Raw genomic sequence first — 72,089 nt, 5'->3', positions numbered from 1 at the left:
GCCTCCCTTCCCTCCCGCCTTGCCTGACGGAGAAAAAACCCTCTGGTGCGGTGTTTCAGTACTTCCCACCAGTCCCTGAGGGAAGGGAAGACACCCTGAATGGACACCTGGTCTGCTAGGAATTCCAGGTACTCCTGGTGCAACACCCCCTCCTTCAACCATTTGAGATTCAATCTCCACAACCCTTTCCCTAGCTTGCACGCCCCCCCTCCCCCCAACTCTATCATCACCATCCTGTGGTCAGAGAAATCTACTTCCACCACCCTAGGTGCCTGCCTCCATGCCCCTTCCCGAACTATAAACCGGTCAATTCTGCTCCTACAGGTGCCCCGTGAAAAGGTGAAACCCTGATTCCCACCACCAAGTGCAATATGTACATCCACCAGCCCTGCTCCTTTCATAATCCCCGCTAGTCGAACCCCATCATAACGTACTTGTGTTGCCCGCCCCCCACTATCCTCTTTCCGTAAGATAGTGTTGAAGTCTCCTCCCCACACCAACTGCCTTGAAGTGTATAGGTAAGGCTTAATTTTGTTGAACAATGCAGACCTTCCCTGTTTGCTTTGCGGTCCATACACATTAATCACCCGCAAGGCCACCCCCCGCAATATTACGTCCAACACCAAACACCTACCAATACCCAGCTCCACCACCCTCTGAATCTCTACTTTATTGGTTTTAAAGAGGATGCCTATCCCCCCATACCTCTCCCCGGCCAGACCCCAGATAGAGGGTCCCCATCTCCAGGCCCTCTTTGCCCGCCGGATGTCCTCCAGCGTCTGCAACCGGGTCTCCTGGAGGAGGAAACAATTCGCCTCCACAGCAGAGAGGCCATCAAATGCCAAGCTTCTTGCCCTCTGGGAGGCGACACTAGCCACATTAAGTGTGGCGAACACCAATAGCAGTCCCGCCATCAGTCCTCGCTACCACACCCCCCGCCTTCCTGGCTGCCTTCCCTTCTCTCCACACCATCATCCATGGTCCCTTCCCCTCCACCCTCTTCTTCCTCCTCCGCCCAATCCCGGACCCCTAGCTTAAACATCCCTTCCCCCACCCTTGCTTTCTTCCTCCCTATCTTCTTTTTGTCTTCACCCACCTCCTCCCTCCCTGGGGATCATCAACCGACCTGCCCCCCTCCTCTCCCCCCTCTTCCACCCCTACTACCTCCTCTTCTTCCACCCTTCCCATCAATCCCGCCTCCGACCCTTCCTCCCTCCCCTCACGGGCCTGCATTACTACATCCTTTCTTACCTTCCTTTCCTCTCCCGCCCTCCCTGCATCAGCCATCACCTCCCCCAATCCACCCACCTCCCCCCCTACCCTTCCCCCTTCTTTGTCCCTCAAAACCCTCCCCCCCCGTTTCTCTTTCCTCTTACCCGCTGTTCCCCTCACTCCTTCTCCCCTACCTCCCAACCCGTCCTGCCGGCTACCCCCATCCTCTACCTCCTCACCAGCCAGTTCCTCAACCCCTCCCTCCTCTTCCAAACCCCTGAATCTATTCCCTACTTCTATCCCCATTCCCACCCCCCTTCCCCCCTTTCCTCTCCGCTGTTTCTTGGACACCCGCGTCCAGCCCTCATCCTCCCCTTCCTGCCGCTTCCGACCCTCCCCCAAGCCCCCCCCCCTCTACCTGTCCTTCCCTGGACCCTTTCCCCCCCCGCCCCGGGAACCTGATCATGGTCTGCTTCCCCCCCCCTCCCCCTGACCTGAACCATCCCTATCTATCTCCTCCTCACCCCCATTATGGGAGGCCCAAGGGCAGGCTCGAAATGCATGCCCCAGACCCCCACACAAGTTGCACCGAATAGACATCCAGGACTCCGTGGGATGCTCCTTAGACCCGCACTTTCCACACTGCACAACCGGGCATGACATACTAAAATGTCTAAACGACCCGCACTTGTGACACTGCCGTGGCTGCCCCTTATAAAAGCAGAGAATCCGATCCCTGCCGATGAACGCCGAGGAGGGAATGTGCTGGGTGACATGCCCTGCCTGCCTCAGCCTAACCTGCGCACCCCAACCTCCAGCCCACACCCTACTGGGGTCCGGGAGTTTGGACAAGGGGGTACGCAATTCTGCGTACCGTTGTAGCCAGAAGGCCAGGTCCGCCCCTGATAGAGACTCATTTCGAACCAGAAGGGTTACCTGCACCAGGTCGGGTCTGCTGATCGGTACGGCCCGGTAGTTCTTCCAGTCCCCTCTCCCCCGTACCCCTTCGTATCTCTCCCAGAAGACCTCCATGCCTCTCTGGGTTAGAAAGCTGATATCGTATTCTGGTATATTCACCAGAAGAATACAGGCATAGAGGTCCTCTGGGAGGAATCCTAGACCAAGGACCAATCTCAGGACCACATCCCTGCTTGGCATCCCCCCTCCCCCACCCATCTCAATTGTACCACATTCCTCCTTTTGGGAACCTGGCCTCCCCCCCACCCCCCTCCCCATCCTTCCCCACTGCCCCCTACCCCCCTAGTTCCCCTGCGCCCGCCTCCTCCACCCACCACCGCCGCAAAGGACGGACCGCCCCCCCACCGTCCCCCCCCTTCTCCAGCGCGGGGACCCCCCCGCTCCTGATGCACCATATCCTCTTTCTATTGCCTTCCCCGTTTCTCAGCCTCCCTCCCTATCCCTCCCCCCCAACATGCCTTGTACCCCTTCAACCAGCAAACCTTGGTCCCCTGCACCCCTCACCCCCTGAGCACTCGTATCCCCTGCAGTCACAGTGTCCATCAGTTCAATGCCTCCTGCAACAGAAACCCTGCCTGTCTCCCCATCGATTTGGTCCGTAGGAACTTTGAGAGCAGGTTCCCCTATATAACCGGTCCCCTCCCGGTGCCCCTGCCCCCCTCCCCCTCCCATCGAATCAACCCCTCCCCCCAGAACCAACCACCCCGCTGCCTGGCCAGAATCAGAATCCCTAGTACCACCAGTTAAGTTTACTTCTGGTGCGCATGGCAAGGCAAGCACCCCTCCCTCCTGCCCAAAACCTGCTCTCTGGACCGGGTCCCTTTTTCCCCCAACGTTCTGCTCCGTCGGATCCTCCAGCCCCGCTGTTTCACCAAGCAGACGAGGCTTCCCACACTCCAGAAGTGCCTGCCCTCTCACACATGGGGAATCTTCTGGCGCTGCAGCTATTTCTCCTGCCACCCTTTGTAGCTGTTCTGCAGTCTTTCCTGCTCCCACAGCCCGATTGGCTGGAGCCTCTTGCTCTGCTGCCAGGCCGGTTTGTTGCAAACACTCCTGATCCTCCTGTGCCTTCTTCATCGAGAACCCCTCCTTTTCACCTGCTGTTTGTCCAGCTGCAGCATTCTCTGTCACCAGGTTTTCCTCTGCTAAAACCTCAGCATTCTCAGTCTTTGGCAGTGCTGCAGCCTGCCTGGCCGTGACCTCCAGCCCCTCAGTACTGCGTGGGCGGGGCCTCCCCAGCTGCAATGGAGTCAGTGTTTGTTTGCTGCTCTCAACTCCTGCTGCAGGCAATGGGCACAAAACCTGTGGCTGCAACTGCCTCTGCCTACCTCTTGCTTCTTGTTCAAGTAAGTTTTCTACTTCTGCTTCCACCATCACTGGTGTAGAAAAGAGTCTCTCTCCTGAACTTCCAGCCCCTGTTTCTACAAGAGGAAAAGTCTGGGTTTTAAAACTTTTTTCCTGTTCAGTTTTTCCAACCTCAGGTTCCCTTAACGAGGATGCCTCTCCAGTCCTGCTTGCTCCAGAAGCTGCCAGAAGGGACCCAGACTGACTAGCAAGGTACTGCATATACTGTAATGTCTTTTGGGTACTGGGCCCAGGAAGCTCCTCTGGCCCCTGGGTGTTCTGGGGTCCAAGGTCTGAGCTCCTACTCTCCTTCTCTGTTTGCTGTTGTGACTGTTTGAAGGTTGTCAGGGCCTTTCCCCCCAAGGCCATTCTTTCTCGGTTAATGTAAACTTCTCTCAGAGGGTTCCCAGGGCCCTTTCTCAATGCCCCCAGCAAATGTTCTTTCTTTTGAAGAAGCTTGAGCAAACGGGTTACCTCCTTTGTATAAGTCTTGCAGTGCTCCACTGGGGCTAGTTTGCACAGGGCTTTTGCCATTTTAACCCGTTTCCCCAACTCCACCACCTCTTTTTCTGTGCTTTTTATCTTTCTCACCATTTGAATCAGGCCACTGGTCGGGTCCTCTGGATCCTGACTATAGTCTGTGAAATCTTCCTCCTCTGAGGAGTCACTGTCCTCCTCCTCTGAAACCGGTAGGGCCTCCCGGCAGATCTCCATTACCTCTGCTCTCTCCTCCCTCTCCTTCTCCAATCTGCTGTTCTCTGGGGCCTCCCCCAGCTCTCTCCCCCCCTCACCTGCTAGATGGCGTGCCACTGTGAGGGGGGTACCGGTCTGGGTTCCTCCCATGGAAGCCTGCACTCTTCGATCCACAGGGCTCCTTTCCCTCCTCTCTGGAACCCTGCCAGAGAGGGAACTACTTCTCCTGGCCTTCTGGTCCCTGGCCCCAGGAGACCCCCTGGCCTGGGGCTTTCCTGAGGACCGCTCCCCAGGGATCTTCCTCATTTCTGGGGAAGGAGCTAGGCCTCACTCCCTTCCCCCTGGAAGCCTGCAGAGCCTCTGGCAGCACTTCCTCCTCCTTCCAAGTCTCAACAGCAACTAACTTGGATTGCCCTCCCGCGGGAGGTGGTGGAGATGAAAACAGTAACAGAATTCAAACATGCGTGGGATACACATAAAGGAATCCTGTGCAGAAGGAATGGATCCTCAGGAGCTTAGCCGAAATTGGGTGGCGGAGCTGGTGGGGGGAAGAGGAGTTGGTGGTTGGGAGGCGAGGATAGTGGTGGGCAGACTTATACGGTCTGTTCCAGAGCCAGTAGTGGGAGGCGGGACTGGTGGTGGGGAGGCGGGGAATAGTGCTGAGCAGACTTATACGGTCTGTGCCAGAGTTGGTGGTGGGAGGCGGGGCTGGTGGTTGGGAGGAGGGGATAGTGCTGGGCAGACTTATACGGTCTGTGCCCTGAAAAAGACAGGTACAAATCAAGGTAAGGTATACACATATGAGTTTATCTTGTTGGGCAGACTGGATGGACCGTGCAGGTCTTTTTCTGGCGTCATCATCATCATCACTGGCAGCCAGTTAATGTATAATTCTGCTAGCCGTGTATTTTCAGCCAGAATACAGATGGGACTAAAAATACGTCTAACTTCCCCTATGCTATCAGTATATAATGGGTTGAAGGGAGGCAGAGTGAGGACGGCAACTAAAATTATCCCAATAACAGCAGCTATCCAGATAATCTATGGCGGCAATTCTATAAATTGGTGTCTTCATTTTGATGCCACAAGGGGAGGGGGGCGCAATTAACACCAATTCTATTAAGGTTCAAAGACGCATAATAGAAATACTAGTGCAAAACTGCACCGGTGCATTAAAAGTTAGGTGCACCTACTTACAACAGATCAGAGGCTAATGGACTTGAAGGAAGGAGCAAAAGAACAATCCTCCACAGATCTCAAATCGAAATAGCAAAAAAAAAAACAGTGAAGGTGACACAAAACATAAATCAACAATCTAGGTTAGTGGTTCCCAAACCTGGTCCTGGAGGCACCCCAGGCAGTCACATTTTTGGGATACCCACAATGAATATTCATGAGAGAGATTTGCATGCACTGCCCCTGCTACATGCAAATCTCTCTCATGAATATTCATTGTGGATATCCTGAAAAACAGACTGGCTGGGGTACCTCAAGGATCAGGTTTGGGAACCACTGCTCTAGGTGTTGAAAAGTCCTTTATTGTGAATCGAACTACACTTGACAGGGGCCATGTTTTGGTCCATGGGCCTGCATCAGGAGTCCAAAGAACAAATAAAAAATACTCATATCAAAATCATGCAGGCTCATAGGCCGAAACAGAGCCCGTGTTGAGTTTAGTTCGATTCACAATAAAGGACTTTTCAGCACCTACAGCGTGTTTTGTGTCACTTCCCCTGTTTTTAGTTTGTGGGCATGCTTAAGTGTGTCATGCAGTGCTTGCCACTGATAATATTCTATCAGCTGCACACATCACTTGCTGACACGCCCATGAAATACCCATACGTACACTCCTCTGACAGCTGTGCACTAAGAAGTCCTATTACTAAGCTGTGGTAAAGCATGCGCTGCGGTAAGAACTAGCACATGCTTACCATAGCTTAAAAGGGCTTACCACAAGGCGTGCTCAGCGTCCCGCAGTAAGTTCCAAATGTGCGTGCAAACCATATGCTAGAAAAAGGTTTGAATTTTTCTGGGAGAAGGTGCTTCTGTGGCAAGGAGATTGAGCCATTTCTGTGCTAATCAGTTAGTGCATCTATATTGCCATGCACTGATTAGCGCGGGATTAGCTCGTGAGCCCTTATCGCCTACAAAATAGGTGGTGGTAAGAACTCACGCGTTATTTTTTGGTAATGGCCGCATGATAATGGCAACATTAGCATGTGGCCATTAATTTGAAAATTGAAAAATTGACCATTTTCTGGCTGCGGTAAAAATAGCCTTTGCACACTTTGTAAAAGGAACCCTAAATGATCTAGATATACTGTTTATAGAATAACACCTAGGGCCCAATGTTCAGAGAGATTTAAGCAGGCAGGAGAAGCTCCTGCCCACTTAAATTCCCTGGGGCTGCTTAACTCCCAATATTCAGCAGCACTAAACTGGGCAGTGCTGCTGAATATCTCTTCTGACCACTCACAAAAAATGTGGGCAGGTCAGGGGCAGTGTTAGGGAGGAACCCAGGGTTATGCGGGTGCTGGCAATATTCAGTGCCAGTACCCGCATCGCTAAGCGGCCTAATTTAAGACAACTTAAAAAAGCTGTCCTAAATTACTACTACTACTACTACTACTTAACATTTCTAGAGCGCTACTAGGGTTACGCAGCGCTGTACAATTTAACAAAGAGAGACAGTCCCTGCTCAAAGAGCTTACAATCTAATAGACCACTTAGTGTTGTGAATGCCAGCACCAAATATTGGGCCGGCATCTGCATAACTTTAAAAATCTCCTAAAAGGCCATCCACTTTGGGCTCAGGCCCACCCACTAGCAGCACACCTATGATGTGGTTGGCAAGGATTTCAAAGCCCCACCAGCTGAAAACTCCCAACAACTGTCCCACCTGCATACCTTGTAAATAGCAGATCTTCACCTGCAGCAAGCAGCGACTGATACATACTATTTGCACCGGCCCCACAGCCTTCCTTCTGACGTTTTCCTGCCTATGTGGAAACAGGAAGCTGCATCAGGGGGAAGGCTGTGGGGCCAACATGAGCAGTGTGTATTAGCTGCTGTTTGCTGCCAGTGAAAATCTGCTATTTTAAAGGTATGAGGGAGAGGGGGGATTTTGAGAGACCATATGGCATGCAGGTGAGAGAAGGAGAGACCATCTGTGGGATGGGGAGGGGTTCTTATGCCCACCCATCTTGGGCCCGGACCCACCCAAAATTGGGTGTCTGGCTACGCCCCTGCCTCCTAACCCCCCTCTTTCCTTCCCACCCTCTCCCCAGCCCACATCAAGTTTTAAAATAATATAATGAGTAGAGTGTGATGTGAAGCGTCTGTTCACGCTTTCCAAAAATACTAGGACTATGGGGCATGCGATGAAACTACAGCGTAGTAAATTTAAAACAAATCGGAGAAAATGTTTCTTCACCCAACGCGTAATTAAACTCTGGAATTCGTTGCCGGAGAACGTGGTGAAGGCGGTTAGCTTGGCAGAGTTTAAAAGGGGGTTAGACGGTTTCTTAAAGGACAAGTCCATAAACCCCTACCAAATGGACGGGAAAAATCCACAATTCCGGGAATAGCATGTATAGAATGTTTGTACGTTTGGGAAGCTTGCCAGGTACCCTTGGCCTGGATTGGCCGCTGTCGTGGTCAGGATGCTGGGCTCGATGGACCCTTGGTCTTTTCCCAGTGTGGCATTACTTATGTACTTATGTACTTAAAACCCCCTGCAACCTCATCCCCCCAACCCCAGCCCCAACACTATAGGTAGGCCCCTTTTGTCCAGGCCTGCCTTCTCCTCTTTGGTAGTGCAGAGGGTTGTTGGAGGCAGGAGTGCAGCCCTCTTGCTCCTGCTCCTACGAGCCGGCCTCACAAATTGGCTGCCATGACCTTGCATGGCAGCTTCGCAGTACTACACACAGTGGGTCTACCTACAGCGCTGGAGCTGGGGTTGGGGGTGACATTGCAGGGGGGGGGGGGTAAATTTGGTGCAGGCTAGGAAGAGGGTGGGAAAGAATGGGTCGGGAGGGGGATCATGGCAGTTTAGGAGATTTTTAAAGTTATGCAGGTCCTGCTGATATTCAATCAGGACCTACATAACTGTTGTATGTGGGCCCCAGCTGAATATTGGCTGATCCCGCATAATCTCAGGCAGCCTGCCTGCCACATGTAGCCCCCAATATTCAGTGCTGGTGCTCAGACATAGCCTGGCACTGATATCAGGGGCTAATTTAGCCGGTGACAATCAGCCTTTAAAAAAACGCTGACTGCTGCCAGCTGAATATCGAGGGGCTAGCAGTTACGCACATAACAGCCAATTTTTGGTGCCAATCATAAGCATAAGTGCAGCTGTTCTATAAACTAGGTGCACTATTGGTGGCTAAATTTAGGTGCCAGCTTGTAGCATTACCCTTCACATGGTTAGTTTAGGCCTGCTGAATAGCTCATATATTCTGTACTATTGACTATACATGTAGCAGTGCTGAATACACATATGAAATACTAGCACCAGCTTTTAAGTTAACATGATGCTAATCTCCCCCCCCCCCCCCCCCCCCGATTTATCTGGTTAACTTCAGGAAGCAGCCAGTTAAATCTTTTTTTATTATGTTTCAACAATTTTATTGATGATTCAATATCAGCAACAACCAACATCCCCAATATTCCACAAAGCAGATCATCAAACTTTAACATTTCATTTCCCCAAATCCCGCTCTTCCCCCCCCCCCCCACCCCAAATTCTAACCAACCGGAAAGTAATGGGAGCTGAAAACTTTGCTCCACCATAAGATTACAACAGGGTAATCGATCTGCAAACTCCAAGATGGAAAACAGACGAAGCAGATACGTACGTGGAAAACAATATTTAATAAATATAGATCAATAAAAAATTAGCAAGCCCAGGCTTGCTAATTTTTTATTGATCTATATTTATATTGATCTATATTTATTAAATATTGTTTTCCACGTACGTATCTGCTTCGTCTGTTTTCCACCATATGATTAGACAAACATAACCCCCCCACCCACCCACCAATCCAATCCTAGTGAATTCCCCCCCATCCCTCCCAAATCTTTTTGTTTAAAAACTGAGGATCAGCTACATGGATAAACTAGCATGAGAGTTTCCAGGAGCGTGCGCAAAAGTAACTGGAATAGTCTCAATATTCAACACCATCCAGTCAACTTTAGAACACTGTATTCAGCGATCTGACTTAAACACATAAGTTGGCTGGCCACCTATTTAGCTAACTGTAAGTAGACATTTTAGCTATGATTATATGCTAAATTTGGATATCTCACATGGCGCTTTCTTTGCCATGCATTTTCCATCGAAAATGATTCCAGTTCATGATGGGACCATTCTCTATGTATTCACACACTCCAGACTGTTCTTGTCTGCAGCATAAGACAGACTCAAGGAACCAACATTGCAGAGGTGCCATCTCTGTGGGTGACCCCCTAATAATGAACAAACATCTTCAATGTCTGTCTTCAGAGTTGGGTAGTTTGAGTTCAGCTCCCCCAATCACTTTGAAAAGTTGACTTCTATCAGGCTTATTTTCAAAAGTGATCGCCGGCGATCTTCTGACATAAATTGGGAGATGGCTGGTGATCTCGCAAAAGCGGCGAAATCGGTATAATAGAAAACTGCTTTTTTGACACCATCACCGCTTTCCTGTCGCCAAGCAGGTGAAAGTTCAAGGGGGCATGTTGGCAGCAAAGCGAAGGCGGGACGTGGGCGGGCATGGGCGTGGCTACCAGATGGCCGGTTTTTGCGGATAATGGAAAAAAAAGCGGAGTTAATCAGTATTTCGCCGCTTTTTACTTGGTCCTTTTATTTTCACAACCAAGCCTCAAAAAGGTGCCCGAACTGACCAGATGACCACCGGAGGGATTGGGGGATGACCTCCCCGTACTCCCTCAGAGGTCACCAATCCCCTCCCACACTAAAACAATAAAACTAAAAACCTTTTTTCCCAGCCTTTATGCTAGCCTCAAATGTCATACCCAGCTCCCTGACAGCAGTATGCAGGTCCCTGGAACAGTATATGTTGGTTGCAGTGGACTTCAGGCAGGTGGACCCACGCCCATCCCCCCTCTACCTGTTACACTTGTGGTGGTAAGTGTTGAGCCCTCCAACCCCCCCCTAAAACCCACTGTACCCACATGTACTGTAGGTGCCCCCCTTCACCCATAAGCACTATGGTAGTGGTGTAGAGTTGTGGGGAGTGGGTTTTGGGGGGGGGATTTGGGGGGCTCAGCACCCAAGGTAAGGGAGCTATGCACCTGGGAGGTATTTGTATATTAAAAAAAAAATTTTAGAAGTGCCCCCTAGGGTGCCCGGTTGGTGTCCTGGCATGTCAGAGGGACCAGTGCACTACAAACGCTGGCTCCTCCCACAACCAAATGCCTTGGATGTCGCCAGGTTGGAGATCGCCGGCATTTTTTCCCATTATCGCTGAAAAATAAAACTGGCCATCTCAAACCCGGCGAACTCTGGCATTTGGCCAGGCTAAACCGTATTATCGAAAAAAAAAGATGGCCGTCCATCTTTTTCGATAATACGGTTCCGGCCAGCTGTAGCGCCACTGCCAAAATAGATCGCCGGTGATCTATTTTGCTGGCGACGTTTGATTATGCCCCTCTCTGTGACATGGAGGGGCATAATCGAACGGCGCCAGCCATCTCTATGGGCGGTCATCTCCGGTGCCGGTGCCGTAAGTGGGCGGAGCCAACCGTATTTCTTCGCTATCTTTTTCTTCACTAATACGGTTGGGCCCGGCCAAATGTCAGAGCTTGCCGGGTTTGAGATGGCCGGCATCGGTTTTCGGCCATATTGGAAAATAATGCTGGCGATCTCAAACCCGGCCAAATCCAAGGCATTTGGTCATGGGAGGAGCTAGCATTTGAAGTGCACTGGCCCCCCTCATGTGCCAGGACACCAACCGGGCACCCTAGGGGAACTTCTAAAAATTAAAAAAAAATAGCTCCCAGGTGCATAGCTCCCTTCCCTTGGTTGTTTAGCCCCCTAAATCCCTCCCAAAACCCACTCCCCACAACTCTACACCATTACCATAGCCCTAAGGGGTGAAGGGGGGCACCTACATGTGGGTACAGTGGGGTTTGGGTGGGTTTTGGAGGGCTCCCATTTACCACAAGTGTAACAGGTAGGGGGGGGGGATGGGCCTGAGTCCACCTGTCTGAAGTGCACTGCACCCACTAAAAACTGCTCCAGGGACTTGCATACTGCTATCAGGGAGCTGAGTATGACATTTGAGGCTGGCATAGAGGCTGGCAAAAAAGTTTTTTTGTTTGTTTTTTTTTTTTTTGGGTGGGAGGGGAGTTGATGACCACTGGGGGAGTAAGGGGAGGTCATCCCCAATTCCCTCTGGTGGTCATTTGGTCAGTTGGATCTCATTTTTGAAGCTTGATCGTGAAAAAAAAGGGACCAAGAAAAGCTGGCGAAATGCTAGTCAAGCCTGGCTTTTTTTTCCCATTATCGGGCGAAGCCGGCCATCTCATGAGCACGCCCCCGTCTTGCCTTCACTACCCTACCGACATGCCCCCTTGATGTTTCGCCGGCTCCGCGACGGACAGCAGTTGGCGCCGGCCAAAATCGGCTTTCGATTATACCGATTTGGCCAGTTTCAGAAGGTCGCTGGCCATCTCCCGATTTGTGTCGGAAGATGGCCGGCGATCACTTTCGAAAATGAGCTGGATGGTCTCTGATGTAGGAAGTTTGTTGTGGTCTATAGTGAAATCAGACATTGGTGCTGGTTCTTCTGAAGAGCAGGAAAGAGAAAAAAAACATACATTTCATTAAACACAAGATGAAAGGACCCAAGGATCTCTGCATTGCAGCTATGTAAGGAGCTCACTGGATATCATTATTATTTAACTGTATGTACATGTTCCCTATTACACCACACTCAGTACAATCACAGGAGCCAGCCCTTGGAAATTTATTTCAACAACAGATCAACATAGAGACATCCCTGGAACACAATAGCCTGGTTCATGTGAACAAATACTTCTATATGAATGGCTTTGCGTCAAAACTCTTCATAGATCTTTAAGGCTAACAGAATACAATAGTAAATGAACCACAGTGAGTGCAGGGAAGTGTGTTTGCCAACATTTTAAGACCAAAGGATTGAAGAGGACAGAAAGGGTGAACCCAAAAATCACAGAAGCAGAATATAGCACTTTTCTTTACATACTCTCAGCTTGGAAGCACAGTGAGTGAAACTATAGCTAAAAAGGGATATTTTGAATGATGTTTTACAAGAACTGTTAGCACCCCTGTTTTTGTAGGACAATAGGTTTTCCACAGCTATTTGTCCCCCCCCCCCCAAAAAAAAAAAAGCAAGAAAAGGCAAAAGGGCACAGAAAATGACATTGACCCAATCTACACCTCCCACCTTAATCCATTCTCCACTACCTATCTCTACCAACTTATCTATTCTACTACTCGGCTATGCTTAATCTATACTCTCTTTACAATGCATTCCCTATTACTGTGTAAGCCGCATTGAACCTGGTTTGAGTGGGAAAGTGCGGGATACAAATGTAATAAATAAATAATAAATAAAACAAGAGAGAGAGAGAGAGAGAGAGAGAGAAAACTCCCTCTAGTAAAGAACAGTAAATAAAAGGCAAATAGGGCAAGAAGCAGATAATTAAATGCATTGACTAAGTGCTGGCGGTATTTCCATCACATCACACTGCTGATTGATCTTCTAAGCCTCTGCCAACAGGAGCTATGTTGAAACAGTGTCCCAACAGTGAATATGTGTTTTCTTCAGGCTTTAATAACCATACCGGTGCTAAAGAAAACTGGTTCTTTGCACATTTTTAATACCATTTTTATAAAAGAACATATGGATCCTTTTATTAAAGTCTATGCTTTTCCCAATGGAGGGTATATTATGGTTGTCAAAATACTGAGAGGACTGAATCACTTGGAACTCTTCTCTAGGAATGACCACAATGGCACAGTCCAGGGTGTTGATTAGAGAAATTCTAGAATATTCTAGTCAGAGAGTTTAGAGGTGGAAGAAGGGGAAGGACAGAAGAGGGAGCTGGAGAAAGATTATGCTTGCCTTTGTCTCTGATTTCCTCAATAGGCGCGAAGAGTCTTTGAGTCCCTTTCGTGGTGCTTCCAGCATTTTGGTATAAGTAGCTCTTTCCTGAGGGATCCACCAGTGGAGTGGATAATGCGTCCTTTCTGAAGGTGTAAATCTTTTTATTCTGGGTCTGTGAGTGAAAGGGACAGAGATCCTTGGAGTAGTGAGAAATATGTCTCAGGTGGAGGGGCATCATTACTTATGGGCTCATGGAGTCCATACTCTTAATCTGCTGAAAAATGCTCCAAGTGTCTGAAAAACTGAGCCTGAGCCATCAGAGTTCACCCTGGTACCCCCCCCCCCCCCGCCATAGGAGCCCGCTCTGTAGGTGCCAGTAGGTGTTGAACATCCCCAATATTTAGCAAGCTCCTTCGTTGTGTCCAGGGAGGGATGTTTATATTCATATTTATTTGCAGATTTTATGTATCACTAAATTTGGACATACTAGGTCTAGGCAATTTACAAAAATGTTAAAATACAAAAGGAGAAAAGAACTACATAACTATATAGGATAGAACTAAACACATACAAAATTATCCACTCATTCAAGTGAATTCTAAAATTTCAAATTGTCCTGTCCATCATGCTGGCCATCCAGTGCTAGCAAGCTTCAAAGGCAATGGCAAATAAATGTGTCTTCACTGTAGATTAAAAATCCTTAATCAATGTTTCTGAGTGTAACATCAAGGGCAAACTGTTCCACAGGAATGGTGCTAGGAAGAAAAAGTGCTATTCCTTGTTGGGTTGTGGAAGGACTAATCTGAGATCATTCAATGAGTGCAATATATGAGCTGGGCCATAGGGAATGGTGAGACTCGTGAAGTAGTTGGGATTCCATCATGACGAGCCTTTAAAGGTCTACACAGTGATCTTGTAATGGACCCTAGACCTAACCGGAAGCCAATGTAAGCAGCGGAAAAGTGGAATAACATGATTCTGGCGTTTGGCCTTACAAAGAAAGCGAGCAGCAGTGTTCTGCAAAGATTGGATTCTCTTTAAATTGACCTATGAAATACCATCATAGACCATGTTATAGCAGTCTAAACATGAGCAAACATAAGTGTGAAATAGAGTAAGGAAAACCTCATCCTTCAGATAATTACAAATAGAATGTAACAGGTGGAAAGCATAGAAACCAGAATGGAGAACTGAAGATATTTGTAGAGAGAAGGTCAAATGTGAATCACTATACAAGTTATCCCTTACCCTCAAGTAATGTAAATAATCAATTGGGGGTAAAGGATAACGTGTATAGTGTTTTCCACCTGCACCTAATCATTTTGAAGTGTTGGCACCTACGCTTGCTGCTCCATGCTTTTACAGTCAACGTCTTTAAAATGTGCCGGAGACACTTCCTTTGTGCTGAGCTTGTGGTATGCAAGATCAGCATATAGGTACATAACCCTCTTCCTCAACCCTTTGTAATTCCTCATAATGCTTTCTCTTCATTCACTTTATACCTGGACAAATCTCCCATACTCCTCAAGCATTTCCAACGGGCGGGGATCCACTTCTCAAGCTTTGTAAGGCATAACACGTTGTCCACATACAACATGATTTTTTGTTCAACCCCTCCTATCCATATCCTCTTTATCATTTTAGTCCCTCCTGATCTACTCTGCCATACCCTCTATCGCAAGAGCAGACGAGGGGGGACAGGAGACACCCTTGTTGCACCCCACAACTCAAGTGAAAGGGCTTTGATAGATATCCATTCACTCCCACCACAGCAGCTGGTTAAGAATATAATGCCATAACCCAACTACTAAACTTCTTCCTTAACTCATAGGCTACCAAAATGCTTTTCATAAATCCCCACTCTTTTGGAAATGTTTGAGGAGCATGGGGATTTGTCCAGGTATAAGGTGAATATGGAGAAAAATCATAGATGATGCCTAATTTTGTTGGATTAAGTATTTGGGAGTTAAGGTTGGTATCGGTAGATGAATTATTCCTTTTTAACTTTGCTCCCCTCTTGAAAGAATATAAGGAAGAGTAATGTAAGTGAGGTAGGGTTCTGTAGAGTTGAGTTGGTTAAGTTCACATGAATAAAATGATCTGGCTTCCTAAAGAGCTGTTTTTGTTTGTTATGGTTCCCATTAAGATACCTTCTCATTTTTAAGGCCTTAAATAAAATAATGGCAGATTTGTTTTCGGGGGGGGGGGGGGGGGGGGGGGGGCAGGAGACCCAAGATAGATCTCTGCAATTGAGGAAGAAATATAGAGGGATGAACCTTCCCAAAGCTCCATTATTATACTGTAGCTCTCTTTGGACTGCTGGCTCAATAGCAGTTACTGGTGCTATGAGTCAAGCTTTTTGCCCTTTAGACAGTAGCTCAACCCCTAGTGGGGTCTCCTGCGCTACACCCACTTTACACCAGAGAACCCTTAAGGTAGGCCCAGGGGGCACTAGGGAGGTGTGGGTGGGTGGGGAGGAGTTCAGGGAGGGGCATCTACTTGGGATGGGAGAAGGTCTTTGGGGATAACTGTTCAGTGGACAGGCTCTTTGGGAGGGAGGGGGAACCAAACAGTGGGCCACAGCTTCGTGGCCTGATGCTCCCTGGATGGTGTAATAATGCTGCTTGTGAGGTTGATTGTAGTTAGTATTACTAACCTATTGTACTGAGCTACTCCAGGGTTAGTTACTCCATGGAGGCACTGCATGCAAATCTATTTCATGCATAGATTCATTGTGGAAAACCTGACTGACTGGGAGTGCTCCAAGGACTAGGTTAAGGTTAAGGACTAGGTTAAGGTAATAAGGTTCAGTAAAACTTGACTTAGTGATATCTCTCCTTGATTATTGCAATGCACCTAGACTTTCCCATGGCTACCTTAAATGTTTTAGAAATAGAATACAGCCACATATATATTGAACAGGATCTAAAATAGACATATTAATATTTTCATGGATTTAGATTATCAACCCAGTCCTCGGGGCACACTCAGCCAGTCAGGTTTTCAGAATATCTGTGATGAATATAAAAAGGCATGGGATAAGCATGTGAGATCGCTTAGAAAAAGGAAGAGTTAAGGGTTACAGAGGATGGGCAGACTGGATGGGTCATATGACCTTTATCTGCCATCATGTTTCTTTGTTTCTAATATGCATAAGATAGATTTGCATGCACTGCTTCCTTGGTATGTAGACATATCTCATGCATATGCATTGTGAATATCTTGAAAACCTGACTGGATGGAAGTGCCCCGAGGACTGGGTTGAGAAGCACCTGATTTAGATAGTACTGCTCCTTTAATATGCAGAGATAATTTTATAATAGATCACCTATTTGTGAGAAACAAATAGATGCCTATTTCAAAAGGCATAGAGGTACCTCTCTGGCTTATTTTCGAAAGAAAAGGGCGCCCAAAAAGCGACACAAAAGGCACATGGACGTCCCCTTGAAAGAAGGTCGCCCAAATCCAATAATCAAAACTGGGCCGTAAGGGCATCCTTAACGCGAGGACGCCCACCTATGGTCATCCCCACAGGGGGCATTAGGAGCGTGTTATGGGTGGCATTACATGATGTGCGCCCCCAACGTATAAAGGCTTGCAAAATGGTTTTGCATGGGTCGGAACATGAACGTTCTTAATTAGAACTGAAATAAAAGCGACTGGAGTAAGGGGGAAGTCGTCTAGACCCATTAGCGATTTTGTGCAGTTGGAGAGTGGCTAGAGTGTTGTTGGGGGAGAAAGCTGACAGTTTGTTGAGTACCTGATACCTTTGTCTGTGTGCCGTAGTTGGAATGTTTTCACCCTCACCTGCCTCATTTGTGTTTTACCTTTTCAGCTTTCCCTACCCCTTTTAGCCCCCAAACCCAGACACCACTACTCCTTCCTCTATCTCCCCCATCCCCTCCCCCTATCTCTCTCCATTCACTCTCCCCAAGTTAATATTTCATTCCCTTACCTGTTTGTCCTGTGTACTGCTGCAGCGTGTTTGTGAAGACTGTCCTTTGCTGCTTGGAGAGTGAGTGGCTAGAGGGTGTGGCAGGAGTGCTTGCAGTGTGGCTCTGCTGTGTGTGACCTCATTGTTTGTCGGTGGTGGGAGAGTGAGTGTCAGCTTCTGTTTGTTGCTGCTGTGTTTCACCAAGTTGGTAGGGAGAGGTGAGCACTGGTGGCACTGCATTGCACCTGTAGTGTGGGCAAATGGAGGCACAAAATGCACAGGTGGTTTACATGTTGGAGGAAGAGGGGAGGCACCGCAGGAGGTACGCATGCCCCAGAGTTTTCAGGCCCCGTAGCAGTTTCCTAGACTTCACTGACCTGCAGTGTCTCACTAGGTACCACTTTGATAGGGCTGCCATTCAGCACCTTTGTGACCAGCTCCAACCCCTCCTGCAGCCCAGGACCCGTAGGAACAACCCCATCCCTGTGCACCTAAAGATCACTGCTTTTCTCTCTTTTCTGGCCACTAGGAGTTTCCAGTCTGTCCTAGCTGTGAACACGGGTCTCACCCAGCCTTCCATTTCTAACTGCTTTACCCAGTTCCTTGATGCCTTCCTTACCCACACCTCTGAGTACATCATCTTCCCCACCACCTCCCAGGTCCTGCAGAACAACATGGCTGACTTCTACGCTGTAGCTCGCTTCCCCTCGGTAATAGGTGCCACTTTGGTCTTAAGTCCGTATGGCAGTCTGGTTCTTTGCTGGAAACCTGTGAGCCTAACAGGGCTGCCAGCCCCAACCCAGAGTGGAGGAGGTGGACCCCTTTACAGCGCCCCACGCTCGCCAAAATGGAGTTACCTCCCTGCTACCTCGTGGCTCTTGTAGTAATTTCATTTATGGCACACATCCAATACTCATGTCCGAAAAATAATTTTATTTTTGGACGAGCGTATTGGATGCACGCAAAGCAGCATTTGACGCATGTAGGTCATTACTGCCCAGTTACCATGCGAGACTTTACCACTAGGTCAATGGCTAGCGGTAAGGTCTCAGACCCAAAATGGACATGCACCAATTTTGATTTTGCCTCATGTCCATTTTTGGCAAAAAGAAAAGAAAAGGAGTTTTTTGCAGGTGTGCTGAAAAATGGGTCTGTGTGCGCCCAAAACACGCGCCTACACTACTGCAGGCCATTTTTAGTGCACCTTAGTAAAAGGACCCCTTAATCTGTGTACCTGATAAGATCTAACTTTCAAGAAACAATGAGAACCACAAAACCAATAGAATCCAGAATATAGAGCAGTGTGTGTGTTTTGAGATACCAGATCAAATGCTGATATAAAATCCAATTGTATCACTATAACCATTTTGCCTCTATCAATAATATTTCTAAGCTCAGTAGTTAGGGCCAGTAAACAACTTTTGGTACTATGATTTTTTCTAAATCCTGATTGCATAGGATCCAAGATGTTAAAATGCCATAAATAATCTTGTACCAGAATAGAAACAACAATCTCCAATAACTTAGCCAAGAGCAGAATATTGGCTACTGGTGTGTAATTTGAACATAAATTTGAATCCTTTTTTACATCTTTCAAAATTGGAGATAACGGTATCAGTCCCAGGGAAGCTGGAAAAATATCCTGGTCTAATGCCGAATTGATAAATGATAACAACCACAAAAAACTTTAAACTGGTAAATCTTTCATTAAGGGGCCTTTCTACTAAGCTGAGGTAAAAAGTGGCCTGCAGTAGTGTGGACGTGTGAAATTGGCACGTGCTGGGCCATTTTTTACTGTGGCCGGGGAAAAAAGACTTTTTCCCAAGGGGACAGTAAATCTCCATGTGGTAAAATTAAAAGTAGCACGTAGCTATCTACTGCCTGAGCCCTTACCGCCACCCATTGGTGTGACTGAGTAGCTTTGTGGTTAGTGCAGCGGACTTTGATCCTGGGGAACTGGATTCAATTCCCACTGCAGCTCCTTGTGACTCTGGGCAAGTCACTTAACCCTCCATTGCCCCAATGTAGTTGCAAAAACCACAGAAAGGCAGTATATCAAGTCCCATCCCCTTACCATTAACCTAGCAGTAAGGGCTCAAGCAGTACTCATGCAGTAATCAGGCAGCACAGGCCAATGTGGCAGTACTGCTGATTACCACCAGGAACACCCCCATGGTAGAATAAAGAACATTATTTTCTACTGTGGGAAACAGTGTGCGCCAACTTCAGAATTACTGCCCGGTGCCCGTGCTATCCTGGTGGTAGTGCTGATTTGGTGTGTGATACCCATGCGTCAGCCCTATCGCTGCTTAGTAAAAGGGCCCTTAAGTAAGTAGGACATAGATCAGGTTAACAATTTCCACAACCAAATATAAGGGACCTTTTACCAGACAGCAGTAAAAAGTGGCCTTATAATGTCCTTATCTGGGTCTTTCCCGTGTGCTAAGGCCATTTTTTATCACTGGGGTAAAATGGCTAAATTTTCTAATTTTTTAAATTAATGGCCATGTGCTAATTTTGCCATTAACACATGAACCCCTACAGTCACTCATTATGTAGACAGTAAGGGCTCATGTGCTAAGCATGCACTAATTGATTAGCACACAGAAATGTAGCTGTGCTAATTGACTAGCACAGAATACACTCACTCTCTGCCCTCAGACACTTCCCCTGTGCCAAAAAATAAATGTAAACCCCGCCCCCCTGAGACTCCCAGCTTAAAGAAGTGGGTCCCAGAATACCTGGTGTTAAATCTGTTGTCAAACCGAGTGCTTAGGACCACACTGTCGAGAGAAGAGGGAAGGTGCACATTTAAACTCAATTTCCACCCTCACACATGACGTACGAGGGGAAAAACTGAATCAATTTCACCTAGATTATTGCAACCTGCTTCTCACCGGCCTCCCACTTAGCCATCTCTCTCCTCTTCAATCAGTCTAAAACTCTGCTGTTTGACTCATTTTCCGCCAGAGTCGCTATGCTCACATTAGCCCTCTCCTCAAGTCACTTCACTGGCTCCCTATCTGTTTCCGCATTCAATTCAAACTTCTCTTACTGACCTATAAGTGCATTCACTCTACTGCTCCGCAGTACCTCTCCACTCTTGTCTCTCCCTACGCCCCCCCCTCGAGTACTCCGTTCTGTGGATAAATCTCTCTTGTCTGTCCCCTTCTCCTCTACTGCTAATTCCAGACTCCATTCCTTTTATCTCGCTGTACCTCACGCGTGAAATAGACTTCCTGAGCCTGTACGTCTAGCCCCGTCTTTGGTTGTTTTCAAATCCAGGCTAAAGGCCCAACTCTTTGGCGCTGCTTTTGACTCCTAACCACTACTCACTTGCCCTGTACCCTTTTATCCCCACCTCTTTAATTCCCTTACCTCTTAATTGTTCTGTCTGTTTGCCTGTCCTATTTAGGTTGTGAGCTCTTTGAGCAGGGACTGTCTTTTTTGTATATGGTGTACAGCGTTGCGTATGCCTTGTAGCGCTATAGAATTGATAAGTAGCAGTAGTAGTTTTCTTCTTTTTCTTTACCTTGTAAAATCAGATACCAGTGTTCATAAATTATTTTTATTTTCCCTGAACACAAGTAGGTAAGTATCTTTTTCTATAAATTCAACCTTTGATAGTTTTTTTTTACAATATTTTCTTCAACATTGAACCCTAAGTTTTCTATATGCGTACACAGTTATTTACTGAAATGTGAATTTGCTTTCTTAACAGAATTACTTTTATACCATTTTTCTCTATACAGAATAATCCCCAATAACAGATAACTGACTGGCATCAGATAAGTATATTTCTCCTTAACAACAATATCTCTCTATATATAAAAGGCACCTCCAACGTTCTAAATTTGTAGTTGCAAGATCCCATGAGTGTCTGCCCCGCCCCCGCGTCACAACGTGATGACGTTGAGGGCGGAGCAATGTCACTCAACAAATCGGATTGACATTGGGTAATCTCTGTTTCCACTCCACAATGCAGCTGTCATTCCCATACACTGAAAACCAACCAACATTGGCGCTGGACCCCGTCCCCCTGCCCACAGTCCCCCTCACCTACCCTCCCACAGCCGCTCGCTCACTGTTCCACCGCCCTCCCTCTCCTCTCCGACTCTGGCCATGGTGCACGACGATTACTACACATGAGCAAGGAAGCCCATTGGTTAATCTCTGTTTCCACTCCCCAAAACAGCCGACATTCCCATACACTCAAAACCAAGCACACAGACGTTTTTTTTTCTTCCGAGGAGCACACACACACACACACATTCACTCTCTCACTCACACACACTCACTCTCACATACACTCTCTCAAACATACACACTCCAAGGAAAACCTTGCTAGCGCCCGTTTCACTTCTGTCTGAAACGGGCCTTTTTTACTAGTATTACTATATTCTTTTTGAACTTTTACCCTTTGTCATATATAAAGAATCTGATTCTTTGTGAATCAATTATGTTTTACAGGATCTTCACTGAACAGGATCTTGGACTCCAATGAATCATCAGGTAAGTGTTTCTTTCCTGTTAGTAGTTATCCAAAAATCACTTAGCTGTGGAAGACTTTATTCCGTCACTGAGACAGCGGAAGAATGAAGCCTTTCTTGCGTGGGGGCCCAGGAAACTTCTCAGAAGCCTGTTCTTCAGGATTTTCTTCTTCACCCTACACCTCACTTAACACAATAAAACAGGAGGCAACACCCTATCTCCCTATTTCTATAGAATCAATTATTCTATATGACATTTAAATTAATCAATAGAAACACTGTGGCCAAGTCAACTATTTAAAAAAAAAATTAATTAGAATTTTATTATCTTTCAGGCCTGTACTTTAGTTTCCCTATCTTCACAGGAGTTGACAGGACATCACACTGCTGCACTGTTTCTAATTCAGCCTTTCACAGACAGCACTTCACCCAACATTCTGTCTCAGTGTCTCACAGAACTCCATATGATTTATGCTCCATCCCCTTTAATATTATCAGGCATACTGTTTTCCCTCTAACCTTGAAATTATAGTAACTGTTGTTTCACAATTCTGCCAGTAACAAGTCTGGCACTGTGTTTGTTACTGTTTTCCTTTCAATTAAGTTCAACCAGGACACACTGTAACTTCCTCACACCATGAAATAAGTTACTCTCCCTTTTCAGAACGCTACTTTTAGATTACAGCCACACATTTCTTTCAACACCCAAAACTTTCATTCAATAAATTTTAATCTTACTTCTCCCTATTTGATCACTGCCATTCAGCCCTGCACACCCTCCCACACTAGCAGCTTCAACTCCTCTCTGCAACTGCCCTTCCAGCCGTTGCCAAACCAACCGTCCCTTCACTTGGGCACCTGACCCTCTCTTAATCAATGAAAATGCTTCTTTAGATCCCTATTTTTTTCACTGCAACATGGAATTCTACCTTAACCAACTGAAACTCCATTTTATTTATTCCTTTCCCATAGGAATTAATGAAACAAACTATTTACTGAATTTTTAAAGCCAAACTTACACCAAAACATACCAAATTCACTGAATCAAATCTGTTCTAGCATGCCCGTCATACTATGGCTTTACTTTTTAAATGTAATTATTTTTAATGACCGCCCCACAATTATCTTCCAGAAAACCCCTTTTAAAATCCTGAATTAAATTAAAACAGATATAAAAAATTAAATTAACCCATCCTGAACCTGTACCGTCAAATTTATAATTTTAAACCCCAAAAAGACCCCTTTGTGGCCCCTCCATGTGAAACCACTATTTAAAATTTTATTTTACAATTTTAAACCCCTCAGAAAATATTATTAAATCCCCAGAACCCAAAACTACAAAAAAACTAAAATCCAATTAACCCCTCAATTCCTATCTCCCAAAATCCCAACATATATATATATATATATATATATATATATATATATATATATATATATATATATATATATATATATTAACCCTAAGGGTTACATACATTTTAGTTTTTAGTATGTGGGTAGCACACGCACATCCTAAAATTACTACAGGATGCCTCAGTAAGGAAAAAAAAACATATTTAGTTAACCTGGAGTTATTGATATGAATTTCTCCCACGTAAGATCCACCACAGTGCCTCCTGAATTTTGATGGAGAGGAATTAATTTGACATCTCCATCGACCTGAAACTGATGCTTAATTAAAATCACTTTTTGCTCAAAATATTCTGCAATATCAGATACTGAGGGACCCTTATCTAGCGCAATTAGGGATTTGATTTTTATAAATGTGAATACTCTCTCACCACATTTGTTTATCTGAGGATAAACCGTCTTAAGCCAAAATCTTTCTAGTTTCCTGCATTCCAGTGGCGTAGCCACAGGTGGGCCTGGGTGGGCCGGAGCCCACCCACCTAGGGCTCAGGCCCATCCAACAGTAGCACATAGTAATGAAAATGCTGCTCTCCACAATACTGGCACCTTCGCATGCTCAGTTTTCAGCGCATGCCTGCTGCAGACTACCAAGGTGGAGACTGGAGAGAAGCATTTTCCCACCAGCTGAGATATGTTTTTGGTGTGGGGGTGGGGGAGAAAACATTTGGTGCCCACCCACTTCTTGCCTAGGCCCACCCAATATCTGCTGTCTGGCTACGCCCCTGCTGCATTCACTTTTCAGATCCTCAAGTTCTTTGTTAACCAGGGAGAAAAATGAATTTGAAGCATTTTAAAGGGCCAATTTAATCTATAAAGTTAGTTAGCCAATGATTTTTATTTAATACCATTGAATCAACATCTGGTTCATAAAATTATTTACAGAGATGCCCCAGCCTACATGTCAAACCTCATAGACTTACCACCCAGGAATACTAAAAGATCAGCATGCACATTCCTGAATCTCCACTTCCTCAGCTGCAGAGGTTTAAAGTACAAATTAATACATGCGTCCAGTTTCTCCTACATGAGTTCGCAGTTGTGGAATGCACTACCATTTGATGTGAAAACAATACGCGATCTAATCATCTTTCAGAAATCACTGAAGACTTATCTCTTCAACAAAGCATACTCCAACGATCCATCATAAGAACTGTATCGCATTTATGCTTTATCTATTATTTCGAATACGACCTCTGCATACTGATTGTTTAAACCACTACTAAATGGACTTGGGAAAAATCCACAATTCCAGGAATAACATTTATAGAATGTTTGTACGTTTGGGAAGCTTGCCAGGTGCCCTTGGCCTGGATTGGCCGCTGTCGTGGACAGGATGCTGGGCTCGATGGACCCTTGGTCTTTCCCAGTGTGGCATTACTTATGTACTTAATTCTATTATGTAACCCATGTTCTTTATGTAATATTAATTGTATCTTTTACTCTGTAATGGTGACTGCCATGACAGAACAATGTTAGCCACATCGAGCCTGCAAATTGGTGGGAAAATGTGGGATACAAATGCAACAAACAAACAAACAAACAAATAAATTATTATTACTTCGAAAAGAGGATCTGACTTGTTTCCTGGTGTTTCTTTGATCAGGTTTGTTGCACATTAAGCCACAAGTTGTACCCGCGGTATATTTTGGCGCCTTTGGCGTTTTTTTTTCTTTTGGAAATTTTGATCTTTGCAAGACCCCTGAAGCAGGCAGCTTTCGAAAACACGGACCGTGTTGGGTCTGTCCAATAAACTTTGAGTTGACGCCCCATTCCTGAAGGATCCTTTTGTTTTTTGCTCCTGTGTGAGTGTACTTTGGCTTCCCTCTCCTGCGTTGCCTGCACTTTTTTGCCTAGGCCATCTACCACTAAGTTTAGCAGGTCTCATTTATTATCTGTTCTGAGAGTGCTAGAATAAAATCCCCCTTATAATGATCTGACCAATCAATCTTGAAATTTACACACACAAGGGACGTGTAAATGAAAGCACCTAGATTATAGGATTGCCCTTATAGAGGACAATTTTATTACTGTGCATGTGCATTTAGGTGCCCCAAGGGTGTGTGGTAGGCGCCTATTCTATAAATAAACCTAGGCGCCTAGGTTTCAGTATAGATTACTAGCATGAGTTGTAAAGCATACAAGTAAGTGCAAAACAGCTCATTAAAATTGCCTATGTTTACTAAGCGGCGCTATGGGTGCATTAGTGTTTTTAATGCACGTAAATAGTTTATGCGCATTAAACGCTAATGCGCCCATAGAAATGTATAGGTGTGTTAGCGTTTAACACGCCTTAAATTTACAGGCACGTTAAAAATGTAAATAGACCTTAGTAAACATACCCCCAAGTGTATGTAAATGCAATAACATGGCATGTAATGAACACCGCTAGCCACAATATTCCTGAAAAATTGGAGGGGCGTTTTCAAAAGGATGTTCAAGTAAAAAAAAACACATCTAGCTCGGTTCGTAAAAAAAAATACCCTAAACCATCCATCTCAAAGGCATTTTTGAACAGAAAAGATGTCGATATTTCCTGTTTGAAAATACATGAGAAGGACGTTTTTGCACTGAAAATGTCCAAAGTGAACAGCCATTTTCCCAAATTACTTGCTTCAAGAAAGAAATCTACATGTCACTCCTATGCCTCAAAGTGGCATCGTTTCACAGATTGGTGTAGTAGGGCATCATTATGATCCAATTTCATGTTCCATTTCTGTAGTTTTAGAATATTTATTATATTTATTAGATATGGGGTTGGCCTCATCATCAGTAAAGGATCATCAGGCAGCACTTTCTTCCTTTTTTCATATATATATATTTATAACATTTGAAACATCTTACAAGTTAACACTTGCTTAAAGAAATACAGAAAGCAAAAAGAAAAGGAAAAACAGTTCGTATAGAAGAAAAGAAAAAGAAACGTCATACTCTCTTCCTTAGACATCAATTAAGATGGGGAGTGGGATAAAGATAAGGAGATCAATATTAGGAAACAGACATTAGGAAAAGCTTAACCGGTTAATTTCACATATACTTCACAGCTTAATCTGTTGTTTCCCTCAATTCACTGGAAAGTTTCTTCATATCCAAAAATGTTTTCAATTATTCCAGTGTGAAAAAAACATAGTACCTAAATATCAAACTAAAAGAAGAAAAGATGCACCCAGAGCCCTAGTCTCTTCCCTAAGTGCCAAAAATAACTTCCTCCTGTTCTGTGTAACCTTCGCTGCATCTGGATATATCCAGATTCTATGACTGCAAAAGGGTACTTGTATATTCCTGAAATACAATCTCATCACTGCATTAAGATCTTGCTCAAAAACAAATAAAACAAGCAACGTCCCTTGATCAGAAACCTCAGTCAGTGAATCTTCCAACAATGCAGATAAATCTTGAATTTCAGTCCCAATATCTTGTGTCTGAACTGAATCACCCAGACCCACAGGTTCTGCCCCAACTTGAGGAGAAGTGGTAGGAAGTTAATACATCTTCTTAAAAGGAGGAATTGCAGAAGAAGAGAATTTCAAAATCTCAAAAAGATACTTCTTGAAGAAATCTATAGGGGTTATTCCTATAGTTCTGGGAAAGTTCAGTACTCAGAGATTCAAGCGTCTATTATAGTTCTCAGTTTGCTCTATTTTCTGATGAATCGAAAGCTCATCTTTCACCAAAGTGTCCACTGTACTTTTCAAATTATTAACTTTAGACTGTGTCTGTGATGATTGTAGAGCAAATTCCTATTTAACATTTTCCAAAGATAGAGTTAAATTATGCACTTTACTTACAAGAAGGGAGGTATCCTGTGCAGATTTAGTTACCGTCTGTGCCAATCTTGAATTGCCTTCCAAAAGGATTCCAATGTAGCCACCATATGGGAGCTCCAGACTCCTGGTTCATATTCTCTGCAAGTTCAGGTGTGACACCACCACCTCTGGCAACACTTGATGCAGTGGATGATAATTCTGTTTTTCATCACCCCATTTCAAGATGCTTTATGAATGACCTTCTATTCAGACATCACCAGTTGCCTGAGATCTTAATTTGGTCCTTTCAGAATTGATGAGTCCACCCTTTGAGCCATTACAACAGACTGATTTGAAATATCTGACATGGAAAACAGTATTTCTTGTTGCAATAGCCTCAGCCAGATGGATTGGAGAAATACAATCATTAGTTTATTATCCTCCATATATGCAACTTTTACATGACAAGACCATCCTAAGACCTCATCCAAAGTTTTTACTAAAAGTAGTTTCACCTTTCCATCTCAATCAATCTATGTTATTACCAGTATTTTACTCACCACCTCATCAATCTTCACAAGTCTCTTCACACGTTTGATTGTGTCAGAGCACTTTCCATTTATATTCAACGTACTCATATAGCGTTCAACCTTCTCATATAGCGAACTGTCCTTCTCAGTTGTTTCTCTCTTTAAATGCGAAGAATCTTCGACCAGTCACCAAGGAACACTTTCACAGTGGATTGCTAAATGTGTTCATTTTTTATTTGAACAGTCTCCTCCATGAGTTACAGCCTATAGGCTTCGGGCTATGGCTGCTACAACAGCTCATCTGCAGAAAGCCTCTTTTATAGTTATTTGCCGAGCGGTGACTTGAATGTCTATACATACGTTCACAAAACACTATTGTCTGGATACTGCATCTCATGCTAATACCAGTTTTGGGAATGCAGTCCTGGATTCTAATAATTAGACCAACAACTGTCTGCCTCCTCCTCCAGACACATTTCAGGCACTATTTACATTTATATCTATTTCTATATCTATATCTGTATCTATATCTATATAGATATAGATATATAGATGTACATATATAGGCATATATTACTATTATTGCTGTTTGTTACCTGTATTTATTCAGCTTGGGAGTCTTCGATCTTCTAATCCACGGAGAAATAAAAGTTGCTTACCTGTAATGATAGTTCTCCATAGATAGAAGATTGGCTAGCCACACAGACCCTCCCACCCTACCCTCAGATGCTGTTATTTTTATTTTGTTTGTGTTTTCATTTAACTAACAAGGGGACATGGTGTTACAGTATATAATGCATTCTTATAGAGCGGGAAAGAAGGGACACGCGTACAAGGCATTCTAGAAATTTCCATAGCTTTATAGAAGACCGTGTCGGTCACATCACCATGACGTCATTCAACTGTGTGGCTAGAAGATCTTCTATCCACGGAGAACTACCATTACAGGTAAGCAACTTTTATTTCTGGGCAGCAGGAAAGGAAGGAGGTGTCATAGAGATGCGGCGTGATGGCTGCAGTAAGGGTTACACTGTTGATTCCCAGGGGAACACAGACAAATGGCTATGTGATGTCACAATGCCTTTGAAAGTCATCCCCTGCCTACTACTATACTGAAATAGCACCATGCAATAGGCACATTACAGTTAATCAGTTATTCTGATATTTATTTAAAAACTAGTAAAAAAGGCCCGTTTCTGACACAAATGAAACGGGCGCTAGCAAGGTTTTCCTCGGAGTGTGTATGTTTGGGAGAGTGTATGTGAGAGTGACTGTGAGAGTCAGAGTGAAAGTGTGAGTGTGTGAGAGAGAGAGTGTGTTTGTGAGAGAGTGTGTGTGTGAGAATGAAAGTGTGTGCAAGTGTGTATGTGAGACACAGTGTGATAGAGTGTGTGTGTGTGTGCCCATCCATGCTCCTCTGTCCCCTGCCCCCTCCATTCATCCCTATCCAGCATTTTCCCTCTCTGCCTGAGGCCTGCCCTGCAATCCATATCCATCCATGCCCATCTGTCCCCTCCATTCATCCCTATCCAGCAATTCCCCTCTCCCTGAGTCCTGCCCTTCCAATCCATGCCCATCCATGCTCATCTGTCACCTGGCCCCTCCATTTTTCCCTATCCAGCATTTCCCCTCTCTGCCTGAGGCCTGCTCTGCAATTCATATCCATCCATGCCCATCTGTCCCCTCCATTCATCCCTATCCAGCAATTCCCCTCTCCCTGAGTCCTGCCCTTCCAATCCATGCCCATCCATGCTCCTCTGTCACCTGGCCCCTCCATTTTTTCCCTATCCAGCATTTCCCCTCTCTGCCTGAGGCCTGCTCTGCAATCCATATCCATCCATGCCCATCTGTCCCCTCCATTCATCCCTATCCAGCAATTCCCTTCTCCCTGAGTCCTGCCCTTCCAATCCATGCCCATCCATGCTCATCTGTCACCTGGCCCCTCCATTTTCCCTATCCAGCAATTGCCCTCTCTCCCTGAGGCCTGCCCTGCAATCCATTTCCATCCATGCCCATCTGTCCCCTCTATTCATCCCTATCCAGCAATTTCCCTCTCTCCCTGAGTCCTGCCCTCCCAATCCATGCCCATCCATGCTCCTCTGTCCCCTGCCCCCTCCATTCATCCCTTTCCAGCAATTGCCCTCTCTTCCTGAGCCCTGCCATCCCAATCCATGCCCATCCATGCTCCTCTGTCCCCTGCCGCCTCCATTCATCCTTTTGCAGCAAGTCCCCTGTCTCCCTTTCATGACCTCCCCTTGCATCCATGCTCCTCTCTCTCCCATGTCCCAGCCTGGGCCACCCTCTTCTTCCCCCCCCCCCCTTCGCATCCATGCTGTCCTTTCTCCCCTGCCCTCCCGCTCCCATTGTTGTTCTTTAGTGGCCACCCTCTTCTCTCCCCCCAACATGGTTGTTTTGTTTTTTTTTTTCTTGTTTTTAAATTTACCTCCGTGCCGGTTCCGGCAGCGAAGCGTCAGGGAAGGAGGCGGCGCTCCCGACGTCTAGGTTTCCCTTCGCTGTGTTCCGCCTTCTTTTGACGTCATCCTTGACGTCAGAAGAAGGCGGAACACAGCGAAGGGAAGGCTAGACGTCGGGAGCGCCGCCTCCTTCCCTGATGCTTCGCTGCCGAGCGTTGCGATTGGTTGAGTGTCATTGCTCCGCCCTCGACGTCATCACGTTTGACGCGTGGGCGGGGCAGACACAATGCGATCTCACCCCCTTCACTTTAGAATGTTGGCTAACAGAGGCTTCATTAGAACGTTGGAGGTGCGTTTTATATAGAGAGATCTAATATATATAGAGAGGCATTTTCGATATGATGTCTAAGTCCAACTTTGGGCTATATTCCCCACTTGAATTTGGGTGTTTTGCTAAAACATGCAAAATTCAAGTGGGAAAATATAGCCATTTTCAAAACAGAAAAACATCTTTCTTTTTTTCAAAAATGGCTATTTGCTAGATATTTTTGTGCTCTGTACATTTATCTTTTTGGTCCATTGTTGAAAAAGAAATGTCCAAAGGAAAAACGCACAAAATCAAGCCATTGGGATGTAGGAGGAGTCATCATTCTTAGTAGACTGGCCACATAGACATCCCAGGAAAGCAAATGGGGCATTCTAGGGGGCAGTGCAGTGGACTTCAAATAAATGCTCCCAGACACACATCTCACTGCTGCTCCCTTATCTTGTCACCTAGTCCCCCCAAAATCCACCCAAACCCACTACTCCCAACTGTACACCACTACAATAGCCCTTATGGATGAAGAGGGCATCTATATGTGGGTATAGTGGGTTTCTAGTGAGTTTCGGAGGGCTCACCATTTCCACCACAAGTGTAACAGGTAGGGGAAGGTATGGGCCTGGGTCCACCTGTCTGCAGTGCACTGCACCCACCAGTAGACTACTCCAGTGACATGCATGCTGCTCTAATAGACCTGAGTATTACTGAGGTTGACAGAAGCTGGTAAGTGTGAGCAATGTGTAAATATATTGCTTTTTCATTTAACATAATTGCAAAGATAGAATATATAGCTTATGCCCTTGTAGAAAGGAACTCTTTGGGGATAAAAGTATAACTATATTCTGTAGGCCCTTTCTAACAGAGATCATCACATTATAGCTTTCTAAAATCACTAACAAAAGGAACTGTGTTAGTCTAAGGAGATGTGTGCAAATTGATAAAAGTGCTGAGACAGGAAGAAAGAAAAGAAACGGGGGGTAAGAAGTCCAAACTGCTGAGACCCAGAGATGCATGAAAGCTTCAAGGACAGGTCTTAGAGCTGAAATAAAAATGTAGCTAGGCATGAGACCATGACACTGTAAAACTATGGACAAAGGGAGTAGAAGGAAGGGGGGTTGGGGGAAGGTGAATCATACCATGTATGAAACTGTTAATGCAGAGCTTTCACATGGGGGGTGGGGGTTGAAGATAAGAAAATGCAAACCGAGCAGAACTAACAATGGATAGAGGTTCAGGCTCAGTCGGTGGAAAATTTTCAGAGGACTGTCATATGATAATTAGCAATGATGTAGGGGGGGGGGGGGTTAAATATGATCAGTATCCAATGAGAAATTTAGGTGCAGATACTTAATATAACCAAAAAGAAAGGATATATAACCTGTAAACATTAAGGAAGGGTGTGCCTGCTTGCTTTCAGAGACACCCATTCTTGCAAGAGTGTATTTTTGAAATAATAATAAACTAATTAAGACTTGTTTCACCAATCTGATTTTGTAAGTTCTTTTTGTATAAGTTCTCAGGTTATCTGGGGGCTGTTTATAACAGTAAGTAATGTTTGTAATCAAATGTTTGGGGGTGGGAGGTGGTCAGTGACCACTGAGGAAGCAAGGGGAGGTCATCCCTGATTCCCTCCAGTGATCATCTGGTTATTTAGGGCACTTTTTTGGTAGCTTTTTTGTTACTAGGTCTAGACCAAAACATTCAGCTTATAGCCCTGGATGTTTTTGTTTTGTTCCATTATGGCAGAAAAATGTCCAAGTGTTAGGAACGCCCAGATCCCACCCTTAACACACCCCTGACACATCCCCTTTTGATTTGAATGCACTTCTGATAGACTTCATAGAAAAAAAAAAGTGGTTTTGAAAATACCAATTTGGACATTTTTGTGAGAAAAAACCATCCAAATACAGATTTATGCCACTTTTTGGATGTTTTTCTCTTTTGGAAATGAGTCCCACAGTGACAGGTCTTTTCAAAGCAATGTACAATTCATAAACACAACTGGGTCAATATTTAAACTCTATGGTCAATGTATTTTTAAATGCCAGCAGTAGCATTTAAATATTTTACATATATTCAGCGCTGTTATCCATAGGTGCTTAATGTATGAATGTAGTGGCTACTAATTCCTCTATATGGATAGTTGGTTATATTCAGCTACTATCCAAATAGGTAAGCGGTTTAATATAGGACAGTCTTTTTTTCTGTCCTAAACTAAACTGCTTAGTTCAATGGATAGTGCTGGCACATCAGTAGAGATCTGTAGAGTTATGCTCAGTGCACTATCTGGATAGAGTCAGGGCAGTCTGTTTGAATTTTTTGCAGCACTATCCACATAGTGACGCTGAAAATTCATGGATAGGGCATATCACTATTCAGCAGTCACGATTAAATATGTAAATATGTAAGTGCTTTAAAAACTTGGTCCAATGACATCAATATTCAGCTTCATGGAGAGCATGTTATTTGAAATTCCTAACTTTGACATTTCAAATCATGATTGTGTAATAACTATCTATTTGGGTAACACTGCTGAACATCCACATACCTGTAAGTTGAAAAGTCTAAACTAGACAGTTCAGGTTATACCTGCTTTTTGTGTGACCTATCTAGACATTTACTTGGACATTTCTTCCTATTCCATTATCTCTGAAAGACATCCTAATTTTGGGCCCGCCCTAGTCCCGCCCACTCAGAGGTATAGATTATGGTCCTTATTTTAGAAGTGCTATTCGGGTTTTTAGATGTGCATAAACTGGCCTTTAGATATTTACCGGTCACTATTTATCCTGCAGCGATCAGCGTTTATACTTGACTGCTGCAGGCGTAATTAGCCCCAGATATTCAATGCTGAGCCATGTCTGGACACTGGCATTGAATACCAGGAGCTAATTTGGGTCCCAGCTGATATTCAGCTGGGCACTCACTTAAGACACTTATGTGGATCCCAGCTGAATATTAGTTGGGACCTGCATAAAGGTATCTGGACAGGTGCCGACTCTCCTAACCCCTCCGAATTCTGATCCACCCCCCATAGCAGCAAGACAGCCCTTTTCTGATCCCCCTCCCATCCTCTGTAACAATAGCAGATAACCCTTTTCTGATCCTCCCTCATACCCCTCATAGCAGTACCCTATGCTTGGAACAACCTTCCTGAACCCTTACGCCAAGCCCCCTCCCTGCCCGTCTTCAAGTCTTTGCTTAAAGCCCACCTCTTCAATGCTGCATTCGGCACCTAACCCTTACTGTTCAGTGAATCCAGACTACCCCAATTTGACTGCCCCAATTTGACTGCCCCTATCGGACTGACCGTTCACTTGTCTATTAGATTGTAAGCTCTTTGAGCAGGGACTGTCTCTCTTTGTTAAATTGTACAGTGCTGCGTAACCCTAGTAGCGCTCTAGAAATGTTAAGTAGTAGTAGTAGTGTAGGCCTCTCCCTGAGCCTACCTTCTCAATGCCTGGTGGTCTAGGGGTAGATAGGGGAAGAGCAATGCCCACTTGCTCCTGCCCATCATGGCCTCCCCTTCAAAATGCTACTGCAACCTCCAGTGGCAGTCTCGTGGTACTTCATTAGAATACAGCTCTATATGCCCCCTTTTTGGATGGTTAACTTTGGTCATGTAACAATTTATAAATTATCTGTCATATACTCAGCGGCTGGAAACAAGGGAAAATCCGACAGAGCTATGTTTCGGCATGACATGTTGCTGCTTCAGGGGTAAAAACTCTTGTGTAGAAATACCAGTTGTTAAGAAATGGAATCAGCAAACTGATTCTATATTCAGTGATTCTCAATGTGCACCTTAAGCAAAGCTGAGTGAGTAAAAAATAATCAGAGTGATAAAGCGCAGAGCGTCTCACTGAAAAAAATGCTGGTTTGCTCCATCCGTGGAGGTTTTCTCCTTCTCTTCTTTTTTTGCTGAAACTATCTGTTCCATCCCAGGGATTTTTTTCTATTTTTTTAAAGCACTTCTATGCTAGTGACATTATCGACCTACATAAGTAATATTGACCTCATTACATATCATAAAACACAGTCCAGCCGATATTCAGCCAGTGATGGTCAGCGTTTTTTTAATACTGACTGTCGCCAGCTAAAATAACCCTCAATATTTAGTGCCGCAAGGCTGCTGTGAGAGATCAGAAGCCATTTCCTCAGGTCAGTGGCAAGGAGGCTGTGTTCCTGCCTCCAACACCCCACTGGAACACCAAGGAGTAGAGGTAGGCCCAGGGGGCCTACCTAGACCACCAGGGCAGGGGGGGATTGGGGTGATAGAACAATGTGCCGGGAGGGGTGGGGGACTATTCATGGCACTGGCGGGAGGGGGATGGGACTTTCAGGGGGGGACCAGGAGAAGAATTGTGGCACTAAAACAAAAAAAAAAGTTATACGGTTGCTGGCCGATATTCAGTGCCGATACCCGCATAGCTAAGCACTGAATATTTCCAGCACCCACTGAAACCTTGGCTCCTTCCTAATGCCACCCCCCTGTACCATCCTTGACCTGCCCACTTTTTCTGAGGCCGGTCAGAGGCAATATTCAGCAACACTGCCTGCTTTTGTGCTGCTGAATATCGGAGGCTAGGCAAGAGCAGGTGACTTAAGCAGGCAGGGGACTCTGCCAAGGCTCAAGGACCTCCAATGGAGAGTCTTTCTGTCAAGCCTTGGCAGTATTTTTCAACATTTTAAAAGAACAGACTCCATTGACCCATGACAAAGGCATTCTGCTGAAACACAGCCTAGGTCGTGTCCCTCATTAAAGTCTGGCTACAAACCACTCTTGGAGGCCCATTGTGCTTTGTTGTGTGGTTTCATTTTCTGTGCCTTGGAGTCCCTCTCCTTTGTTGCTTTCACCTTCATATTGTCCCCAAACATGGCACGGGCGGCTCCTTGCTCCAGTTATGCAACAGTGGTGCTGAGGACATGCAGACATTATTGCTCTACACCCTTCCTATACCTGTAGCTTAGATAACGAGGGTTTAGTTTATTTAACACCCAGCAATGGAATTCTCTCTGCCCATGAAAAAGTACATGGAGTACTGTAGGGTTTAGTTAATATGGAGAGAGGGTGATTGGTTAACCATGCTCCAGGAGGAGCTGAACCCTGACGCAGTCCTTCTTCTTTCTAAATTAAGGTGGCAGGTGAAATTGCAATGCAGCCTGTCCCTTTGTAGACAATCAGCCTCCTAGTTGTAACGGATAGCTTAGGGGTGTTTCTTTTTCTACTACATATTGCACAATTCATTGAGGACAAAGAGGGATCAGCTTTAGCAACATCTTGCTCCTTCAGATGTTGCCCCTGTGAGTTTCCTACTGATATTATTGTATTTTCATTGATACTTCTGGAGCAAATTTGACATTGGAGTGAAAAGTTGGCAAATGAATCTGCCCCATATGGTGTAAATCTGCCCCATGACTGCTGCTCTACTGATAATTTCCTTGTAGTGTTCATCATCCATGTGTATCATAAAGTTATTTAGTAGAAGGCTTCAACAAACTAATTCTCTCTCAAATGCAGTTCACTCTTTCTACAGAGTGTTGTAGCTCTCTCTGTGTAAAGTTCACATTAAGTATAAGGCTATCTTTCTCTCCTTGTATAGAGAACTCAAACTATATGTTCTCAGAGCTCACAATAAATATCCTTCAGCCTGTTTTTTAAGAGGAAGCGCTGCAGACCAGGATCCCACAAAAACTTTTCACAAACAGGCACTGGGTTATTGACTACCTCTGGGAATTAACCCTTTCAGATCTGTGCATCTCTGTATAAACAAACTGTCTCAATCCTGGCCATGAAATGAAAAAAGTTATAAATAGAGCTGAATGAGCACTTGCTTGAACCCTGAAATTTCAGAGATACCCTAAAAATGTGTTCACTTTCACAAGTTGGACCCATCAAATGTATTTACAATTTTGTTGTAATGGTATTGAGAATATTTGGAGAAAGGTGTCAAGGATATTGGAAATAGATATTAGAAATAATGAGCAGCATTTTAGGACATACAAACCAGATCAGGATGTCTACAATTCTGCAAGTATTTTAAAAAAGGTTCCTGCCAAACAAAGGCCTCTTTTATCAAGCCGCACTAGTGGTTTGATAAAAGAAGCCTGTAGATACTTTTCTAAGATACATGCAGGACTGAGCATCCATGCAGTGGCTCTGATGGGAGAACCCATTTCAGAAATGCAGATGTTGATAACATCAACAGCAACCACCCTGCCACATAGACTTAGCACTTCAACATCTACGTGGGGATTTCAGACTTTATTTTATTTTGATGACAGGCTTCACCAAAAGAGTTTGAGAAGAGTCAGAAAATAAACATTAAAACACAAAATACAAATGTTACAGAATAAAAAGAGAGCAAATCCACATGTCAAAGTGCTGAAACCTACACATCAGTGGCAATGATTCCTAATTCTCCTCCCTGAGCAGATCACTCCCGATCAGACCACCTCCCCCAATCTGAGATCCCCCCAATCCCCTCACCATCTTGAACAGACCACCTTCTCCCCCGATCTGAGATCCCCCTATCTGACCAACCCCAGAACTGAGATCCCCAAATACTCTCAAGCTCCCCTAACAGATCCCCCAATCCCTTTGATTGTTTGTTTATTTAAAACTTAATATACTGCTTAACTTGAGCAGACCAAAGCGGTTCACAATACTATAATATAAACTAAATTATAAATATACTAAAATACTAAACACAATGCTAAAACACAGGAATCATTCACTCTGAAACATCAGGTGCATAAAATTTAAGTTATCAGAGAAGTCAATATACCCGCTAATTAGTATCACAGTCTGTATCAAAAGCCTATTTAAAGAAAAATGTTTTCAATACAATTTTTAACTTATTAAAATTTTTTTCTTGACGAATATAAAGTGAAATAATAAAAAAAAAGCTTTAGTCCTAGTAGAGTCTAGCCTAGTTCTGCGTACAGATGACACTACTAATCTATGATCTTGGAAAGATCTCAAAGCCTGCACAGGAGTGTATGCAATAGTTAATGAATTTAGATATCCCAGCTGCAATGTATAGTATGTCTTATGAGTTAAGGCTAGTATTTAAAATTTTATTTGAAACCTAATTGGTAACCAATGATATTTCAGTTAAGAGTAGCGTTACATGATCAAACTTCTTAATATTACCCAGAAGTCTAAGGGGTACTTTTACTAAGGTGCGCTGAAAAATGGCCTGCGGTAGTGTAGATGCGTGTTTTGGGTGGGCGCAGAATTATTTTTCAGCGCACCTACAAAAAATGGCTTTTCTATTGCCGAAAATGGAGGTGTGGCAAAATCAAAATAGCCCCGCATCCATTTTGGGTCTGAGACCTTACCGCCAGCCATTGACCTAGCGGTAAAGAATCCAGGCAGTAATGACCTATGCACACCAAATGCCACTTGGCACGCGTCCATTACACGTGCCCAAAAAGAAAAAATATTTTTCAGACACGCATATCAGACGTGCGCAAAAAATGAAATTACCGCAAAAGCCACGCGGTAGTTAGGTGGTAACTCCATTTTGGCACGCATTGGGCACGTGTACACGCTTACGCGGCTTAGTAAAAGGGCCCCTAAGCACGGTATTCTGCAACATTTGAAGACCTCTTATATTAGCACTGGAAATCACTGCATATATTACATTACAATAATCTAACTTTGAAACAAATAATGCATGAAACATAGAAGGGCATAATCGAACGCGAACGCCTATCTCTATGGGCGTCTATGTCCGAAAACGGGTACGTGAAGAGGCGGGACAGACCGTATTTTCAAAAAAATGGACGTTTTTCAGCTGGGCGTTTGTTTTTTTTTAGCGATAATGGAAACTAAAAACACCCGGCTCAAAAACGTCCTAATCCGAGCCATTTGGTCGTGGGAGGGGCCACGATTCGTAGTACACTCGCCCCCCGACATGCCAGGACACCAACTGGGCACCCTAGAGGTCAGTGCGGTGGACTTCAGACAATGCTCCCACATGCATAGCTCCCTTACCACGGGTGCTGAGCACCCAACCCCCCTCTCCCAAAACCCACTACCCACAAATGTACAACACTACCATAGCTCTTAGGGGTGAAGGGGGCACCTACATGTGGGTACAGTGGGTTTTGGAGACCTCCCATTTACCATCACAAGTGTTACAGGTAGGGGGGATGGGCCTGGATCCACCTGGCTGAAGTGCACTGCGGAACCCACTAAAAGTGCTCCAGGGACCTGCATACATGCAGGCCTCTAGGACTTGTTGCTGCTATATAACATTGGCACACCAGTTGACACCTGAAGACTAATCTCTCCGAAAACGTCCTTTATTGGAATAAGCACGCTTACTCACAGTTAACTGCAGATCAGAGGTTGTGCCCCACTGGCAACGAGTCTCGCTGGTACTGAGATTAGCAGTAGGTCAGAGCTGGCAGAATGGTGTACAATGCCCTCTTTCAGCCACATTCAAGGTAAGAACTAAGTTCTGTAATGTGGCTAACACGTGAAAGGGATCTAAAACTGGCTTACAAAAATGGCCACTACCTCATGGACTACCGGAAACAAAACAGGGCACACTCTGACCCAGTAAGCAGGGGGAAAAGCACCATGGGAGTAGAGCGTACCAACTACCAACATCATGAGCATGTGGCACAAACTAGTGGAATCACGGAGCCCAATACCCTACACCCACCACAATACATTGCTGATGTGACCCTCCAGTGCGCATAACAGAAAAGGTGTCACACTCACCTGAGAGCCACATCAGAACCAGGGAAAGGCTGTCACAGGATAGAACACATTCTGCTGTCATGGAGGTGGGTACGGCATTTGAGGCTGGCATACAGGCTGGGAAAAAAGTTTGTAAAGTGGGGTTTTTTGGGTGGGAGGGGGTTAGTGACCACTGGGGGAGTCCGGGGAGGTCATCCCCGATTCCCTCCAGTGGTCATCTGGTCAGTTGGGGCACTTTTTTGGGACCTGTTCGTGAAAAAAAGGGTTCAAAAAAGTGACCCAAAATCACGGTAAAAATGCCTTTTTTTTCGATTATCAGCTAAAGACGCCCATCTCTCCTCGGCCAATAACCATGCCCCAGTTCCGCCTTCACCACGCCTCCGACATGCCCCCGTCAACTTTACCCGTTTCCGCGACGGATTCCATTTGGAAACGCCCAAAATCGGCTTTCGATTATACCGATTTGGGCGCCCACGGGAGAAAGACGCCTATCTTCCGATTTGGGTCGCAATATAGGTGTTTTTCTCTTTCGATTATAAGCAGGATAGTATGTTATCAGGGGAATTTTCGAAAGAGAAGGGCGCACATCTTCCAACACAAATCGGGAGATGGGCGTCCTTCTCTCAGGATCGCCCAAATCAGCATAATTGAAAGCCGATTTTGGGCGCCCTCAACTGCTTTCCATCATGGGGACGACCAAAGTTCACGGGGGCGTGTTGGCACCGTACCAAACGCGGGACTGGGGCGTGATTAAGAGATGGGCGTCCTTGGCCAATAATGGAAAAAAGAAGGGCGTCCCTGACGAGCATTTGGCCAACTTTACTTGGTCCATTTTTTTCACGACCAAGCCTCGAAAAGGTGCCCGAACTGACCAGATGACCACCAGAGGGAATTGGGGATGACCTCCCCTTACTCCCCCAGTGGTCACCAACCCCCTCCCACCCCCCAAAAAAATTTTAAAACATTTTTTGCCAGCCTCTATGCCAGCCTCAAATGTCATACGCAGCTCCATCAAAGCAGTATGCAGGTCCCTGGAGCAGTTTTTAGTGGGTGCAGTGCACTTCAGGCAGGCGGACCCAGGCCCATCCCCCCTACTGTTACACTTGTGGTGGTAAATGTGAGCCCTTCAAAACCCACCCGAAACCCACTGTACCCACATGAGGGTGCCCCCCTTCACCCCTTAGTGAAGTGGAGGAGTAGCCTAGTGGTTAGTCCAGTGGACTTTGAACTTGGGGAACTGAGTTCAATTCCCACTGCAGCTCCTTGTGACTCTGGGCAAGTCACTTAACCCTCCATTGCCTCTGGTACAAAATAAGTACCTGAATATATGTAAACCGCTTTGAATGTAGTTGCAAAAAAACCTCAGAAAGGTGGTATATCAAGTCCCATTTTCCTTCCCCTTAGGGCTGTGGTAGTGGTGTACAGTTGTGGGGAGTGTTTTTTTTTTTTGGGGGGGGGGGGTTGGGGGGCTCAGCACCCAAGGTAAGGGAGCTATGTACCTGGGAGCAATTTGTGAAGTCCATTGCAGTGCCCCCTAGGGTGCCCGGTTGGTGTCCTGGCATGTCAGGTGGACCAGTGCACTACGAATGCTGGCTCCTCCCACGACCAAAGGGCTTGGATTTGGTCGTTTTTGAGATGGGCGTCCTCGGTTTCCATTATCGCCGAAAACCGGGGACGACCATCTCTAAGGTCGACCTAAATGTTGAGATTTGGGCGTCCCCGACCGTATTATCGAAACGAAAGATGGACGCCCATCTTGTTTCGATAATACGAGTTTCCCCGCCCCTTTGCCGGGACGTCCTTAGAGATGGGTGCCCTTAGAGATGGGCGTCCCCGTTCGATTATGCCCCTCCACGTCTTTTCCTCAAAAAAATGTTTTATAGATCTCAACAGTCTCAGAGTAAAAAAACCTTTTTTATTGAGTGCAGAGACTTGTTTGTCAAAAGACAATTGAGAATCAACAAGGATCCCCAAATATCTAAAGGAATTCACTGCTGGAAATGGTAAAAACCCCAGAGAACTGGGGTAACAGTAGGAACCTCATTATTAGCAATGATCCAGCAAGTGCAAATTTTGTTAATACTCAAAACTAATTGATGTTCTTCTAGCCATTTGAAAACTACTGATAAACAATTTTGAATATTTCTTAGATCAGGATTCATGAGAGTCAGTTTTGCCACTATTAATATGTCATCGCATAACAATAAACTTTGACACCAAATTCTTGTATAATGGTAAATAAAGGGGCAATAAAGATGTTAAAATTGGTGATAATGAGGAGCCTTGTGGGACTCCACAAGTTAAATGAAATAACTTAGAATACGATTGCTCTGTCAACACAATAAGTGCTGTAAAAACTAAGCAAACCAATCTAATGCTATTGAAGAAATCCCAACTACCTGCAACCTTTGTATCAATAAACCACGATCAACAAGATCAAATGCAGAGGATAGATGTAACAAAATTGCCAATGCAATATATCCCTGATCCAAACAGCTAACTATTGTTTCTGTGCTATATGCCTTCCTAAACCCTGCTTGTCTAGGGTGTAAAACATTAGTATTTTCCAAAAATGCAAGTAATTGCTTAAGAACCACCAGATTCTCCACCAAGTCCTTGCCCCTGACACACAGGGCTGCTGAGAGACAGAGCTGGGCCCGGGGCAAGGCCGTCAGCCCCCCCCCCCCCCCCAGGATCATCCCCACTGAGCCTCCCCAGGATCGCCACCGCCCCCCCCCCCCCGATCGCTGCTGCTGCCCGCCTGTTGCAACTGTTAAGTACCTTGGCTGGCGGGGATCCCAAGGCCCCGCAGCAGAAGAGATTGTCCTCCAGCACTGCTGCTCTTTGTTCTGCCGCGTGGCCTCCCCTGTGGCTGCTTTTCCCCTCAGGCTGTCTGCTCTCTCTCTCCCTTCCATCCACCATCTGCCCTCTGTCTTCCTCTGCCCCTTCCAACCACTATCTGCCCTCTCTCTCCCTTCCATCTAGCATCTGCTATTTCTGCCCCTTTCTTCCACCATCTGCCCCTGTCTGCCTCTCTCTCTCCCCCTTCCAACCACTGTCTGCTCTCTCTCTCCCTTCCATCCAGAGTTTACCCCCTCTCTCTGCCCCTTCCATCCACCATTGCCCTCCTCCTCCTCCTCTCCCTTCCATCCAGGGTCTGCCCTCCCTCTCTTTCCCTTCCATCCAGGATCTGTCCCCTCTCTTTCTCTCTCTCTCTCTCTCTCTCTCTGCCCCCTCTTTTCAGCCCCCAGTTCCAGCCCCATTATCACATCAGTCCCCAGTTTCAGGCCCTAGCCCCAGCCCTATTCGCCCACCACCAGTCCCGAGATTCATCCCCAGCTACTTTCTCCCTGTCCCCTTTTCAGCCCCTAGTTCCAGTACTAGCCCCCTTATCCCACCTACCCTCCTTTTCAGCCCCAGTTCCAGTCCCCTTCATCCACCTGTCTTGCATTATGACCCCCCTTTTCAGCCACAGACCCATTCTCTCATCTTCCCCCCTTTTCAGCCCCAGACCCATTCTCCCACCTGCCCCAGGCATGGCCCCATTCTTCTTCCTGCCCCTACTCAGACCCCAGTTCCTGCTCCAGCCCCCTTCTCCCATCCAAGCCCCTCACACCATCCCCTCCTGCCTACCCTCAGCTCCATCGACAGCCCCCTTCTGTCTGCCACCCGGCCCACTGCATTTTTTAAAAATCTCTGAATCGGCAGCACAGTGCCAGTGTGCAGCGCCTCGTGTCTGGGTGAAAGAAGCAGATTGACTCCTGGAGCCTACCCTCAATGTGTCCCGACCTCCTCTGATGTAACTTCCTATTTCCGCAAGGGTGAGACACAGTGAGGGAAGGCCCCAGGAGGCAATCTGCTTCTTTCATCCAAACGCGAGGCACTGCATGCTAGCGCTGCACTGCCGATTCAGAGGTTTTTTTTAAAATGCAGGGGTGGACCGCCCACACCACTGGTATGCCACTGGTAGCAGGAGAGGAAGAGAGATCCCTGCGACATGCCTTCCTTGGATGCCTAGGCCTGGGGAATTTTGTCCCCTCTCTCGGCAGCACTGCCGACACAAAGCCCTCCTGTGTACCCAAACCCACCATCCCCTACCCCCCAGCCACCCTGAAAGCTCACCCAGGAGTCATCTTTGCTTGTGTAGTAGAACACTCCCACCATGTCTGGCTTCTAGTGTCAGAATGGTGCTGATGACACCAAGAGGTAGTCTCATGGTACTACTGCTAAGGGTCATTGGTGCCATTTTGACACCTAGAGTCAGATGGGGCAGGAATAGAGAGGACCGTTCCCACCCCTTTCCACTACATCACCATGGATGACCCCTGGTGAGTCCCAAGGGTGGCTGGAGGGTCCAGGGAGATGGGAGGGAGGGTGGGATCGGGAAGGACTTTGTGGGTGAATCAGGGGATGTGCAGGAGGGGAAATCGGGGGTGATCTGATCAGGGGTGAGGAGAGGGGGGTCCAAGATCAGAAGTAATCTCAACACAGGATTGGGCGTGATCTGATTGGGGTAGGGGATATCAGATCGGGGAGTAGGGTTGATTGGGAGAGTTAGTGGTCCTGTTTGTATGGCCATTCCCATGCTAGAGGTCTGCCAATAGTCTGGCCGCACTTACCAACATCTCAGGTGGGCAGCGGCACTATTTGAAGTCATTTTCATTTCATTTTTCATTTATTTATTTTTATATCCCGCATTATCCCAAAGCATGTTTGGTTCAGTGTTGCTAACATAGAACAGGAATAAATAATGGCTTACATATAACCAAGTAAAATAGAACGGTGTGTGTAATATACATTATAACATTAGGCTAACATTTCGCAAGTACCATCCTAGAAAAACATAACAGTCTAAACCATGTAACATTGTGCGTACTTGTAACGTTATTCAACATTTAACAGACAGTGATTTGAGTAACAGTTGAAAAACTTTAAAGGGGGGTGGAAATGGAGGGAATAAGAGAGACATTCTGTGAAACTAGGTTGAGGTTTAACATGTATGATCCTGGTAAGAGGATCAGTGCGTGGAAGGGACTGGCCTTACTCAAAAGCAGTATGGGAATCTGTTTCTGGTAGGGTGGGAAGGAGGTTGTGAATGTCAGTATTATTATCCTGAGTTAATGATGAAATTGTCTGAACAGATATGCTTTTAGCATTTTCCAAAAGTATAGGCAGTCGGTGATATTTCTGACATTAGGCAGTAGGGTGTTCTGGATCTTGGATGAGAAATACAAAAAACAGGAGTATATAGATTTGTACCGTATTCCTTTGTGGTGGGGGTGGTGGAGAGTCAAAAGGTTGCGAGTACCTACTGTGGCATTCCTCAGGGGAAGATCAATTAGTGTTGTAAGGTCATGACAGCTAGTGCACAGTACTGACCCCACATGCTAGCTGTCGCAGCTGGCTTAAATGCTTTTATGCACCCTACAAGTCCCCGGGAGTGGGACTGAATCCCAGTGTTGATCTCAGGGTTTATCTCACCCTTGTCCCATCTTAGTCCCACCTAAAACATGCACCTTTGTCATATTCACATATTGACAATTTAGACATTTAAATCCTGGCTTCCTAAAATCGGATTTTGAATGTTTTTGTTTTTTTTTACCATACATAGACATTTTTGTGCCAGGATTTAAATGTTTTAAATCATAATTAGAGCTTCTAAATAAGAGCTAAAGTCTAATAAATTCTTCCCAGGGAGGCATTCCAGTTCAGACTTTTTGTGCCAATACACGTGACAGTATCTGGGACATTGTGAGGTGCTGCCCAGGGATACCTCAAGATCCACCTCAGAAATAGTACATGGAGAAAATACTATAAGTAACTGCAATCCCCTCCCTCCGTCAGACATGACAGAAATCTCCATTTGATATTGCAGACAAAGCATACACCTCGTTTTCTGCTGTAGTGTGAATTGTGTTTGCTCCGTGTGTGCAACATGTCCACAGTCCCATAAGGAAAGAAAGACCTTACTTTTGTGAAATCGTCCAGTGCTGTGACAGTTTTTAAAAAAAATTTTATTTCCATTTTGCTCACACCTTTTTCAGCAGTAGCTCAAGGTGAGTTACATTCAGGTACACTGCATATTTCTCTGTCCCAGGAGGGCTCACAATCTAAGTTTGTACCTGAGGCAATGGAGGGTTAAGTGACTTGCCCAAGATCACAAAGAGCAGCAGTGGGATTTGAACCGGCCACCTCTGGATTGCAAGACCGGTGCTCTAGGTTATACTGAGAACAGAAAAAGCGAGATAGCTACAAAGAATGAAAGAGTGATTTTTAAGCTGCAAAGTGCCTTATGCATACAAAGATGCAGAAACACACAGAGCCTGCAACACTCACCTACAGCAAAAGACACACAAGTTTGTCATTGAGCTGTGGTATGGAACAAGTTGTCACATTACATAATGTGTGTCACTTTTGCAAATATGAACTTTCTGCTTTGTTCATGTGGAAGGCTTGAATTCCTCCAAGTTGGAAAATTTCCTGTTGGCATAAGAGAAGTTGTCAAGCCTCCTACTTCTGGGCTCCACCCCTTTCTGGAATGGTTCCCTGGATTTACTTTACATATATAAATACAAATATATATATATATGTATATCCCTGTTGTCCTTTTGGACAGAACAGCAGCAGAAGGGCAGAGAGAGAGTTTCTTTGTGTATTTTTCTTGGACTACCACAATGAAGAGGGAGATTTGCTCACTGGCATTTGCCCGGGCAGTGTGTGCTGAGTTTGTGGCTATGCTGATATTCGTCTTTATTGGACTGGGCTCTGCCCTCCATTGGAAGGCTTCTGTTCCAGCCATCTTGCAGATCTCACTGGCCTTCGGCCTCGCCATTGCCACCCTGGTCCAGTCACTGGGGCATGTGAGTGGCGCACACATCAATCCAGCTGTGACTGTGGCTTTCCTGATCAGCTCTCACATTTCCATCTTGCGGGCTTTCTTCTACATCATTGCCCAGGTTTTGGGAGCAATAGTTGGCGCAGGCATCCTGTATGCCGTGGCTCCTACAGACGTACGAGGGAAGCTGGCTGTTAACACTGTAAGTACTCAGTCAATGTCCTGAATCACAGTAATTGCAGAGGAAGTGGTTAATCCTAATTGAGATGAATCTGTCAGTTTAACATCTGGCTTATAGAAAACAGTCATTGTGTACAACACAGTATGGTGTAATTCTCTGAGTCTGGGAAAGCTTTAGTGATTTGATCAAGGGCAAGCGAAAATAAATGCAGAAAAGGGGCCTGAACTTGACTTGTAACTTTGCTGCTTTGCAATCTGGGCAATCCTTTTAAAGGTGCAAGATGCCAGATTCACTACTGTAGAGTTTTCCGAATTGTGGGTTATAACCCAAACCACTTGTGGTCACAGCTTGGTGGGCGTTCCATAGTCTGTCAAGGGTAAAGGGTCATACATTTGATATTCTTCCTTTCTGTGGTACAAACAAAGCAGTTTACATTTATTATATGCAGGCACTTTCTCTGTCTCTAGTGGGTTCACACTCTAAGTGTACAGTAACGTAAGCTTATATTATATCACGTTTAGACTACTGTAATATAGTGTATGCAGGTCTTTCAAAACTTAATTTAAAATGATTACAGATGATTCAAAATACAGCAGCTCACATTATCTGTAGAGCTTCAAAATATGACAGGATCACTCCATTGCTATACCAACTGCACTGGCTTCCAATAGAAGCTAGGATAAAATTCAAGGTTCTGATACTGACACATAAAGCTTTTTATTCATCTAGTCCTTCATATCTGTCTAATCTTACTATTCCGTGTACACCGACTTGGACACTCCGGTCATTGACAGATAATAGACTGGTAATTCCACCTCCATCTAAAGCTAGATGGGAATCAATGCGAACATCTGCATTCTTCTTCTTAGCCCCTACACTTTGGAATTGTCTTCCTAAAGAACTTAGGCTTGAAGATTCTTATACTCACTTTCGCAAAACTTTAAAAACACATTTTTTTCGAGATTCATTTGAAAATAATGTTTAAAATAAAAACAAAGGAGAGAGAAGGAAAAAGGAGGGAGAAAGAAAGGAGGAAAAAATAAAAGAGAAAAGAGAAAAAAGAATTTTTTTTTTAGATTTTTAGATTTTATTAAATGTTTTTATGATTATAGCCTGAGAAATTTTATGAATGTTATTAATAGAGTGACTTTTTGCTGTGCTTTCCTATCATAAATGGATTTCAGAGTATGTTTATCTACTGTTTTTTAATGTTATTTTAATGTTATATTATATTGTAAACCATTCTGATTTACTTTTTGTAATAAGGGATGGTGTAGTAAATGAATAAACGATAAACGATAAGTGTTCGTACCTGGGGCAATGGAGGGTTAAGTGCCTTGCCCAAGGTCACAAGGCACTGCAATGGGAATCAAATCCAGTTTCCCAGCACTAATCATTAGTTTACTCCTCCTCTCCAATATGGCATTGTCCTGCACCGCCAGGGGGTTATACACTTTCTGCAGCCATATGAATTGGGCCACAGAAAGACTGGTGAGTGCAGCACTACTGAAGCCGGCTATGGACCAGGGCTTGTCATTAGACTTTGCTATATCTTTTGCTCCCAGGATACGATTAGCATAGTAAGGAAGGTTAAGCAGAAATGGGAGAGGAAATTCAGCTTTTGGTCACATTGTTTAGAGCGGTTTCCCTGCAAGTTAAAAGACATCAGAAAGTGGATGCTGGTAGAAGTGCCCTACAGCAGTGTTTCCCAAGTCCAGTCCTGAAGTACTCCTTGCCAGTCAGATTTTCAGGATATCCACAATGAACATGCATGAAAGAGATTTGCATAAAATGGAGGCACTGTATGCAAATCAAGTTCATGCATATTAATTGTGGATATCATAAAAACATGACTGGCAAGGGGTACTCCAGGACTGGACTTGTAGCTGGTCCTTGACTTTCAAAAATGCTAGTTATGAAGTGGGCCCAACTTGTCAACCAACAAGTTCTCTACATTTTATTTTTCAGCTCAGTAACAATACAACCAGTGGGCAAGGGGTCACTGTGGAATTGCTGCTCACCTTCCAGCTGGTCCTCTGTATCTTTGCTTCAACTGATGGCCGTCGAAATGACAGCATTGGATCCCCTTCCTTATCCATTGGCCTGTCTGTGGCAGTGGGGCATCTTCTAGGGGTGAGTGTTATATTTCACTCACATGGATAAAAAGAGAGGTTTGCTTATCCAAATTTGAATTGGACACAAAATGTAACTCCTTCAAACCCGTGCTCTTCCAATGGGAGGCTTGGTAGGGAATGGTGCAAGACAGAGCATGGGCTGTTGGGGAGATCACAACTCCTGCAGTCTCAGCTTCTGTCAGCAGGAGTGCTGTGGGGAATGGTGCAGGGGCACCAGCTATGGGGAAGCTCCCAGTTCCTACTCCTAGCCTTTCCCAGCAGGAGATATTGTAGGGAATGGTGTGGGGGAGCTGACTATGGGAAAATTCACAGCTGCTACAATCCTAGCCTCTCCCAGTAGGTGGACACTGCTTGGACAAGGAGATTAAACTGACGAAACCGAACTGAGTGGCGACAAGATTTTAATTACTTTATTAGAGGAGGGGTTTGCCACCATGGTTCTTGGAATCCTCAGAAAGACCTGATTTTCACAATAAAAAAATATGCAAATTGTTCATGATTATTTACTATGAATAACCTGAAAACTAGCATGGGGCATGGGGCCTGAGGAACAAGCTTGGGAGGTTTTAGAAAATAAAATAGCGAGGTACTAATATATTTTTTCAACCTTGTTCCCTAGATTTATTTCACTGGCTGTTCCATGAATCCCGCTCGATCTTTTGGCCCTTCAGTGATAATAAGAGACTTTAAAGATCACTGGGTAAGATCCTAAGAGCCTCTCACAGGCAGCTGAGTACTTGAGTATAGGCACTGTCAGGGCAGGCAGTTACACAAAGGTTTTGGGGGAAGGTATTCCGTTACAGTATTTGGGAAGGGGTTGCTTCTCTCCCTGAATGATCCTCTCCTTGCTCCTTTCCAAGCTCTCATAATCCATTCTCTCTCTTGTGCACTGTCCTCTCCTTATCTTCTCACCTTGTACCTTGCCTGATCCTCTCTTTTGCAACCCTAACCTGCGCTATTCTCTGTTTTTCAACCATATCTCTATCATCCCTCTCTCACCTCATAACCTATGCAGTCTTCTCCCTTCACTCCAGCTGGCAGAATAAGAGTGACACTTCATGCCACATCTGCCTCTTCTGCCAGCCTGCTTCATGCTGCACTTTGAGAGCATGGCATTGAAATGTCTTAGGAGAGTATGACTCCCCACATGTTGCACCTAAAAGCATGAACAATGGAGAAAACAGTGAGGTGAATCCAGGGAGGATAACAAATAAGTATTTATTGAGAATGACTAAAATACAACCCAGGGGTCTTGATGAATCTCTGATGTTAAATCTGTAGTATTTTAACAACAGGAAACTGTGAAACAAGGTCCTGGCTGTAAAGTCCTTTGATTATCCTCTATTTCGCAAGAGCGCTGGATAGCATTAGAGAAGACAGATGTGACAAAGAATGCTGCTTTCCTCCTGCTAACCAGAGGGAGGGGGAGAGGAACTCATGGGAAGGAGAGGGCATAGGCTCAAAACTGGGAAACAGTTCTCCCCAATGCACCTCCATGATTCTGGGTCTGGGCACCATTTAACTCAACTGAGTCGTAATAGGCTATTTTGGTTCTGTTTTTCTTAAATACCACTGTTGCCTTTTCTAGTGCTTCCTAAGTACTCTATACCATCTAGAACAGGATGGGCTAGTTCTAGTTTTGCCCCTTTTTAAGCCTAGGCTTGTAATTCTGATTTCAGTAAGAAAAACTGAACTAGATCTCCAAGTATGTATTGGACATAGAAAGATATGAAGCCATCCAATAATCCTATATAGAGATATTAATGCACAGTGACTTTTATTTCTGTGTATTTAAGTGAACTAACATGATAACCACATGCCTAGATTACAGAAGAAAGTTAGACAAATTGTTAAACCATATGTTGAAGCACTGGCTAGGGCGGTCTACTGTCCTGAATTTGGAGAAACAGTCCCTTGTTTCATTTTCAAAGCAGGGGATTCTTTAATTCTGCACATCTGTCAAAAATCACCATTAGTCCAAAGCATTTTAGTAGGGGTTCATGACAAATCTCACCATTGCCACGGTACATCTTAAAATGAGCATCAGAGAGGACCATTTGAAAGTTGGCTGCTCCCTCTCTCTGGAAGACTAAGAGTGGGCATCCACTAGTGGCCAATCATGTGGCAAATGAAAATGTTTGCAAAAAAATGGGCTTGCAAGGTTAGTTCCTGTAAAACAATCCCACCACGAACCCTTCAGATCTTGGCAAGTCAATTAACCTTCTATTGCCTCAGGTACAAACTTAGGGGTCATTTTACTAAGCTGTGGTAAGCACTCATGCGTGCTTACTGCAGCTTAAAATGCCTTACCATGGGGCTACAAAATAGATTTTATTTTTTAGCACTGGGGTGGGTTTGGGGCGGAGAGTAGGCTTGTTGTATGCTAATCGGTTAGTGCAGCTACATCGTTGCACGTTAACCAATTAGCATATGGTTAGCGTATCAGCTCATTCAACCTACAAAATAGGTGACGGTAGAGGCTCATGTGCTAATGGCCACATGCTAAAGGGAAGATTAACACATGGCCGTTCATTCAAAAAATAGAAATATCGGCTATTTTACCCATGTGGAAAAAATGGCCTTAGCATGCGGGAATGACCCCTGTAAGCACATGCTAAGGCCAGTTTTTACTGTAGTTTGGTAAAAGGGACCCTTAGATTGTAATCTGATGGGTGATAGAAAACTAGCTCCTCTACCTGAATGTAACTCACCCTGAGCTACAACTGAAAAAAAGGTGTGAGCTAAATCCAAAACTGAAAGAGATCTGGATAAGTAATTTGACACATGTCTGTAATCAAAGAGGGAGAGAAAGGAGCGGTCCATGGAAGAAGGTCCATGCTTGCCCAGCACAACCTGGAGATCAGATCAACAATCTAGCTCTAATTCTCAAACCCCCTGTCCCAGTGAGCCCCGATCTCCATAATCGTGCTTCTCTTTAGGAGATGAGAACTACAAGGACAGAATGCATAGGATAGATGTTAAGATGAAAGGGGGAACAATTAAGGAGTTGTCAGCCATATGATCTCCAGTAAGGTGTCAATCTTATCTTGCAAAAAGAAATAAATAGATAAAATGTTTAAAAAGCATCCGGTGTCCAATATAGTTCAGTAGAGCATAAACTATATTTGTTATTCTCACCACAAGTTTCAGAATGTACCTTAAGAGGTGCTTTGTGTCTAGTGGAAGTAGGCTTTTACAAACAAGTATGAAGGTGCATGTGCTACAACAGAGTAGAGGGGCAACACACACAGAAAGAGAAATCTGTTAATAGAATTATTAATTGGTTTTGTGTCTCCAGAGCTAGCTGACACAGGAAATAAAACACAAAGAAGGGTTTGCATCCTATATATACACACGTTTTTCTTAGGGAAACTAGAACTTAAATCTATGCTTACAAAAGGATAAAACCAGGATAAGCTCAGTCTGCCCTGACAAATGGGTCTAGTTGTTAGCTCTAGTGAGAAAGGTCGGAGAGAGAGGAATAGGAGGCATCTGGGGTACAGGAAATAAGGAATGCATTGTTTCTCTCTGCAGGTCTTCTGGGTAGGGCCTTTGGTTGGTGCCATCCTGGCCTCTCTGTTCTACAACTATGTGCTTTTCCCGTACCAGTGGAGTCTGAAGGAAAGGCTGGCTATTCTGAAAGGAACTTACGAACCTGAGGAGGAGATGTGGGAACGCAAGTCAGAAAACAAACAATCTGTCGAGCTCTATTCTGCCCAAGCACTGCCCAAAAATGCAGAGAAATTAGAGAAATTTTAAGTCTACAGCATGAACTGCAACATAAATGTCTTTATTTCAGCTTCTGTGGTTTGAACAACCTGGAAGCAAAGACGTAAGTGTAAGTTGCAGAAGGACACTTTGTGTTTCTTCTTTTCTTGAAGGACAACACTATTAGAAGCATGCCCCTGGTAAAAGCCCTGTGATGAGCTCTCTGTGGACAAGTGCAGTTCTATGGGCTCTTGGCCATGCTAGGCTGGGCATTGTTGGATTGTAGTGTATCCGACTAAATTTCTTCTCTCACTGAGTCTGTTATAATTTTGTCTGCAGACAAATGCAATACCTCCCTCTAGAAAAGCTTGTCATGAAATTCAGTATGTCCCTTTCAGAAACACACAAGCAACAAGTTGTATTGAAAATGTTACTGAAAAATGAAAAAAATGAATTATATTATCTTGTGTACTTTGTTGCCAAAGTTTTCTTGCTGCCAAGTAGGTTGGGGGGGGGGGGGGGGAGGAGGTGGAGAGAGAGGGAGACCATGGGCATGACCTGTAAATAAACCCAGTCATGTTATGATTCAGTGCTTTCCCCTTCAACCAATCTGGTGACCTAAGGACAGGCATATGGTACAACTGATTACTCAGATTCAGCATATGCACACCAGGAAGGCAAACCATGCTTTTCATTCAGTGGTTCTTAGCCTTGTTCTTGGAACCTGCCTAGCCAAACTGGTTTTCAAGATAGCCATAATAAATATTCATACGATGGATTTGCATGCATGCATATTCATTGTGAAATTCCTGCAAACCAAAAAAAACTGGCCATTCGATAACCACTACTTTAGATGCATCTCAGCCCGTGGACAGATATTAGCACCATCCGAGATGTCACAGGGCCACCACTTTGCATCACCCTTATGCCATTAGAAGGATCGAGTCCGAAGTTCTTTTCTCAAATGGTTCCTCTTAATGTTGCTGCCAAGAGACTTTCCTGTGGTTAGGAAGCAGCTGTTTGTTTGCTACTTCAAATTCCAGGATATCCTTGTTCCTTCACTGATCCGCTTCAGGCAGCTAAGTTCTTGCATGTAGTAGACGCTTTTCTAGTTTAAGTGCCTCCGGTGCTTTGCATGCCATGCTGTAATACATTGACCATTGATTGAATGCTGTTGAAGACAGGCTGGCAACAAAAAGTTGAAGAACCTTTCCCTTAAATAACTCCGTCAATGAAGAATGTATTATTGTTCTTTTTAAGTGCGTTGGATAGTTCATTTTTTTATGTGAAACAACATTGTGCTCTATTGATTTTTTTTTATATAGTTTTGTCCCCCAAGGTCCACCTGTACAAGTTTAAAGTGTGTGTGTATTTGGTATTTAATGCTACTGTATTGTATTTATGATTCTGTATCACGTGGCTCAGCACTTTGATGTGTGCTGTTTTTGCCATTACAGAGAAAAATAAAATTGGAGAAAAAAAGTGAATTAGATTGGTTGTGACAACGTTTATTGAACCAGTGTAAGAATTATTAGAGACAATGTAGTACATGAGCTTTCCAGACAATATCAGTCTCTTTTTCAGATGTCTCTGCTGTACTGACATTGAGTAAAATTGTGCTTGAAGGCATTCTTCTCTCAGATTTCTTTCTGAGGAGAGGAGAGTTAAGAGGTAAAATAAGTGAAAAGTAATGTGTAAATCATTGAAACATGTATCCCCCCCCCCCCATGAGTTTTCAGTGGGACATTGCCAGCCATGATCTGCTGAAAATTCATGGTTAGCAGCTAGCAGATAGCCAGTTATATCACGAGATATAACCAGCTATCTGCCAATTTTCAGCTCGTTGCTGGCTACATTTGGTGGCCGTATTTGGCTGTGTGAATACCAGGCCTAACTGGGGGTGGTTCAAACGTAACCAGCCAGTGCTGAATATCAGCTTGGCTGGTTTAAGTTTGAGCCTGCCAAAAATAAAACGAATATTCAATGCTGGTCACCTCAGTGCCGACCACAAGAGTTAGCCGGGCTACCTCCCGCAGTCTAAATATTGGGCACCTAGTGTTAAAATGATAGTGGGCTAGGACTCCAGACTATCCAACTCTGCCCCCTCCCTTTCTTTGCCAGTACAGTGGATCCCACTTCACCTCCTGTTTATCCTGTACTAGCCTTTACCAAAGATCTTTTGTGATTATCCTTCGCCCCACCAGAGGTTATCCTATGCCCATATCACCACCCCTTCTCTGAAGCAATGTTTTATTCCAGAGTCTATCCCCTTTCCAGCGTATTATCATTTTGGGTGCTACTAAACCATTACATCATTAAAGAATAAATAGGCACCATTATGACAACCTTCACCAAAATGATATCATTACATCACCTTTAATTTTACTTGTCCAAGTCAGTGACCAATATATGGCTCATCAAAGTGAACAAGGTTTAAAAATATTTAGCTGTACTAGCAAAAGAATTTCAAAGACATGGGTGCCCTAATGATGCTAATTTTACTCTACCAGGAGTGATGTAACTTGTCTAGCATAGTGTTCTTTTACTTATTCAGCTCAGTTTATAATAGAATAACTTTTCGGGATTTGATTCTATTATTCCCTAATTATTTTTGGATGGTGAAAACATGATCCCCTCACCGTTCCCTCCCAGAGTCCCACAAGCATTCCTCACAACCCCAAACAGCTGTTCCTCCACCATGGCCTCACCTCAACTGTGACAGCAGGATTTCCCACCCCTCCTTCCTGCTGGCTTGACGTCTGCCGCTGCTCTAACTACAACACTAGTGGCACATACTGCTATTATCAGAGCGATACTGGAAGCCAATCTAGGCAATGGAAAATGGAATTCTTCTGCCCACGTAGCTGGAGCCACTGGCAAGAATGTTTTAAAGTCTTAAGGGTACAGATGGAGATAAGAGGGGAGCAATGGAAGTGTTATATTTTGCTGATTGGAGCAGGTAAGGGGGTGGGTCATGAGGGAGTTGATGGCCTCCTCCGTTAATATTTTTAAGCTGCCTGGAAAGGAGGGGAATTGCATGGGCTGAAAGCACCAAGATTACTATTTTATTGAGCAGTGGGATTTGACTTAGCCAGTTAGTGCTCATTTTTGAAAAGTGCACACTGTGTGGCATATTTGTGCGGTGCATTTCCCCTCCTTCATTTGCAAACTTAGCCATTTCTGGGTGAGGTATGCAATGGGAATAAAAATACTAAAGTGTGACTTGACAAGGCTGTCCGGGGTCTGTGTGGGTGGATACAAGGGGGGGGGGGGGGTGCTGTATGAGAGGTATGTGTGAGTGATATTCAGTGTATATTTGTGTCTAATTTGAGTGTACAGGTGTGGTTGTGTGAGGGGGTGTGGTCCCTTGCGGTATATTAAACAAATAAATGATGATGATGTTTGAGAGAGAAAGGTATGGGGATGAGAAGTTCATTAGTGTGTGAGAAAGGCAGGAGTGGGGTTAGGAGTATGTGTGTACGGGATGGGGCGAGCGGGTGTGTGAGAGAGCGGTGGAGAAGTGCATGTGTGTGTGAAGTAGAGATGAGGGTATGAGAATGTGAGGAGTGGGTAGTGATGGGCATGTGTGAAGGGAGAAGTAGCACTTGAGGTGGGGAATGTATGTGTATTAGAGGTAGGATTGGGGTGGGAGACTGTGAGTGTGTGTGTGTCTGTGTGAGGAGTGTGGGTGAGGGAAGTGTGTGGGGGATGGGGTGAGGTGTGTATGTTTGGGGTTGTAGGTGGGAGTGGTGTGTGTGTAAAGCAGGGGTTCTCAACCCAGTCCTTGAGACACACCCAGCCAGGCAGGTTTTCAGGATGTCCACAATGAATATGCATGCGACAGATTTGCATTCTCTCCCTCCATTGTATGCAGATTTGTCTCATGCATATTCATTTTGAATATCCTGAAAACCTGACTGGCTGGGTGTGTCCTGAGGACAGGGTTGAGAACCACTGGTGTAAAGGATGGGGGGAGTAGTATATGTGTTGAGAGGGTAGGGAAGTGCGTATGTGTGAGGGGTGGGTGTGGGGGGAGGAATGGGGTGGTGTTCAATGTGTATGAATGTATTGGGGGTGAGGTGAAAATGAGGGTGAGGAGAGGAGCAGGAGGGGGCAAAGCAGGTAAGCGGAAGTAGAGATCCATCCCCTGCCCCTTCCCTCCACCCTTCTACCTCACAACCCTGTCTTCTTTCTCTTGCCCTTCTCTTCTCTTTCATTCTCCTTCTCCTTTCCCTTTCCTCCCATCCCACACCAGTTTTTAACTTCATTTTTTTAATCCTGAATGGCCTCCCTCATTATTTGGGCAGATAAATGATAACGTTGCCTGCAGCCCACCCTCTCCTGGCAGACATTGCTGCTCCTTCCCACTGTGGCAGCTCCTCAGGTCTTCTTCTGCTAATAAGGGTTGAGCCCCCACCAGCAGATTCTGCAGGAGATCTTCCCATCCTTATGGAATGCATAAGTATATTTGTGCATGAAAAACCAACCTAGACAGACGTCTGACCCTCCTCAATAGAAGCTATCCTTTGAGGGAAATGTGCCTAATAGGACTGTAACAGAAACAGAAAGTTAGACATGTGTAGACAAAAATTAAAATGGAAACTTTTAATGCTCAATTATTTTTCATGCAATGCAACACTGGCAAAAGAGAAACAAATCCCTTTAACTTGCTTAAATATGCTCTGAATATACATATTAAAATTTTTCTTTTTTTTCTCTTTTATTTTCTATAGTAAGCAGTCAACTAATACACTGTTACAGACTTCTCCTTCCTGTTTCTTTCTTAGTTTCTCTCTTCCTTTTTGTCATTCCTTTAATCAGTGCTGATACAGTTAGCTCAATGTTTTCTCCCACTTAAGAGTTGATTCCCCTCTTTTCTTTTTTGCCCCCTCTTGTTTATCAATAATGGAACATGTATAACTTGTTTATTGTTCTGCTTCATGTTTATTAAAAAAACAATAAAGTTTTAGAAAAAAATGCTTCCTGTGCAAAATACAAAGGCATATTCTGAAAATTGACACATTCCAATCACTAACCCCCAGATTTTATATATGGCACCAGTGACGTAACCAGACCTTGACATGGGGTGTCCAGAGCACAAGGGGGGGGGGGGCACATTTTGGCCTGCCCCTTCACCGCTCCCCCTGGATCGCCACTGAGGCCTCATATACCTTGGCTGGCGGGGGTCCCCATCCCCTGCCAGCTGAAGCATTTGTCCAGTGCTGGTCTCTGCCACTTTGCCTGCCCTGCTCTTCCCCTCATGTTGCGTGCATGCTCGTTTTATTTCATATTTTGTACTGTCTTCTTGTAGCTTGTTACCCACTTTGAACTTGAATTTGTGCGGGAAAATGTGGGCTATACATGTTATAAATAAATAAATAATCACAGAAAGAACAGCTTACTCACAGCTTGTTCACTATCAAATAAGCAGCAGCATGTATATGTGTGTTTGTGTGTGTGTAGGTCTGGCAGATTTTTCACATGCCTACAAACTTCAAAATGTCATATTATAAACAATATAGAAAAATCAATAGAATTAATGTGAATATAAAATTTTTTAATAGGCAATGGGTTGCCTTAATTTTTATGTTTATATCTGGTAAGTGAACGCTACTTTGCTTTGTGCTTTGGGAACTTAAAGATTGAGGTTTAAAGGAGGAATTGTAGATTAGTGTTAGGCAAAATAAAAATATAAAAAGCAAATTTTAACAACTAATCTCCATAGTTTTAAAAGCTTGGTACAACAGCATTAACAGATAGAATCTAACAGGCACTGCAGGATCTAGTTTAGTCTTCCCACCCACCCACCCCTAGGACAACTCTTCAATTATAGTCAGTTATTGTAATTAGGGTAACAAGCAAGGAGTGCTCTTAGAGTTTTAAATACATTTCATTACCATCTAAGAAGGAAACACTAAATAAATCATACAATATACCACATAAACTAAAAGACACTTTTATACTAGGCTAATATTCTTAATACTGTAGCAAGTTTTAAATTATTGAAAAACTCAAAAACACTAAGATGGAGTCAGCAGTCCAGCAGGGAGAGGGGTGCTATCCAGTCTTTTGCATTCACACATATGATTATCTCCCAGTTGGTGAGATGTCATTGTGCCCGATGCAAAGAGCTCTTAGCTCTTTGAGGACGTGTCCGTTCTCTTGAGGCTAGAGTAGAAGACTTGGTGGAGCTGAGGGAGACAGAGAGGTACATAGAGGAGACCTACAGGGATGTTGTAGAGAAGTCCCACCTCCAGTCTGGTAGCCCTTGTGCTATCTTAGAGGAGGGAGGTCTCCTAGAAGGAGAGCATCACCCTGGTGAAGTAGGAAGTACTCCTGTAGCCAGGACCTGCCCACCAGGGGATGTACTATCCTCTCGTGCCGAGGATATGTCTCCAAGTGCTGCCCAGGAGGGAAAGGTTAGGACAGCCGTTGTAGTTGGTGATTCGATCATTAGGCATATAGATACTGGGTGGCTGGTGGACGTGAGGATCGCCTGGTGACTTGCCTGCTTGGTGCGAAGGTGGCGGACCTCACGCATCACCTAGATAGGATTTTAGATAGTGCTGGGGAGGAGTCGGCTGTCTTGGTACATGTGAGTACCAATGACATAGGAAAATGTGGGAGAGAGGTTCTGGAAGCCAAATTTAGGCTCTTAGGTAGAAAGCTCAAATCCAGATCCTCTAGGGTAGCATTTTCTGAAATGCTACCTGTTCCACACACAGGGCCAAAGATACAGGCAGAGCTCCGGAGTCTCAATGTGTGGATGAGACGATGGTGCAAGGAGGAGGGTTTTAGATTTGTTAGGAACTGGGCAACATTCTGGGGAAGGGGGAGCCTATTCCGAAAGGATGGGCTCCACCTTAACCAGGGTGGGACCAGGCTGCTGGCATCGGCATTTAAAAAGGAGATAGAGCAGCTTTTAAACTAGAAATGGGGGGAAGGCCGACAGTCGCTCAAAAGTGCATGGCTCGGGATAACGTATCTTGCAAGGATACCTCACAAACAGGGAAGATAGGGTTTCTGGATAGTGAGGTTGCACAACAGACCGTGGTAGGCCAGGTGCCCTTAAATACAACTAAAGATCAGACAAAAGATGGCAAATCAATAGTGTCAAGTACTAAGCATCATACAAATAGGAACAACAAACATACTCTGAAATGTCTATATGCAAATGCTAGGAGTCTAAGAAATAAGATGGGAGAGTTGGAATATATTGCACTAAATGAAAAATTGGATATAATAGGCATTACTGAGACCTGGTGGAAGGAGGATAACCAGTGGGACACTGTCATACTGGGGTACATAAGTAAATAAGTAATGCCACACTGGGAAAAGATCAAGGGTCCATCGAGCCCAGCATCCTGTCCACGACAGCGGCCAATCCAGGCCAAGGGCACCTGGCAAGCTTCCCAAACGTACAAACATTCTATACATGTTATTCCTGGAATTGTGGATTTTTCCCAAGTCCATTTAGTAGCGGTTTATGGACTTGTCCTTTAGGAAATCATCTAACCCCTTTTTAAACTCTGCCAAGCTAACCTCCTTCACCACGTTCTCCGGCAACGAATTCCAGAGTTTAATTACACATTGGTTGAAGAAACATTTTCTCCGATTTGTTTTCAATTTACTACACTGTAGTTTCATCGCATGCCCCATAGTCCTAGTATTTTTGGAAAGCATGAACAGACGCTTCACATCCACCTGTTCCACTCCACTCATTATTTTATATACCTCTATCATGTCTCCCCTCAGCCATCTCTTCTCCAAGCTGAAAAGCCCTAGCCTCTTTAGTCTTTCTTCATAGGGAAGTCGTCCCATCCCCGCTATCATTTTAGTCGCCCTTCGCTGCACCTTTTCCAATTCCACTATATCTTTCTTGAGATGCGGCGACCAGAATTGAACACAATACTCAAGGTGCGGTCGAACCATGGAGCAATACAATGGCATTATAACATCCTCACTCCTGTTCTCCATACCTTTCCTAATAATACCCAACATTCTATTTGCTTTCCGAGCCGCAGCAGCACACTGAGCAGAAGGTTTCAGTGTATTATCTACGACGACACCCAGATCCCTTTCTTGGTCCGTAACTCCTAACGTGGAACCTTGCATGATGTAGTGTGAAGGGGAGGATAAGGGTTTTGCACAGATGGAAGTAGAGGAGGGAGAAGGAAGGAGGCTCAAGAGCCGAGGGAGACAGAGCAGAGCCCTACCTTTAATCATTCCTCAGAGAGAGAGAGAGAGAGAGAGAGAGAGAGAGAGAAGGAAAAAGGTAGTGCCCCCTAGAAAATGGAGGTGGGAGAAGGACTACATTTCCCAGCATCCCCGGGGAAAACCCTGGTATAGGGATTATTGGCCCCAGCATTCCCCGGGAGAAGGAACTGACAAGGCAAGGGAGGGGCACCTGGAACATAATCAAGTAAGAGAGGAACAGCAGACCAGGGTAGAGGAGAAGGAGTCCATGGACTGGCAAGCTGCTGGAGAGCAGGAGCAGGAGGCAGGCTCTGAGGAACCTATGGACCTTTCCGCCTGGGCTCATGCCTTGAAAACTAAACTGAAAAACCAGGTGAACTCTTGGTGTCAGAGCTGGGCTGAAAGTGGAAAGGGGAAGGGTCATGCGGGAGGAGGGTCAGTGAAGTACTAGAGTGACCCTGAATGGGGGGGATCTTTTCCTCTTTCCCAAAAGAGTTCAGGCTGTGTTCTTTGAAGAGACATTGTGTGTCTGAACTGAGTGCTAAGGCATTAAGCACTGTGAATTTTGAACTGTTGGGAAAACAAACCTTCTTTTGTGTGGGGGAGGGGAAAGTAAGTTACATTGTTTTATTTTTCCTTTTTGTGGGCTGAGGCCCACAGAACTGTGTGTTTTGGACTTTTTGCAGAAACCCTGTGGGGGTGGACAAGATACAGGGATTCTTTTTGGGGTGTGAAGTTGGGCTACAGAGGAACCTATCTGTGGGGACTGTTAACTGGGCTCCAACTGATTTGTGCAGCCCTTGGAAGGGAACTTGTTTTGTGTTTCTGCGGTACCTGGGCCCTGAGAGGAAAACAGGAGCAATTGTTTTGAAGGGCTGCAGGATTCCTTTTGAAAGTTACTGAACGGTGAATCCCTGACAATAAAGGAGCTTGGTGACTTTTACATTTTTGAAGTTTATTTTCTTTGAGCCCTGCCCTGTGGACTGCAGTGGGCCGGGAGGCTGAGTGGCCAAGGTGGAGGCAAGATCCCGAAGACCCCCCGGCAGAGGGAAGGATCTTCACAGTAGCTATAATTCGGGTTCTTTTTTCCCACATGCATCACCTTGCACTTGCTCACATTAAACGTTATCTGCCATCTAGCTGCCCAGTCTCCCAGTCTTGTAAGGTCTTTCTGTAATTTTTTACAATCCTGTTGCGAGTTAACGACTTTGAATAACTTTGTGTCATCAGCAAATTTAATTACCTCGCTAGTTACTCCCATCTCTAAATCATTTATAAATCTATTAAAAAGCAGCGGTCCTAGCACAGACCCCTGAGGAACCCCACTAACTACCCTTCTTCATTGTGAATACTGCCCATTTAACCCCACTCTCTGTTTCCTATCCTTCAACCAGTTTTTAATCCACAATAGGACTTTTCCTCCTATCCCAAGACCCTCCAATTTCCTCTGTAACCTTTCATGAGGTACCTTGTCAAACGCCTTTTGAAAATCCAGATACACAATATCAACCGGCTCCCCTTTGTCCACATGTTTGTTTACTCCTTCAAAGAACTGAAGTAAATTAGTCAGGCCTGACCAATTTGCTTCAATTAAACTCTGGAATTCATTGCCGTGGTGAAGGCGGTAGCTTGTCAGAGTTTAAAAAGGGGTTAGATGGTTTCCTAAAGGACAAGTCCATAAACCGCTACTAAATGAACTTAGGAAAAATCCACAATTCCAGGAATAACATGTATAGAATGTTTGTACATTTGGGAAACTTGCCAGGTGCCCTTGGCCTGGATTGGGTGCTGTCGTGGACAGGATGCTGGGCTCGATGGACCTTTGGTCTTTTCCCAGTGTAGCATTACTTATGTACTTATGAAGAGATGTACCCAAGGTGGTGTACAGCAGGGTATAGCTTGACATAAAACTTGCAATGTTGTGAACTACTGTGATGCTGTTCACAAAATTGCAAGTTTTATGTCAAGCTATATCCTGTGGGGGTGTAGCCAGAAATTCGTTTTTGGGGTACTCAAAAGTGGACTGAAGAGTCCTGATATTTTCTCTCTCCCTTCCCCCTGCTCTGGCCTTCTGCTGCAATAAAATATTACATTTAAATGAGCGTGTGAAAGAGAGCCATCATTAGTGGTTGAAGTGTGCCTGCTGAATTAAGTGCTGCTGCAGGCATGACTTGGGCAGCAGACATCTTCGACTGGCAGGGCTTAGAATTCCTACCAGCTGTGAAAGTAGAGGGATTCCGAGTCGAAGGCCCCCGAGGCTTCCTCCCCCCCATGGCTACACCACTGGTAGTGAAATGATCAAACATAACCACAAATTCAATGAATAAGATAAATTAGGAGTGGCAAATTGCATCCTAGAAATAGGAGTAGCATGATATAGAGGAGTATTTTAGAAAGGACGTCCAGCTCAGAATGTGGACATCCTAGTTAGTACAGCACACATGGATATCCATCTCACGTGTAATTTAGAAAAGGATACAGCCTTGCATGAACATGCATTTTAAAAACTGAAAGGTCCAAATTATGAACAGGCAAAACAAGGGACTTGGATGTCTGTGTGGCAGTAGAGAAGCATCCGTATTATAAAATGACTACCCAGATGTCCATGTGGAAGAATAGCCTAGTGGTTAAAGCAGCTAGCTGCAAGCCAGAACAGAGATCCAGAGCTTGCCAGTTCAAGTTCCACTGCAGCTGCAGAATGCTTGGATGCACATTGAATCCCTCATGTGAGAAGTAAAAGAACTAAGAGAGGAGATGGGAAGATTAAGAAACATCTGTGACAACCAGAAATTTATCACAGAGATGCATGTTGAAACATTGGGGACTTTCAGCAAAGAGAGAGAAATCTTGAGCAGAGAGAACACAGCTGGACACAGGCCACTAGATCCTGCAAGATCAACCCTCCAACTCCATCTTCTGTTGAACTGAAGACTCAGTTTGGAGCCCTAGAGGCAGAAGATCTAGAAACATCTCAAACAGGAGAAAACAATAATAAAAAATCCCAACACCGCTGGACAAGTGACCAATAAGAAGCAACAGGTAGTGTTAGTGGTGTCAGGATTTGTGATGTCATGGAACAATTGCCTAGACTCATCAAGTCTACTGACCACTCTCCTATGCTGTTCATCTATTTGGGCACAAATGATACTGCTAAGTATCCTACTGAACATATCAACAAGACTTCATGGCTTTAGGTTAGAGGTGAAGCACCTAGGTACACAGGCGGTGTTCTCATCTATCCTGTCTGTTGAAGGTAAAGGCCAAATGAGAGAAGCTCGCATCCTGAAGCTAAATGTGTGGCTGAGTGGATGGTGCCGGTGTGAGCTCTTTGGTTTCCTAGACCATGGGATGATCTTCCAAGAGCTACTGAGTGGTGATGGTGTCTATCTATCAAGGAAGGAACGGAGTGTCTTCAGCAACAGATTAGCTAAAGTACTTGCTGGGGATGGGTAATAAAGGCCCACAAGCCATAAATAACCATCAGGAAGGTAGGACATCGAATGCCCCTATAGAAGCGGAAAAAAAGAGTAACACCTTGAGACCCTTGTATATCAACGCCTGCAGTATGGGAAACAAACTTCTAGATCTAGAGTCTACAATGATTGAAGCAGGTTTGGATTTAGTGGTGATCACTGAGACATGGTTCACGGAGAGCCATGACTGGGATATAGCTATACTTGGCTATAATTTATTCAGGAAAGACAGGGTAGAAAAAAAGGGTGGAGGAGGGGCATATGCTATGAATAATATTAAAGTGACAGAACTGCAGGACACATGGGTACAGAAGAAGCACTGTGTGTCAAACTGGAAAGTGTGTAAGTATTGCCATACTGGGACAGACCGAAGGTCCATCAAGCGCAGCATCCTGTCTCCAACAGTGGCCAATTCAGGTCACAAATACCTGGCAAGATCCCAAAAACGTTCAATACATTTTATGCTGCTTATTCCAGAAATAAGCAGTGGATTTTCCCCAAGTCCATTTTAATAATGGTTTATGGATTTTTCCTTTAGGAAGTTGTCCAAACCTTTTTTAAAACCCGCTAAGCTGCTTTTACTACATTCTCTGGCAACGAATTCCAGAGTTTAATTACACGTTGAGTGAAGCAAAATTTTCTCTAATTCATTTTAAATTTATTGCTTTGTAGCTTTATTGCATGCCCCCTAGTCCTAGTATTTTTAGATAGAGTAAACAAGAGATTGATGTCTATCCATTCCACTCCACTCATTATTTTATAGACCTCAATCATATCTCCCCTTCAACCATCTTTTCTCCAAGCTGAAGAGCCTTAGCCACTGTAGCCTTTCCTCATAGGGAAGTCATCCCATCCCCTTTATCATTTTCGTCACCCTTCTCTGCACCTTTTCTAATTCCACTATATCTTTTTTGAGATGCGGTGACCAGAATTGAACACAATAAAATAAGCATTTGAAATGTATTATTAAGGAGTAAGCACTTGGAATTCTTTTCTTTTTTCAATGAATGTTTTATAGTACTAATGGCTGGCAATAGAGGTAACACATTTAGACCTCTAGTTTGCTCCACCCCAGTTTGCAAATTATAATTACAATGTACCTTATATTTAAATATTCTCATGTGAACTGGAGCTGAACCAATTATTTCACATGTGCCAAACCAGTTACTAAATCACTGTTAGCCTGAACTGGAATCAAACCAGAGCAATCTCAGTTGCAGCTGAACCCAAACTGGAAGTGAACTAAAAAATTTAAAGGTCAGTTTTCAAAGTGCTTTCCAGGCTAGACCTTCAAACATTGAAAAAAATATTCCAAAATATGAGTCCAAAAGCAAACAAGGTGACAGTGGAGCAGAGTGGAGGAGCGGCCTAATGGTTAGTGCAGCAGGCCTTGATTCTGGCAACCTGGGTTTAATTCTCACTGTAGGACCTTGGGCAAGTCACTGAGGGGCCCTTGTACTAAGGCACATAGGTGCCTATGCAGGTCCAACACACGTCAAATTGGAACTACTGCCCGGCTACTGCATGCCCTGGGTGGTAATTCCATTTTTGATGCAAGTCCAAAACACGCGGTAGAATATATTTTCTATTTTCTACTGCATGGTGTTTATATCAGCAGTTTACACATGCTGATGCTTACTGCCTGGTTAGCACATGAGACCTTACCGCTGTCAATGGGTGGTGGTAAGGTTTCAAGCCGAAAATGGACACGCACTGGTTTAAATTTTGCCGCACGCCCATTTTCCGCCACAAAAAAGGCCAGGTGCACTGAAAAATGGTCCTGCGCACATCCAAAACACGCGCCTATACCAGTGCAGGCCACTTTTTGGCGCACCTTAGTAAAAGGGTCCGTAAACCTTCTTTTGCCCCAGGTACAAAAACTTAACCGGTTAGTGCCACTGAAAATGTCCGGTTGGTGCCTAACTCAAAAACAGTTATTTTGGGGGCATTGTGTGGGTGGAGTCAGCACTTCGCCAGTTAAGTGTCGATCTCCAGCACTCAAACGGCCAAGGTAACTGCATAAATAGGACCACATAAAAGTCAGTCCTATCTTTATGTGGCCCAGAAGCACAAAAAACAAGCCAGCAATTTGCTTTTTACACTGGTTCTAGCCACTTTAGTGAGTACGGAGTTCAGTGAGACATGCATAAAAGGGTTCTCTGACCTCTTTTTCTGTCATGGTAGCAGCTAATGAAAACAGAATACAAAGTTATTATAATGAGCTCATTACTATACAAATGTGTTTTCTGAACAATGCACAAAAGCAGCCTCTATCTTTACCTTGGAAAATTTAAGGGGAGGTCTGGAGCTGTCAGTAATGCCTGGCTGGGGCTGTTGAGCCCTGCGGACCATCTCTTGTGCTGGTGCTCAGATTAGGAAGAGGAACGGCTTCTGACATGTGCTATTGATAGTTCAAACAAGAAGTCCCAACTGCTTCTGCTTGAACTGTCCTTAAAAAGCTTTTTTTTAAATTTTGTTAAAAAAAAAGGAAGCTCTGTGATCTGCCAGTTTAAAAAACCTGGTAGTTTGCAACATGCATTAAAATCACAGGACCTCTGGTGCAATTGTGCAGGTTAAAACTATAGGATAGGAGCCATGAAGGACAGGGCTTACATAGAGACTTTGTTTGTTCTGTTAACTGGTATTTTCAGTTTCACCGGCAGCTCTGTTTGTTAAATTGTCATGAGTTAAAAAAAATTGTGCAGCTGACAGCTCCAGCAAACGTTAGTAGGGAAGATTTGCATTGTAATCAACAGCTTGGTGACAGCCCGGAGAGATGTTGTGCAGTTCAACCACAATAGTTTTAGGCAATAAAAACATCAGCGGCATGGCACGCAATTAAGCAATGGCGGGAAATTGCTGTCATGTGTGCACTCTAGCTTCACACTACTGCTCCTGGTGGTGAGGGCAGGGACATCATGGAGCTCCCGAGATCACCGGTTTAAAGAGCAGGAAGACAAGAATCAGCAAAAAAAAAAAAAAAGGCTAACTCTATTGCTTTCATACACGCAGCTTATCTATCGTATGCAACCAACTCATTTGCATGCAACTCGCTTTGAGAATCCCTCTGCATTTCCAAATCAGTAATTTTTACTGAGGTGGCGATACAGAGCGATTCTTTACCAGGACCTTTGTGCAACTGGACCTTTGTCATCTGTTTTGGGAATAGCCCAGGTGAACTGTGCAGAGAGGAATTCTTATTATATATAGTGGAATTAAAAAAGGTATAGAGAAGGGTGACAAAAATGATAAAGGGGATGGGACGACTTCCCTATGAGGAAAGGCTTAAGTGGCTAGGGTTCTTCAGCTTGAAGAAAAGATAGCTGAGGGGAGATATGATAGGGGTCTATAAAATAATGAGTGGCGTGGAACGGGTAACGTGAATCACTTGTTTCCTCTTTCCAAAAATAATGGGACTAGAGGGCATGCATACAATGAAGCTACAAACTAATAAATTTAAAACAAATCAAATAAAATATTTATTCACTTAACGTGTAATTAAACTCTGGAATTCGTTGCCAGAGGATGTAGTAAAAGCAGTTAGCTTAGTGGGGTTTAAAAAAGGTTTGGATAGCTTCCTAAAAGAAAAGTCCATATGCCATTTTTAAAATGGACTTTAGGAAAATTCACTGCTTATTTCTAGGATAAACAAACACAACCACACTTAGTAGTAGAGATTAAGTCCCTTAATCACTTACAGGATGTACTATAGGGAAGTCTCATACAGTCACTTAAGGCAACACACTTGTGTGTAAAACTTTATGCCTGTTTTGGTGACACATTTAATCATAGACAACCCCCTACCATCCAAATCAATTTTTATAAATATTTTTTCTTTCAATTGCTGGTGAATACATAACAATGTATCTAGTTGTGCTGTGATTAAAAGAATCCAGTGGAAGTATTCAGTTTTTCTTATATAAAGTTTTATACTGAATTCAAACACTTATCTGTATATATGTCTCAGAGCGATCCCAGGAATTTTAGTTGTCCCGACAGGGCCTGTTTCGCTCAATCGCTTTGTCAAGGGACAATCCTGGAAAAGCAAACACATAAATATCAGAATTTCAATTATTACTATTCTATTCTTCCTCTGTTTCAAGACTCAAGGCTTATGGTTCAGTCTCTCTGGGGTGCTTATCGCTCATCTGGTCTTGGTAACAAGGCGGCAGTGTTTTTTATGCTCTACCGGAAGTGTTGTGTATTTCCTTTGAACAGCTGATTGCATTTACATATAGCATCCCCAATTAACGTATGCATTTAAACCATCAGGTTCAACCGTCCCTAGATGGAAGATCCAATATGTTTCATGCTGTAGTAGTCTACGATTCCGGTCTTCCCCTCTTGAATGCAGAATAACATGTTTGATGACTTGGCATCTTAGCTATTCTACTGTATGTCCCTTACTGATGCAATGTTGCACCAACGGGGCTCCAATGTTCCGTGCTGTAATTCTTGACCTATGCTCAATCATACGGGCATTAAGGGATCTACTAGATTTCACTATGTATATTTTATCACATGGGCATCTGATCAAATAGACAATATATATAGTTTGACAGGTGGTATGACTGTGCAACTTGTAATTTTTGTCTTTATAGCAGAAAACGTCTGTTTCTATTGTTAAATCACATGTCCTGCAACTCTTTTTATTGCACTTGAAATGGCCACATTGAATTTGTTCTTCATCTTTATGTATAGGTGGTAACATAGCTGGACTATAGGTGGTAACATAGCTGGACTATAGAAATGTTTAATAGTAGTAGTAGTAGACTTAATATTTCTTTGAGATTTCTAGCTCGTGAAAAAGTGGTTCTTACTTGCAATTCCTTAAACAATGGATGTGCCCGCATGACGTCCCAGTGTTGATTTATAATCTTTGCTACTGTTTCACCACCCGGGACAAAGCGCATGACGCATGTCATGGTTTGCTCATCTGCGTCTTTACATTCTCTGGTTTGCAACAGCAAGTCTCTGTTATTATATTTTGCACGTCGGAACGCCCGCTTAAGGACGTGTTTAGGATACCCTCTTTGTTGCAAATCTTTACTAAAGTTGTTCACTTGTACAAAGTCAATATCTGTTTTATATATTCTCCTAAATCGGAGAAACTGGGAGAAAGGTAAACTTTCTTTAAGATGTCTAGGATGACAACTCCTATATTCTAAAAGTGTGTTCTTGTCTGTGGGTTTGGTATATACCCTTGAAGTAAATCCTCTCTCAGTTCTGATAACTTCTAAATCTAAAAAATGGATGAGTTGTTCTGAAGATGTTATAGTGAACTGGATTTTAGGATGACAATAATTCAACCATTCATGAAAATCCCTCAGACTTGAATTGTTGCCTTGCCATAATAGGAAGATGTCGTCAATATATCTACGCCATAGGTGAATGTGGGACTGGAAAGGGGATGTCTGTAACCATTTATTTTCAAACGCGGCCATGAACAAGTTGGCCAATGTGGGAGCGAAAGTCGCTCCCATTGCCACTCCTGAGATCTGTACAAAAAATTGATCTTGGAATTAAAAGAAATTCTTGCATAATGCTAACTTAGTAAGAGTAGCAAAACTTCCGACGGGACTTCATGTGGTCTAGGTCTTCTATCTAAAGTTTCTGCTACCACTTCAAGCATCTCTTCTTGTGGTATCATCGTGTAGAGAGACTTGATGTCCAAAGTTACCATTACGATATCGGTCTCGGGTAATTCAATTTCAGGAATGTGTCTACATATACGGACAATGGCTCCAGAAGAGACCCTAGTGAAGACATAATTGGTCTGCCTGGAGGGTTAACCAAATCCTTGTGCACTTTAGGTAATAAGGCATGTGTCACTGGCACCATAGGGGTTTTGTTGTTTAAATATTGATGTTCTTTTTGTGTTTTCAATAGAAATCAAGCAAAATAAAACATGGAACAGGAAATAAGATGATACCTTTTTTATTGGACATAACTTAATACATTTCTTGATTAGCTTTCGAAGGTTGCCCTTCTTCGTCAGATCGGAAATAAGCAAATGTGTTAGATAGTGCTGGGGAGGAGTCGGCTGTCTTGGTACATGTGGGTACCAATGACATAGGAAAATGTGGGAGAGAGGTTCTGGAAGCCAAATTTAGGCTCTTAGGTAGAAAGCTCAAATCCAGATCCTCTAGGGTAGCATTTTCTGAAATGCTACCTGTTCCACACAGGGGCAAAGATACAGGCAGAGCTCCGGAGTCTCAATGTGTGGATGAGATGATGGTGCAGGGAGGAGGGTTTTAGATTTGTTAGGAACTGGGCAACATTCTGGGGAAGGAGGAGCCTATTCCGAAAGGATGGGCTCCACCTTAACCAGGGTGGGACCAGGCTGCTGGCATCGGCATTTAAAAAGGAGATAGAGCAGCTTTTAAACTAGAAATGGGGGGAAGGCCGACAGTCGCTCAAAAGTGCATGGCTCGGGATAACGTATCTTGCAAGGATACCTCACAAACAGGGAAGATAGGGTTTCTGGATAGTGAGGTTGCACAACAGACCGTGGTAGGCCAGGTGCCCTTAAATACAACTAAAGATCAGACAAAAGATGGCAAATCAATAGTGTCAAGTACTAAGCATCATACAAATAGGAACAACAAACATACTCTGAAATGTCTATATGCAAATGCTAGGAGTCTAAGAAATAAGATGGGAGAGTTGGAATATATTGCACTAAGTGAAAAATTGGATATAATAGGCATTATTGAGACCTGGTGGAAGGAGGATAACCAGTGGGACACTGTCTTACTGGGGTACATAAGTACATAAGTAATACCACACTGGGAAAAGACCAAGGGTCCATCGAGCCCAGCATCCTGTCCACGACAGCGGCTAATCCAGGCCAAGGGCACCTGGCAAGCTTCCCAAACATACAAACATTCTATACATGTTATTCCTGGAATTGTGGATTTTTCCCAAGTCCATTTAGTAGCGATTTATGGACTTGTCCTTTAGGAAATCGTCTAACCCATTTTTAAACTCTGCCAAGCTAACCGCCTTCACCACGTTCTCCGGCAACAAATTCCAGAGTTTAATTACACGTTGGGTGAAGAAACATTTTCTCTGATTTGTTTTCAATTTACTACACTGTAGTTTCATCGCATGCCCCCTAGTCCTAGTATTTTTGGAAAGCTTGAACAGACGCTTCACATCCACCTGTTCCACTCCACTCATTATTTTATATACCTCTATCATGTCTCCCCTCAGCCATCTCTTCTCCAAGCTGAAAAGCCCTAGCCTCCTTAGTCTTTCTTCATAGGGAAGTCGTCCCATCCCCGCTATCATTTTAGTCGCCCTTCGCTGCACCTTTTCCAATTCCACTATATCTTTCTTGAGATGCGGCGACCAGAATTGAACACAATACTCAAGGTGTGGTCGAACCATGGAGCAATACAACGGCATTATATCATCCTCACACCTGTTCTCCATACCTTTCCTAATAATACCCAACATTCTATTTGCTTTCCGAGCCGCAGCAGCACACTGAGCAGAAGGTTTCAGTGTATTATCTACGACGACACCCAGATCCCTTTCTTGGTCCGTAACTCCTAACGTGGAACCTTGCATGATGTAGCTATAATTTGGGTTCTTTTTTCTCACATGCATCAACTTGCACTTGCTCACATTAAACGTCATCTGCCATCTAGCCGCCCAGTCTCCCAGTCTCGTAAGGTCCTTCTGTAATTTTTCACAATCCTGTTGCGAGTTAACGACTTTGAATAACTTTGTGTCATCAGCAAATTTAATTACCTCGCTAGTTACTCCCATCTCTAAATCATTTATAAATCTATTAAAAAGCAGCGGTCCTAGCACAGACCCCTGAGGAACCCCACTAACTACCCTTCTTCATTGTGAATACTGCCCATTTAACCCCACTCTCTGTTTCCTATCCTTCAACCAGTTTTTAATCCACAATAGGACTTTTCCTCCTATCTCAAGACCCTCCAATTTCCTCTGTAGCCTTTCATTTAAATCAGTAAAATATGTATTCTTTGAGGCAAAACAATTGAATACCTTCATAGAGGCTAGGCTGAGAGATTCCTTGCCTCCAGCTCCAATAACTGTAACAACTTCAACTCCATGAGGATTTAAAATACCCGACTGCTATCATCAAGCGTTTAACTTCTAATTAGGAATCGGATTTCTGATTTATTAAGTTTTCCTTAAGTTTAGTATGGGCTCCCCATGCATTGTGGACTAAAGATGAAAGTTTAGTTTTAAAGAATATGCCTATTTTTTTTCTTGTAATTGTAGAAACTATTATAATCATCTTTTCTGTATTCAAGATTTATGCTTGATGTAATAATTAAAAATGTTTAATAAAAAAAAGAAAAAAAAGAAAAATAAAATCATCAGACAACAAAGGTAGAAAAAAAATCATTTTATTTTCATTTTAGGGTTTGGAATATGTCCAGTTTGAGAATTTACATCTGCTGTGTTATTTTGCACTGTACAGAAGGAAATGTATTTCTTTCCGTTCTCCTGGTATTGTGCTGCATGCAGAGTCTGGCTTCTTAAGATTTCAGGTTAATTTTTGCTTGTATTTCAAGAGGGGCTATCTCTGTTTTGCATGTGTGACTGCAAGGCCAAGGGATCTTTTTGTTTGATTCTGAGATTTGATAACACAGTGGGTTCCTTTTACTAAGCCACGCTAGTGGTTGCTGCACAG

General features: G+C 44.3%; 1 protein-coding gene across 1 annotated transcript; it reads left to right on the top strand.

Moving 5' to 3' along the window:
- The first annotated feature begins 28,718 nt into the window (after window positions 1–28,718).
- LOC115466751 (aquaporin-5-like) lies at window positions 28,719–53,235 on the top strand. The gene is made up of 5 exons (XM_030198222.1): window positions 28,719–28,723; window positions 45,515–45,921; window positions 47,869–48,033; window positions 48,655–48,735; window positions 51,570–53,235. The coding sequence occupies exons 2-5, from the start codon at window positions 45,559–45,561 to the stop codon at window positions 51,792–51,794; spliced, it is 834 nt and encodes a 277-aa protein (XP_030054082.1). The 5' UTR covers window positions 28,719–28,723; window positions 45,515–45,558; the 3' UTR covers window positions 51,795–53,235.
- The last annotated feature ends 18,854 nt before the right edge of the window (window positions 53,236–72,089 follow it).

Source organism: Microcaecilia unicolor, chromosome 3 (genome assembly GCF_901765095.1).
Source record: "Microcaecilia unicolor chromosome 3, aMicUni1.1, whole genome shotgun sequence".
Classification (NCBI taxonomy): Eukaryota; Metazoa; Chordata; class Amphibia; order Gymnophiona; family Siphonopidae; genus Microcaecilia; species Microcaecilia unicolor.
Note: the sequence above shows the minus strand (reverse complement) of the source record. Positions and strands in the feature narration are given on the sequence as shown.

What these genes read in the sequence shown, in the direction of transcription:
- LOC115466751 (XM_030198222.1), top strand. Translation starts at nt 45,559, where the DNA reads ATGAAGAGGGAGATTTGCTCACTGGCATTTGCCCGGGCAGTGTGTGCT. An exon ending in CAGTGGGGCATCTTCTAGGG is followed by an intron (nt 48,034 to 48,654) that starts GTGAGTGTTATA and finishes CTTGTTCCCTAG; the next exon opens with ATTTATTTCACTGGCTGTTC. An exon ending in GAGACTTTAAAGATCACTGG is followed by an intron (nt 48,736 to 51,569) that starts GTAAGATCCTAA and finishes TTCTCTCTGCAG; the next exon opens with GTCTTCTGGGTAGGGCCTTT.